The 71,474-nt window shown below is 43.2% G+C and overlaps 2 protein-coding genes and 1 non-coding gene across 4 annotated transcripts in view; all 3 read left to right on the top strand.

Annotated features, from left to right (window-relative positions):
* The window catches only part of LOC127206124 (transmembrane protein 70, mitochondrial-like), a 10,576-nt gene extending 133 nt beyond the window's left edge, over positions 1-10,443 (top strand). The window contains 4 exon segments of the mRNA XM_051165414.1: positions 1-55; positions 2,571-2,694; positions 9,819-10,084; positions 10,086-10,443. The exon segment at positions 1-55 is cut by the window's left edge and continues 83 nt beyond it. Of these exon segments, the coding sequence (XP_051021371.1) occupies positions 1-55; positions 2,571-2,694; positions 9,819-10,084; positions 10,086-10,277 (637 nt within the window). The 3' untranslated portion in view covers positions 10,278-10,443.
* A 5,469-nt stretch (positions 10,444-15,912) lies between these two features.
* Positions 15,913-45,107, top strand: Ly96 (lymphocyte antigen 96). Of its 2 annotated transcripts, XM_051158627.1 has the most exons (5): positions 15,915-16,118; positions 20,443-20,532; positions 27,684-27,812; positions 42,533-42,585; positions 44,993-45,107. In XM_051158627.1, exons 1-5 carry the CDS (start codon positions 16,007-16,009, stop codon positions 45,089-45,091), a joined length of 483 nt encoding a protein of 160 aa, XP_051014584.1. In that variant the 5' UTR covers positions 15,915-16,006; the 3' UTR covers positions 45,092-45,107. The 2 variants fall into 2 exon arrangements, with proteins under 2 accessions (XP_051014593.1, XP_051014584.1); XM_051158636.1 differs by lacking the exon at positions 20,443-20,532 and having other exon boundaries at positions 15,913-16,118.
* A 23,433-nt stretch (positions 45,108-68,540) lies between these two features.
* Positions 68,541-68,683, top strand: LOC127207644 (small nucleolar RNA SNORA48). Its single transcript, XR_007832945.1, has one exon. It is a non-coding gene; the product is annotated as a small nucleolar RNA SNORA48 (small nucleolar RNA).
* Positions 68,684-71,474: the final 2,791 nt, after the last annotated feature.

Below are 71,474 nucleotides of genomic sequence, written 5' to 3'. Positions count from 1 at the left end.
CTCCCGCCTACCGCTTCGCGACGGGCTCCTGCCGCGAGCCGAGCCTTGCGGGCCAGTGAGGCGAGCGCAGGTCGGCGCCGTCCGTGGGCTGGGGTGGCGGGAGCGGGCGCAGCGTGCGGCCCGGGCCTGTTAGTCCCGGGCTCCAGCGCGGAGGGGACACTCCTTGTATGGGTCCGGGAGAATCAGGCCTCGCCCTCGGCTTGGCTCCAGATGGCAGTCCTGGTTAGAACAACCTGAGAAAGGAGCAGGTGATTCTCCTTTCTCGGCTGCTACAAGCACCTCAGGTGGTTCCAGATGGTGTGGTTGCGATAACACACCCAGTTCAGCCCCCTCCCCGCCTTTGATTGGTGTTTTTCGAGACAAGGAATCGCCGTTTTGTACCCTCAGCTGTCCTGAGTTCGTATGTAGACCAGGTTGTCCTCGAAATCAGAGATCCACTTACTTCTTCATTTCCCTGGTTCTGGGATTAACGGCGTGTGCCACTACCCAGAGACTAGTTTCTTTCTTACCTTAAAGGTGAAGGTCAGAAGGGTTAATGTGCTAAGAAATTGATGCAACGTGGGGGAAAAAACTCATTTTGAGTTCTGTATTGTGTCTGCTTTTAGAGAAAGGTGGGATGTGGATGTTATTCATTCTTCATCTGTTTGTTTGTTGTTTTTTGGTTTAGACAGGGCTTTGGCAGTCCTTGAGGCTGGACCTCACTCTGTAGACCAGGCTGGCCTCGAACTTAGAGATTCGTCTGTCTCTGCCCCTGCCCCCCCCCCCCCCCAAATGCTGGCATTAAACTGGTGAGCCACCACTGCATTATAATATATAAGAATAAATAAAGTTTGAAGAAATGCCAGAAGTGGAAATTGGATTATTTATTGTTGTTTGTTGGTTTGCTGGGTTTCTCTTTGTAGTCCTTGCTGTTCTGGAACATGTAGACCAGGCAAGTGCTAGCCTCAAATCAGAGCTCCTCCTGCCTCGGCCTCCTGAATGTTGAGATTAAAGGCCTGCCTACTCGGGGCAGATTTTGGAGCCTTAACTGAATTCCAATGCAAAGAAACTAGGCATACTTTTTACATTTTTAAGTAAGAGCAATGTGAAATTTATTGGTGAATACTCCTTTTCACATACTTGGGAAATTCCTGTTATTGTGAGATTTCATTTAGCTTCAAGCAATGTTTTCTTTCTTGTTGCTAAGAGATAAAAGGGCCAGAGTATGGTGGCACACACGTAAAATCCCAGTGTTCCCTCATGAGGTTCAGGCAGGGATAGCATGGGTTACGTTAATGACTAGACTTCATTGTCAAAACAAAATGAGGTGCAAAGTATTTATAAGGCTTTAGGGAAACAGTTGTTATTGTTTTTAAAAATATACTGGCAGGCAGATCTCTGTGAGTTAGAGGCCAGCCTGGTTACAAAGTGAGACCTGACACCTCACATACATAAGCAGGCAGAACACCAATGCACATAAAATAAAAATACATAATAAAAAAGTATGAGTTATTAATGTAAGTAGTTCATAAGTACAGACTTTATAACCATAGGATTGGCAGGATAACTTAGCCTGTGAAGGCTTTTACCTTCAGTACCATAATTTGATCTCTGGACATGGGTGTGCTCATGTGTTCACACTCACCCACCAAACAAAATAATGCAATTTACAGTGATTTGCTTAGATCTTGTTAGTTTTTGTTTTTTGAAACAGTTTTTCTAACAGCCTTAGCTTTCCTGGAACTCCCTCTGTAGAGTAGGCTGGCCTTGAATTCACTGAGACCTGCCCTTCTGCCTCTTCAGTGCTGGGATGCTTCACCACACCCTGTGTGTTTGTTTTTGTTTGTTTATTGAGACAGGTCTCTCTGTATTAGTGTTGGCTGTCCTGGACTCGCTTTGTAGACCAGGCTGGCCTTGAACTCACAGCAATCTGCCCTGCCTCTGCCTCCTCAGTACTGGGATTAAAGGCGTGAGCCACCATGCCCAGTTTGTTTTTGTATTTGTTTTGAGACAGGGTTTCTCTATGTTATCTTGGCTGTCTTGGACCCGGCTCCACTCTGTGTTTTGCCAACAGTTATTTTTGCATATGTAGTATGTGTTTGTGTACACACCTTTGGAGATCAATGTTGGGTGTCTTTTTTTTTTTTGAAACCAGGCTGGCTTCAACTCAGAAACCAGCCTGCCTCTGCCTCCAGAGTGCTGTGATCAAAGTGTGCACTACTGCTGCCCAGCAAGATTTTTATTTATATGATTTTATATTCATGTTTTTGTTTTATTTTGCCTCCGTGTGTATCTGTGCACCACGTGCATCTCTGCTCATGAAGGCCAGGAGAGGGCTCTGGTTCCAGAAGGTTGTAAGAAGCCACATGGGACTCCGGAAGAGCAGTAAGCCCTCTTCAGCACTGATTGTCTCCATCCTGAATCCTGACTTTGAAGAGATAAGATCTGTCTGAATCTGGAGTTCTCTGATGGGCTAGACTGGAGTGAGCCCTGGGGATCTAGGTTGTTTGAGAGAATTTCTTATGTGGTATTTAAAGAAAGAAGAAACTTTGATAAAAATAAAAATTTGTTCAAAAAGCCAGTTACTCAAGGGTTTCTTGTTTCAACAGTTACCCGTTTATTCACAAGGATGTGTCCGCTGCTTACATACAAAACTCGAGAAATCAGAAGATGGGAGGCTGATTTATACTGGGAACCTGGCCCGAACGGTCTTTGGTGGGTAATCTGAAATGAGGTTATTTTCCTTATTTTTAGATTATAATTTAATTACATTTCTCCCTTCCTGACTTCAAACCTTCCCATATGCCAATCCTCACTCTCTTTTAAGTTCATGGCCTCTTATGGTCACTAATTGTTATTGTCTGACTATATAGTATGCACATACATATTCCTGAATACAGTCTGTTGAGTTCATATGTTTGTATGCTTTCAGGGCTGACCATTTTGTGATGGAAAACCAATTGGTATGTCTTTCCCTGGAGGACCACCTTTCCCATGCCCAGCTTCACTCGGTTGCCTGTAGTCTTTGCCTGGGGTTGAGGCCTCCTGGGCTTGTCCCTGCCCAGTAAACCTTTTTTTTTTTTTTTTTTTTTTTTTTTTTTGAGACAGGGTTTCTCTGTGTAGTCTTGGCCATCCTGGACTCACTTTGTAGACCAGGCTGGCCTCAAACTCACAGCGATTTGCCTGCTTCTACCTCCAGGTACTGAGATTAAAGCCATGTACCACCACTGCCTGATCACCATCAATCAATTATTATAACACACAAAGAAAATTCGTTTTTCCTTGAAGCCTAGTGATACAATGTAGAGATTGAGACTGTCCTTTTTGGGAGTTTTAAAACTATATGAAGGCTGAACTGTGTTTTTTGTTATCTTACAGGTAGGCATTAAAGCTTCTCTTCTTTGGCCATTTGTCTTAGAATATTCAACAGAAAAATAGAAATATTCAAATACTCTAAGGAAAGCAGAATAATATGTTCTGGTTTGCTTTGAAGTATCCATCACAAGCTCATGTATTAATCTAGCCTAACTCCCCAACTGGTGGCACTGTTTGGAGAGTTCTGGCACTTTAGAAGGGCCTTCCTCTAGAAGTAGGTCAGTTGGGGGAGGTCTTAGAAGGAGGAACATCTTGTTCCTGGCTCTTCCATATTCCTCTTTCTGCTTCCGCTTTCCCTTGAAAGTTTTGCTTATGTATACCTGTTGGCATGAAATCTTGCCTATATGCTAGATTAAGCATCTGTGGGTTGAAAACTCAGAAATCAGGAGTCAGTTGCCTTCTCCTTCTTTTAAGTTGCATTTCCTCAGTATTTGGTCACAGTACAAAAGCTGTGACTAAAGCCTGTTAACCTCTTTTTGTTGTTTTTTTTGAGACAGGATCTCTCTTTGTAGTCCTGACTATCCTATATCCATGACCCTGGTAATACCTCTTTAGAATAGTTGTTTGAAGCTGGGTGTGGTGGTGCACTGCGTTAGTGCAGGTGTACATCTGTGAGTTTGAGGGCAGTCAGAACTACCTAGGGAAACCTTGCCTCAAAAAAGAAAAAAGAAAAAACGGTGGCAGGCCTGTGTAACCATATCTGGCCTCATTATTACTTATGTTTTTTCTAAATTTTTTTCTTTTTAAGTTTTTATTTTATTTTTTAAAGATTTATTTATTTATTGTATACAATGCTCTGCCTGCATATATACCTGCAGGCCAGAGTAGAGCACTAGATCTCATTATAGATGGTGTGAGCCACCATGTGGTTGCTGGGAATTGAACTCAGGACCTCTGGAAGAACAGTCAGTGCTCTGAACTGCTGAGCCTTTTTGGTTTTTTTCGAGACAGGGTTTAGCCTTGGCTGTCCTGGACTCGCTTTGTAGACCAGGCTGGCCTTGAGCTCACAGCGATCTGCCTGCTCTGCCTCCCAAGTGCTAGGATTCAAGGCGTGCGCCACCATGCCTGGCATGTTTCTAAATTTAACCTTTAAAATGAGGCTGGGGGTGGAAGTATAGCTCAGTGGTAGAATATTTGCCTAATGCTCAAAGTCCTATGTTCAGTCTGAGCGTTGGGGGAAAATGTTTTTTTTCTTTTCTGTTTTTTGTTTTTGTTTATGGAGACAGGGTTTCTCTGTGTAACAGCCCTGGCTGTCCTGGAACTCTCATTGTAGACCAGGCTGGTCTTGACTTCAGAGAGATCCACCTGCCTATGTCTCTGAAGTGCTGCGACTAAAGGTGTGGGCCACCACACCTGATGCTGTTCCCAGAGGTTGCATGAAATTAATCTCAGTAAAAGTGTAATGAGAAATACCTAGATTGCCGGATAGCCAGGTGTGGCACAGATTTCAGTGCTTGCATTTAATCATGTTGGGATGGAATGACTGTATAAAGTATAATGGAATGCTGTTGGTTCTCAAGCGTATTGGCATTAAAGTGTGCTTAAACCTCCACCTGTCTGTAACTAAGAAGGACCAGTTAGTCTACTCACTTTAGAATTCCATTCAGTGCTTGTTATCATTAGGGTTAGAACTTTCTTCAAAAGTTCTTACTGAGTTGAAGGTCAATAATTGTGTGGGTAGCTATAAAGCCTGTGGTAACAGTGTAACTGGGCTATCAAAGTTCTGCAATTGTAGAGCTGCACAGATGGCTTAATGGTTAATAAGTGCTCTTCCACAGGACCAGGTTTCAATTCTTGGTGCCCATGTGGAGGCCTGCAATTGTCTGTAACTCCAATTCCAGGACATCTGACTCCTGGTGTCCATAGACAACAGGCACACCTGGGGCACACAGACATATGCAGACAAAACACCCAACACATCAAATAGTGATTTGCAAACCTTTAGCCGAGCACTGGTGGCACACTCCTTGGATCCCAGTATTGAGGAGGCAGAGAAACCCTGTCTCAAGAAACAAAAACAAAACAAAACAAAGTACAGTTGTAATTTATAGAGGATGTTGTTTCCTGCTCTGTCAGTGTTGAGGATAGCATAGAGTTGCTATGTCAGAGGTCAGTACTCTGCGTTCTGTGTGGGAATTCAGGGAGAAACACTGAGATAGTGCTGTGATGCTGGAAGTTCCCTAGCTCCTGTATGGGATATTGGTGAAGGCTTTTCCTCAGTTACTGTTAATTCAGCCACAAGTATTTACAAATACCATATTTGCTACATACTATGCCAGGGGCACTGTGTTAGGGATACTATGTAGAAGTAATGCAGAAGCTTGAAGTTGATAGGAAGGAAAAGATGAATATGCCATGTAATCAATCATATTTGCAGTGTTACAGGTTAGATAGGAGTTCAGGTTGAGGAGAGAAAGGTAGAACAGAATGGTAGGTAGCAGTAAGATGGCTTTCAGTTAGGTCATGTCTGATGAGTAAAGTCTGAGTGTGAAGAGATGAAAGGGCCCACACATCCTAGGTGCAGAAGCACTTAGCACAGCAGAGCAGAAGGCTGTCATGTTCATATTGACTCTCAGCTCAGAAGGATCTAGACTTACTGGAGAGAGTGCCTAGGCTAGCTTAGTTTAGGTGGGAAGATCCACTGTGAATGAGTTCTGCCATTCCATATGTGGGCTCCTGGGCTGAATAAAGGGCAGAGCATGCTGAGTACCTTTATCATTGTTTCCTGACTGACTACAATGTGGCTGCCACACCATCCTATCTAGTAGTTTCTTTAGAAATGTATTTTCTCCCTCTAGTTTGCATTGAGATGTAATATGAATAAATTAATAAAATAATAAAAAGTAAATAAACAAATGCTACAAAAGTAACTTGATGGAGCAGTCTTTATTTTTAATGATTTCTTAATTGTAACTGGTCCCTAAACTTAAAAAAAATAAGAAAGTGTTTAGAAACAACAAACAAACAAATGTATTTTCTTACAGTTCTGAGGCTAGAAGTGTAAAAGTGAGATGTATGCTGGGCCATAGGTTCTCAAAGGCTCTAGGAAGCATTCTTAATCCCATCCAGCTTCTGGTGGCTCCTGGCAGTCCGGAGCATTCTTGGCTTGTAGCTTGCCTAACTGTGCTGGCTGCTTACTCTTCCTGTGGCAGCCTTCCCTGCATCCCTTAACTTTTTCTGTCCTTACAAGGGCACTTTCGTTAAATAGAGAGCCCACCTTATCCTGCATGATCTCATCTTGTTCTTTAGATCTGCAAAGACCTTATTTCCAAATAAGGACACATTATGAAGTTCTAGTTAGACATCAGCCTTAAGGGACACGAATTTACTACAGTGTAACAAAAGTAATAGGGAAAAATATTTTGGAAGGGCTGCGGAATGTTAAATAGGAGGCAGCATAGTCCTCATTTATCCCTGCACACTAGTAATATAATTAAGCTTTCAGCCAATAGTGACATATAAGAATGACTGCTTGCTTCTAGCTTTTGTGAACAGTAGTCAGACTTTTTCTGTCAACTTGGGTGAGAGGCAGCCACATTAATTTAATTATGTATCTTATGAATGAGATTTTTGTACCAATTTATTTAAAGGGCCATGTACATAATTGCCCTTAAAATGTCAAGCTTTTTGGTTTTGTCATTTCACAAACATTATATGTTGGGAAATTAATCCCTCAGATATAAGTTTAAAATATTCTCTCAGGGACAGACTGTAGCTCAGACTGGCCTCAAACTTGATTCTTAATTAGGCTGGCCTTGAACTGATCTTTGGCTTCAACCTTAAATGCTGAGATTACTGGTATGTGCCAAATGCTTAGCTATGTTTTTTCTTTTCCTCTTCTTCTGAGACAGGGATTCTCTGTGTAGACTAACTTTGTTGACCAGGCTGGCCTTGAACTCAGTGATTTGCCTGCTTCTGGCTCTCCAGTGCTGGGATTAAAGGCATACGCCACCATACCCGGCCACTTTCTTCTTTTTTTTAAATGTAATCAGATTGTCAGTCTTTTGACCCTGGTTGTTCCTGGGACTTTAAGAAAGATTTACTTTGGGCTGGAGAGATGGCTCAGAGGTTAAGAGCACTGGCTGTTCTTCCAAAGGTCCTGAGTTCAATTCCTGGCACCCACATGAGATCTATACCATCTATACATGAGACCTGGTGTGCTCTTCTGACACTGAAGCAGAATACTGAATAAATAATAAGTAAATATATATATATAAAAAAAGAAAGATTTGCTTTTTAAATTTTAACTTTTTTTTTGTTTTTCGAGATAAGGTTTCTCTGTGTAACAGCCCTGGTTATCCTGGACTCATTTTGTAGACCAGGCTGGCCTGGAGCTCACAGAGATCCTCCTGCCTCTGCCTTCTGAGTGCTGGGATCAAAGGCATGTGCTACCACTACCTAGCTCCCCCCCCCCTCTTAAATCTCTAAGCTCTTTGATTTTGCATAGCTTATGGTATAAAGGATAAGTTAATTTTATCATTTTCTCTTTAAGTTATTAAAATTTTGTGTTTGAGAGAGTGTGTGTTTGCACGTGCGTGTGTCTGTCCGTGTGTGGCACCAGAGGTTGATGTCAGGTATTTTCCTCCATTGCTCTTGTTGGTTCTCATTCTGTTGCTGTTAGATGATAGTCTGACCATCAGCAGCTGAGGCCGTGGTAGTAGGTTTTGTTTCAGCTTGTGGGCTGCAGTCCATCAATGAGGGAAGTCAGGGTAGGAGCTCAAGCAAAAACTTGAAGCACAAACTGTGGAGGAATGCTGCTTGCTGCCTCATGCACACTGGGCTAAGCTGGGTTTCTTTTGCAGTTCACGACCACCTGCCTTGAGAATGGTGCCACCAAAGTGGGCTGGGCTCTCCTATATCAATTAATAATCAGGACAGTCGCCTGAGATGTGTCAGCTCCTACTGAGATTCCTTCTCAGGGACCAGACTGTGCCAAGTTGATGCTTAAAGCTAACTACAGCAGATGTCTACCTTAGTTTTTGAGACAGGATCTCTCATTGAATTTGGAGGGTTTTATTTTTGTTATTGTTGTTACTGTTGGTTTTGGTGTTCTAGACACGATTTCCTCTGTGTAGCTCTGGCTGTCCTGTACTGAATTGACTTCAAGAGATCTGCCTGTCTCTACCTCCTGAGTGCTGGGATTAAGGGTATGTGCCATCATGCCCAGCTTGGAGTTCATTTTGGTTTGAGTGGCTGGCTAGCAAGCTGACGGAATCTTGCTGTCTTTGCCTGCCCAGCTCTGGGGTTACAGGTGTGTGCTCCCATGCTTACCTTTTATGTGAGTGCTAGAGACCACACTCAGGGTCTCATGCCTATTCAGCAAGCAGCTCTCCAGCCTTCCGTGGTTTTGGAGATAGGGCCTCACTCTGTAGCCCAGGCTGGACATAAATCTAATGCCCTTGGAGCCCTTGTTTCTGTAGTACTGGGTTTGCAAGTCAAGCCATTCATCTTCTTTTTATCTTGTTTTTTATTTTAAGATTTAAGATTGTTTTTATTTTAAGATTTCAGCTGTGCTGTGGCTCAGCCTTGGACAGCAAGCATGCTCAGCAAGCACAGCCTACAGAGCACTTCTATCTAGTCCCTTTCCTTTTCTTTTTTGACTTCTTCTTCTCTTTTCTTTCCTCCTCCTCCTCCTCTTCTTCTTCCTTCTTCTTTCTTCTTCCTTCTTTTCTTCTTTTTTCTGGGACGGTTTGTCTGTGTAGACTTGGCACTTTGTAGATCAGGTTGGCCTCGGACTCCACAGAGATCACCTGCCCCTGCCTCCCGAGTGTTGGGATTACAGGCGTGTACCACCATGCCTGGCTCTTCTTGGCTTTTTCAGTAGTCTTACCATGTAGTCCATGATAACCTCAAAATTGTGGTCCTTCTCCTTCAACAGTTTTTGCTTGATAAGCGGCGCCACGCTAACAGCTACACACCTTTCTTAGGGCTTGTCCGTATATTTTATGAGTAGCATAAGTTAATGCTTAAGATGGCAGAAAGAACCTGACACATGAGAAGCACTCTCTTGGGTTTGCTTTTTTCTTGTGGATGGAATGATTATTGTATTGTCATCACTGTGACCAAGTACTTAAGAAACTATTTCAGGGAAGAAAAATACATTCTTGCTCACAGTTTTAGGTTTGATCATGGTTGCTGGGCTCCATACCCTTGAACGGAACATCAGGGTAGTAGGATTATGAGTCAGAGGAGCTGCCTCACTATAACATAGGAAAAAGAGTCAAGATGGGCCCAGGAAGAGGGCTGACCTGAATGCAGCAGCCAAGTTCCACCTCCTGAAGTTTCTAAAATTTCTCAGAATTCTGCTACCATCCAGGGACCGAGTGTCAGCACGTGAATCTAGAGGCCATTTTGCATTCGAACTGTAACAGTGGTATAGGAAGAAACGATTGGAGGATTTGATAGGATAGGTTTCCTTATAAAACTTAACGTTATTAATCCTCTTCTAATTTTTTTCTCTTTAGGTGTGAAATGTTTCTCTTATTCTACAAGTGTGCTCAGCCTTACATTTCTACCATACCTTCTTTCACAAAGTAATGTGGTATTTGGAAGTGTGCCTTTACAAATCTTATTTTATGGGATCATGGGAAGCTTCGCAGTGATCACTCCCGTTCTGCTTCACCTTCTTACAAAAGGCTATGTCGTTCGGTTGTACCATGAAGCCACCACTGACACTTACAGAGCCATTACTTACAATGTTATGCTTTCGGAAACCAGCACAGTGTTTCACCCAAAATGACGTGAAGATTCCAGAGAGTGCACATGTATTTACCACCTTCTATGCTAAAACAAAATCACTGTTAGTTAATCCAGTGCTCTTCCCAAACCCAGAAGACTACAACCATCTAATGGGTTATGACAAGCCATTCACTTTTGATATGGAAGAAGTCTGTGAAAAGAAACTTCAAGAGGATGAAAAATGAACCTGTCCTTCGTTTGCTTAAGTGTCATGTATATTTCAGTGTATTATAAGATTGCTTTTATTTTGTTATTGTTAGTAAACGATTGTGAAAAACAGTGTAAGGGCGGAGGACACAGTGCGTTGGTGTAGAGTTTGCCTTGGTGAGGCCCTAGGCTTGACCGTCACAGAACCAGGCATGCTTGTAGAAGCCCAGCAAGTGGGAGGTGGGACATAGGAAGATCAGAAATTTGGGATCGTTCTCAGCAATGTAGTAGGTTTGAGGTCAGCCTGGACTATGTAAGACACAAAAAGTTGAAACTATCAAGCAGAATTTCAGAATAATTTTCAGATAATGATGTTCCCATGTAATAAAATATGTTTAGGAACATTGTTTTTGTTTAAAATGTAGATAGTTTTTAATAAAAAAATTTGGACAGTTGTGTGTATTCTGGTGTATGTATGGCATCTATCTATCTATCTATCTATCTATCTATCTTTCATCTTACTATGTAAGCTTGGATGCCTGGAGTTTGGTATGTGGACTAGTCTGATCTGTCTGCTTCTGCTTCCTCAGTGCTCAGATTAAAGTTTGTGCCACCATGACGGTCATGCATGGGTTATATGAGAGTGGGTGCCTCTGAACAGAGGATTGGATGCTGAGTTTTTATGTTGTGTTTTCCTAAGTATATGAATATTCCATTCTACTTCAAATGACTTTGTAAAGTTCATAATGATAAGGAAGTAGTATTCTGCCTTTTAGGTTTCTTTGAGACAGCTTGTCTAATCCTGTGTTCCCCCAAGGCCGGCCTCTCTCCACTCCCTCCCTCCCTCCCCCCTCCCTCCCTCCCTCCCTCTCTCTCTCTCTCTCTCACTCTCCACAGTGCTTCTAAAAAAGGCTGAGGCTGTTCTGGAACTCACTCTGTAGACCAGGCTGGGCTCAAATTTGAGAGAGCAGCTTGCTTCTGTTTCCTGAGTGCTGGGATTAAAGTTGTGTGTGCCACCATACCTGACTCCCAAGGATACTTTTTTTTTTTTTTTTTCCTTTTTTGAGACAGGGTTTCTCTGTGTAGCCTTGACTGTATTGGACTCCTTTGCAGACCAGGCTGGCCTTGAACTCACAGAGATTCACCTGCCTCTGCCTCCTGAGTGCTGAGATTACAGGCGTGTAACACCATGCTCGGCTCCCCCCCCCCCCCCCATTTCATTATTTAGTCACTTTACAGCCTGATTCCTGCCCCATCCCTCCCTCCTCTCCTCTGAGTTCCACCCTCACAGCCCCTTCCCCCTCCTCTTCTCAAAGAGCAGGTCACATCAAGTGCGGATTGTTGATTACACTGCAGAAAATAATTTCTAGTTGGAAGTAGGCTCAGGGCTTATTAAAGGCATTATTAACAGATTAAATCCAGTGGTTAGAATAGGTGCTTAGGGAAAATGAGGGTGGGTATGTGCTTTTCAAAGGAGAGTTACACATTTTAGTAACTCACACATGTATAATGATTTTGGATCCTAAGGTTTACACGGCAGTATCACAGTAAGTTTTTATAAGAATAACTATCACAGGGATGCTATAAAACAGGATACTGTTACCCTAATATCTTGTGATTCCCAGAAAATATCCTCAAGGAGAGGATTAAGTTTGGTATATTATTTTAACATTAAAAAAAAAACAATAAACTTCTGTAGAAGAAATATTGTCTGTGTTGGCAACCATCTCAGGAAGCGTTAATTGTGATGGATTCTTAGTTGGCGTCAACTGGACTGTGGAGAGAGCAGCTCTTGTTTCTCCCCATCTTCCTCAAACGTCTTCTCCATCTTCTAGCTCTGGTGCATGGATCTCCTCCGCATTTCACTCTCTTTAACTGATGCCATTGAAGACAAGTGGCCAAGTGTAGCTTTGTAAGGCTAAGGCCCCGGCTTTGATCCAAAACACTCCAGTAACATTAGGTCTAACTAAAAATATAACATTGTTTTGTTTTTCAAGACAGGGTTTCTCTGTGTTAACCTTAGCTGTCCTGAACTCACTTTGTAGACCAGGCTGGCCTCAAACTCACCTTCCTCTGCCTCCTGACTGGTGAGATTAAAGGTGTGTGCCACCACGCCTGGCTGTTTTTTATTTATTTTTTTCTTAATTTAATATTCTCCCCCACCCCCAGTTTTGTTTGTTTGTTTTTTGAGACAGGATTTCTCTGTCCTGGAACTCAGAGATCCCACTGCCTCTGTTTCCCTAGTACTGGGATTAAAGGTGTGCGCCACCACCAGTATTTGTTTTGTTTTGTTTTTGGTTAAATTTTATTTTTATTTTATGTGTATGAGTGTTTTGCCTGCAGAATCCAGAAGGTGGCTTTGGATCACCTTGACCTACTGTTACAGAGCACTGTGAGCTCAACCTTCTCACTGCCAGGATTACAAGCAAGCACCAGCATGCCCACTTAATGTCTAATAAAAAAAAAAAAAAATCAAACTTCTATTCTCTCATACATTACATCCCAGCTGCAGTTTCCCCTCCCTTCACCCCACCCCCCCCCCCACCCCCAGATCAATCGTCCTCTGTTTTCCTTTTTTTTTAAAAAAAAAGCAGGCCTTTCAGGGATATCCACTGAACATGGCCTAACAAGGTGCAATAAGACTGGGCACAAACCTTCCTATCATGACTGAATGTGACAACCCAGTAGGAGGAAAGGGGTCTCAAGCACAGGTAAAAATCAGAGATAACTCTCCCAACCCCCCAAACTCCCATCCCCTTGTTGGGAGTCCTATAAGAACAACACTCTACAACCATAAGGTATATGCAGAGGACCTACCTAGGTCAGACCCATATAGGGTCTGTGTTTGTCGTGTTGGTCTCTGAGCTCCTATGAGCCCTGCTTAGTTGATTCTGTGGGCCGTGTGTTCCTGGAGTTCTCCATTTCCACTTAATATACTGTAGATTTACTTTGGAAAAGTGGAGAAAGGACTCCCAAGAGCTGAAGGGCTTCAGGGGAGGAATACCAGTGTTTACAGTTTATACAAATGTTTAACAAAATACAAAATTTAACAAAATACAAAAGCACAAGATGCAGAGCTAGAAAACAGATTCATTTGAGAGCCAGAGTGTGTCACTACTCTGCTTACACATCTCTTTTACATGGCCCGCATAAGGTGATCATTTGGTCACTGTGAAACGGTTTTATCAGTTTGTAGCAGAGCATTCCAAAAGACATCTTGTGTGGGGGCAGAGAAGCCGTTGAGTGGATAAGATGACCTCTGCCGGGTATAGTTTGGAATGAGACCAGCACTTTGAAGGAATCGACACTTATTTTAACAGAGTTTAGCCATCTAATCACATCACTGTGTTGGCTGCAATTTGCCAAGTAGTCCCAGTGTCCCTCGGTAGCTGGCCATGGCAGGCAGTGTTTTGTTTTTGTGAAATCAGTTTTAAAAGCTAGTCTTGATTCTCATCAGGTCTCTCAGATCACACACTACACACCTAGTAATTCCATCTTATCCATTTGTATATACGAAGGTTGTCTACAAAAGTGTTAAGGAGCCTGGCAAAGTCCCAGGTGACCCCACAGGAAAGGCAGAAGCAGCAGAGCTGTTGTTACAGATGTAAGATGCTCAGGAGAGCAGATCGTGAACCCAGCTGGAGAGCTGCTGCAGGCTGCAGAGCTCCAGCATTGTGAAGGGCAGCCAAGGTACAGAGGCCACATAGCTGGAACTCTGTACATGGATGGATGGGCAGATGGTTGGAAATGGGAGTAAGCTGGATGCTCTCTTACTGTAAGGTTCCCTGAGGCACTCACCAGGTGGTCAGACGACAGGCTTGGGGGGCGGTGCGCGGTGAGGGTGGAAGGAATGCTGTTTTAGGGTCTTCTTTTCTGGGTTCTGGGACCGTGCAAACAAAGCAACAGAGGACACCTATGAGAGGATGGAGAAAAAACAAAACAAAACAAAACAAAAAAACCCTTTATTTTCCAGGCAGATAGAGAAACAGATACTGACGTCAGGGGCACAGCCCAATGTAAGGACATTGAAACTCTTGACAACCAGCCTCTGCCAGAGTTAGTTTATATAGGCAAAACCCACAATTTGCTCAAGCAAGGGGTTGCCAAGGGAACAGGGTGATCAGCAGGGTGATTGGCTGTGACTCAAACTATTTGTTTTCCTGTTAGACAAAGCAAGTTTTGCTGACCCCTGTTCTGGCCAGTTTGGTCATGGACAGCTGCAAGTGTGGATGGAGAATTCTCGCTGATCATCAAGGCCATAAGAGGTGCTCAGTTGTAAGCATGATTTGTGGTTGAAGTCACCTGGTGCAGGGGCTCTTACCCAGAGTTGGAGGTTTTTTTCTTAGAACATAGACATTGCCTCTTAGCTTGATCTCATCCAGGGAGTTCTTTCTGGGGCTGAGTTGGAGGTCTTTTGTAAGACAATGGAGTCTGGTAGCCCTTTAACAGAATGGAGTCTGACTGCTGCTCATGTGGCCCAGTGTTAACATGGGCCCTGTTAATGTGGGCCCTTCATTGCCTCCACTGAAGTGGCACCTGAATCAAATCCTTCATTCAGTTTCCCTAATGGGTACAGCAGAGTGATGAGTTTGACTGAAGATGAACATAGTTTATCATCAACCTGATCTTGTATAGAGATTCTTTTACAATGATGGGGCAGGTGGGCCTGAAATAACAATATCTATAGTTATCCTACCCCAAAGGAGCAGGCCTAAACACTTTATGTTGTCCAGGTGAGGGCAGGTATGTCAGTCTAATATGTTCTTAGGATTAGTATTTCTGATTTATCTCTTTAACTGAATGAACTCTTAAGAAAAGTCTTCTAGTTGCCATAGTATGCTAATGCATATTTGGGTGTGTACATAATTAAAATAGATGCATTATTGGAAGAGGCATGATCAGTAGAAAAATATTATATGACATAATCTACCAATCAAAATATAGAGCCATCAAAACTATGCCCCTTAGTACAAGCCCCTCCTCCTTTTAGGCCCAGGCAGTAACCTGGGACCCTGCAGTATCCTCGTTTGACCCATTGCTCTCGCACCATATTCTGATTTTTTCTCTTGCTTTGCTTTATACTTTTACAAATCCGTGTGGGCTGTTCAGTGTTACCACCAGAGTGGGATTGTAGGCCACAATTCCAAACCATTTTGGCTGCTAATCCTAAACTAAGATTCTATAAAGGATTTGAAGTAGCAATATACATTTTTCTAAAATAGAGTCTTGAAACGAAATACACGCCAGAGCAAAACAATCACATTTTATTATTGGGACTCTTGCTTTTACTATGTAGCCCTGGCTGTTTTTGAACTCACTAGAGCACGCTGCCTTGAAGTAACAGAGATCCACCTGCCAAGCGTTGGGTTTAAAGACGTGTGCCACTATGACCAGTGGACTTTTTTTCTCAGTTCTCTCTCTCTCTCTCTCTCTCTCTCTCTCTCTCTCTCTCTCTCTCTCTCTCTCTCTCTCTCTCTCTCTCTCTCTCTCTCCCCCTCTCTCTCCTTCCCTCCCTCCCTCCTCACAGCGATCCGCTTGCCTCTTTCTTTTAAAACAGAGTTTCCTGTCAGTATATTCTAGGTAATTTTTTTCCCTCTCTTGCAGGAAGTGCTCAGAAAGGAAAACAAATGCACACACATGCAAATAAAAGGAGGAAACAGTTGAGTGGGAACTTCGAAATCACATGACTGGTGACTAAGTTAAATCTTTCCTCATTATTGTGAAGTCCGATGATCTTCCTTGTTTAAAGTGTTGTAGATATTTAATCATGTTGCCATTTATTCTCTTTTCTACGCTGCTTTCTCCCATATTGACTGAACCTGAGGAGCAGCAGTGGATCTGCAACTCCTCCGATGCAACTCTTTCCTACAGTTACTGTGGTAAGTGACAACGGCAACAAATAACTGCTGCGCCAGCCATCTATTTTGAGAGAAAGTTTTCACAGAGCCCAAAGCTGGAGCGCAGGCAGGAATGCGCCTCTGCTGTTCCAGCTGTGTGGCTGCGGCGGCCTCGGGTGGGGGAGGGGTGTGGAGGGGTGGGGGGGGGGTGGGTGGAGCAATGCCGACCACTTCCGGGTGCGGATTTTTTTCCTCCCGCTCTCAAGGCCCCCATCTCTGATTAAAAAAAACAAAAAACAAAACAAAACCTCTGTGCGCTTCTGTTGCTGTCTGCGGTCAGCTCTTTCCACACAGAGCCCAGTTTCAGGTTCTTCTCAGATCTAATAGAACTGTTTGCTCCCAGCCCGGACACAGAAGGCAGAAACATAGCTGCTACCGGTTTCTAGGACCACACCCAGTGGTCCTAGAGGTCTCTTGGAAGCATTTTCTCTTCCTTACCAACTGTGTGATCTTGAGCAAAGTATTTAGTCTCAGCCTCACTTTTTTTTTTTTTTACTTGAAAAATGAAAGTGGTTTTAGAGTTCAAAATAATGATTTTGGATTTATGCAGTAATTATTATTATTATTATTACTCTATTTAAAAATATGTTTTGAGACAGGGTCTCCTGATGTACCTTTGAGTTATTTGCATGTTTTTGAGATAGAGCCTTGTTCTGTAACAGGCTGCCCTGAACTTAAACAGCCTATGCTGGCCTCAACCTCCTGCTCTCTGTTGCCTCAACCCCTCTGGAACTGCAGATATTTTAAAAATATTTTTAAACTTGAGCTAAACTCTAATGCTATTGGATCATAGCTAATGCTGTTGGCACCCCACAACTTCTCATTAACAGATAGTTGCCTGGGATCTGAAGATGTAGCACAGGGCTTGATAGTTGTTTTGATTTGTTTTCTCTTTCTGTTGATTACTTGCTTGGTTGCCCATTTTCTGCCCCCTCTAGCAATATCTGGATGGTTAGAAAGTGATGCCTTCCAAAATGCCAGCCCTTTGAAAGCAGGATTGTAGCCTGGTCATCTGGAAGGGAGCAAGGACTTTATAAATGTACTTTGTAAACTCCCAAAGTACTGAGGAGGAGTTCCCTGGTAAAGAAGCCTTTTCCTTTTTTCTTTTCTTTTTGTTTTTTTTTTCTTCTTCTTTTTTTTTTTTTTTTTTTCCAGATAGGGTTTCTCTGTGTATCCTTGGCTGTCCTGGACTCACTTTCTAGACCAGGCTGGCCTCAAACTCACAGCCTCCCAGGTACTAGGATTAAAGGCAGCATACTCCACCACCACATGGCAGTCACAGCATTTTCCAATTGGTTCTTTTGGAGGACTGGCTTGTGAAGCACTCTGAGCCAGTGGGAAGGTCCCTATTTTGTCAATTTATTTTAGTGTGTGTGTGTGTGTGTGTGTGTGTGTGTGTGTGTGTGTGTGTGTATTCCTGTGTGTATGTATATATGTGAATATGCTAGTGCCCAAAGAAGCCAGACAAGGGCATCAGATTTTCTGGAACTGCAGATACAGGCTACTTTGAGCTCTGTGATGTGGGTGCTGGGAATTGAATCTGGATCCCCTGCCAGTGCTCTTGACCAGAGCCCTCTGTACAGTCAGTTCCTAGTCTACTTCTTTTGGTACTACATGGTGATATACCTAATAGCCATGCATAATAAATATTATTTAGCTTTACTCTTTTTTTTTAATATTTTTATTTTAATTTTTAAATTTATGTGCATTGGTGTGAGGGTGTCAGATCTTGGAATTACAGACAGTTGTGAGCTGCCATGTGGGTGCTGGGAATCGAACCCGGGACCTTTGGAAGAGCAGACAGCGCTCTTAACCACTGAGCCAACTCTCCAGCCCAAGCTTTACTCTTTTAGTAACACTTCTACCTCTTTTGTCCTTGCTTGGTTATTTTTTTGAGATATACTCTCTCTATGTACCTCTGACTGTCCTGGAACTTTGACGAGGTAGTCTTAAACTCATAGAGACCTGCCTGCTTCTGCCTCCTGAGCGATTGCATTAAAGGCATAGGCTCCCACATCTGGCACACACTTGCCTTCCCTTGTCTTTTGATGAGGCTTTCTGAGGTAGAGCCTGATTCTTTGTTCTGTAAATCCTGTGGGCCTTCCCTACCTTCCCTGGAAGACCCTGACACAAGGCAACAGGGGCTGTCTACCTTCTAACCCTGCAGACTGCTATAACAGAGCATTATCAATCCTCTCAGAGTCCACTTAGACAAAAATACCTCCCTACAGAAAGCATCAATTCCCCTGGAATCAGTCAGTGTGCAAGTGTTTGTGACAGTGACATCTAAGTCAGTCCTGACTGTAAGGACATTTTCAAGAAAAATAAGAGATAAATTCTTATCCGGGCAGGCTTAGTTATTTGGCTTGCCTTAACAAATCACTAGCTTAGGGAGCTTTAACAGGAAACATTTCAGCACTCAGGAGGCAGAGGCACGCAGATCTCTTGAGTTCCAGGCCAGCCTGGTCTACAAAGCAAGTCCAGGACTGCCAAGGCTACACAGAGAAACCCTGTCTCAAAAAACCAAAAGCAAACCAACCCAAACTAACAAATCAACAACCAACCAACCAACAAACAAAAACAAAACAAACAAATAAACAAACCCCCCAAAACCAAGAAACATTTACTTTATACTGATTTTGGAATATTTGGATTCTTCTTGGCTTGCTGAGGAGGCACTATGGTTGTTGAATGTGTTTTCTCTGCCAAATCATGTCCAAATCTATTTGTTGCTGTGATAGCATTAATAAGTGGGACATTTTGTTTGTTTGGTTTTGGTTTTGATTTTTCGAGATAGAGTTTCTCTGTGTAGCCTTGTTTGTCCTGGACTCTTTTTGTAGACCAGGCTGGCCTAGAACTCACAAAGATCTACCTGCCTCTGCCTCCTGAATGCTGGGATTAAAAGTGTGAGCCACTTCCCCGGGCTTTTGTTGTTTGTTTTTGAAGCTGGGTTTCAGTGTAACCCAAGCTGCCCTAGAACTCACTCTGTAGTGCAGGCTAGCGCGGACTAGCCTTAAAATTAATGGATATTCTTCCATCTCAGACTCTGGAGTGCTAAGGGTGGCATACGCCACCACATCTGGCCCATCAAAAAGTCCTACTTGGGCTGGGCATGGTGTTTCATGCTTCTACTTCTAGCATTCATGAGGTCTAGGTAGGTGGAGTATTACAATTTTGAGGCCAGCCTGGTCTACATAGTAAGTGCTAGGCCAGCCTGGGCTAGAGAGTAAGATCTCACAAAATAAAAATGAACAAACAAATAGTTTTTTTATAGTCTGGCTGACTCATTTGAATTTAGTAATTTACATTTCATATATGTATTTATTTAGTGCTGCTGGGGCCTAAACTGTGTATGGCCAGGCGTGTATTTTAACAGCGATCTGCATCCCTCACCCAACTTGAATTTATTTTGAACAGGCACCCACCAATTTGAACAACGTCTTGTGCTACGGGTAGGTAGATTGCATCATCCACGCTCATCAGAACTCAGCATTAGGGATAGAGCAGAGGGGAGAACCAGGCCGTAGGATCTATCAGCTCAGATCACTGCTTCCCTCCTTTCCCGTGGAACTAAACTGTGCCAGACTATCAGATCACCAAGATGCGCAGCCTAGAAGTTAATCTTTTGGGGAGCTGGCTTGGAAAGGCCAGGGTACCAAGCATGGTATCCTAGGTAAAATGGGAGTTTGGTTTTGAGTTTTTGTTGTTGTTGTTGTTGTTTTGTTTGTTTGTTTTATTTCATTTTGTTTTTCAAGACAGGGTTTCTCTGTGTAGCTTTGGCTGTCCTGGATTCCCTTTGTAGACCAGGCTGGCCTCGAACTCACAGTAATCTGCCTGCCTCTGCCTCCCGAGTGCTGGGATTATAGGTGTGTGCCACTGTACCCAGCTTTGGTTTTTGTTTGTTTGTTTATTTGTTTTGCTTTTTTGTTTTTTGTTAAAGTGGGAGTTTGGAAGCTGCTTTCTAATTGTATGGTTGTCCTGGGGTATGGCACTCTGAAGAGAGGATGTCCTGAGTCTTCCTAGCAATGCTGGTGAGCAGAGATGGACTGTTGCAGGCACTGGAGTCTTTTCATTACTTTTTGGCTTTCACAAATGGAGTTTGAACTTGGGGGGATTAACCTAGGTCCTCATGTGACTCATGCGGCAACTATCACTCCTCGGGAGAGAGAGATTTTTAACAATCTTCAATTGCTCTCATTATATTAATGTAGTACAGAAACATTTGGGGGGGGGCTGATGTTCAGAATGCTATATTTATTGAAAGTTATTTATAATGATGTGCTAACATTTTCCTTATTCCTTTTAGATAACATGAAATTCCCTATTTCTGTTAGTTCGGAACCCTGTATATCATTGAGAGGAACCATTGGATTTTTGCATATTAAGTTCATTCCAAGTAAGTACAAACTTTCATTTTTGTAGTCAGCTAAAGGGCTCTAGGAATTCAACCAGAATAATTCTGTTCAAAATATATTTGTGTTTGTTATCTCCTGCTGTATTATAAGTTACCATACTCAGTCTAGTGGCTGCACACAGTACATAACTATTGTCTTTGTGGGATGGTAGTCTGGGCATGGCTTACTCATATCATTCAGGGTCCCTCACAAAGCTATAATCAAGGTTTTGGGGGGTTTTGTTTTTGTTTTTCCAGGCAGGGTTTCTCTGTTTAGCCTTGGTTTGTCTGGACTCTCTTTGTAGACCAGGCTGGTCTCAAACTTACAGAGATCTGCCTACCTCTGCCTCCCAAGTTCTGGAATTAAAGGTGTGGCCACCACACCCACCTATAATGAAGGTTTGAGCAGGTTTGGGGCCTACTGTGGAAAGATCTACATCTAAGCTCATGTGATTGTTGGCAGTATTCAGTTTCTGGATTCTAGCTATTGGCTAAATGGGCCTCATTACTATAGCTGCTTCCTTAATCAAAACTGGCAAAGGAAGCCCAGTGTGGTGGCACACGACTGCCATCCCAGCACTCAGGGAGGCAGAGGCAGGTGGATCTCTGTGAGTTCCAGGCCAGTCTTGTCTACAAAGTGAATTCAGGACAGCCAAGGCTACCTAGAGAAATCCTGTCTTGAAAAATCAACTAACTGGCTGGAGGAATGGCTCAGAGGTTAAGAGCTCTGTCTGCTCTTCCAGAGGTCCTGAGTTCACTTCCTGGCAACCACATGGTGGCTCACAACCATCTATAATGTGATCTAATGATACCTTCTGGCATGCAGGTGTACATGCAGGCAGAACACTATACATAATAAATAAATAAATCTTAAAAAAAAAAGGAAGAAAGAAAAGAAAAACCAACAATCAACAAAACAAAAAACTGGCAAAAGATAACAAGACAAAACAATATTATATGACTCGATCAAGGAAGAGATACTTTGTCATTTTTGCTGCATTCGAGAGCAACTCAGAGTCATATGGAGGGTTTTCCAAGGATATAGGGTAGAAATGGCACAACTTCAACTTTCTAATAATAGGTGCCCTTTGTCTTTTTGCTGTTGTTGTTTTTCGAGACAGGCTGTCCTGAATTCACTTTGTAGACAAGGCTGGCCTCAAACTCACAGAGATGTGCCTGCCTCTGCCTCTGTTAACCATTGAGTTTCCAGTGGAAAATCTGGGTGTAAGCAAGCCAGATTTTAAAAATTATTTTTATTTTTTTATTCCCTTCATCACCCTCTGTCCCTCCCTATTCCTCTGCATACATTTGTTGAGGGGAGAGGGGGGAGAGAGAGAGAGAGAGAGAGACAGAGAGAGAGAGAGAGAGAGAGACAGAGAGAGAGAGAGAGAGAGAGAGAGACAGAGGAGGCCAGAAGAAGGTAAGATGGTCTTGGCTTTCTTGGAACTGGAGTTACAGAATGTTCTGAACTACCTAATACAGGTTCTGGAAACCCAACCCCAGTTCTCTTAAGTGCAGCAAGCACTGTTAAACACTGAATGATCTTTCTTTTTTAAAATACTTGTAGGCTTTGCTTTTTTTGTTTGTTTGTTTGTTTTGATTTTTCCAGACAGGGTTTCTCTTGTAGTCCTGGCTGCCCTGGACTCGCTTTGTAGACCAGGCTAGCCTCGAACTCACAGAAATCTGCCTGCCTCTGCTTCCCAAGTGATGGGATTACAGGTGTGGGCCACCATGCCCAGCTCTTAGGTTTTGATCTTTTAAGTACTTTAGTTGGGGTTTTTAAAAATACCTCTATTTCCTTTCAACCCACTTACCCTAGATGGGAGAGAAAGAAGTAACCTAGGGACAGGTTAAGTAGACCTTTTTTAGACTCCTTGGGGCAATTTCAGTCTTTGTCATCAGGATTCCAGCAGCAAACCCAGCAACAGAAATGAGCAGTAGTGGGAGCAACAGCAAACACAGCATTCTCTTCGAAGTCTTCTCTGGAGTGTCTCTCTTTAGAAGCATCTTGAAGCAGAGCAATAAACAGCCAAGTGATATGAATTGATGCAAAAGCCAAAAAGCCAAGCCTCTGGTTTTTGGCCTCATATTTATCTCCTCTCATAGTCTGTACTAGGATGTTTATCAGCTGCCAAAGACCATGCCTCACATGAGGCAGTTCCTCTTCTATTGGACAAACATCATGTGCCCTCTTACAAGTGTGTTTCCAGTGGGCAAACATCACACAAGTTGTTTCACATCCCACACTTGGGAACAAAACAAAACCGAGCTTACTTTTTGGCTGTCCTAGAACTCACTCTTAGATCAGGCTGGCCTCAACCTCACAGAGATCTGTCTGACTCTGTCTCTCCAGTGCTGGAATTAAAGGAGTATGCTACTAGCATCCAACTTTTTTTCTCTGAAACAGAGTCTCTCTGTGTAGCCTTGGCTGCCCTGGACTCCCTTTGTAGACAAGGCTGGCCTTGAACTCACAGTGATCCATCTGCTTCTGCCTCCCGAGTGCTGGGATTAAAGGAGTGTGCCACTACCACCCGGGTGTTTTTTTGTTTTTTGTTTTCTTAATACTTTATTTTCAGACTTACTTCTTTTATTTTATTGTGGGGTGTGTGTGTGTGTGTGTGTGTGTGTGTGTGTGTGTGTACCACAGGCCTGCCTGGTACCTGAAAAGATCATAAAAAGGCATTGGATCCCCAGAAGCTGGAGTTACTGATAGTTATGAACAATCATGTGGCTACTAAGAATCAAACCTGAGTAGCAAAGTTCTATTAATTTCTAAGTCATCTCTCCAGCCCCAGAACCTTTTATTCTTAAAGATGATCTCTTTTGGGGATGTATCCTAGCATGTGTGATGCCTTCAATTCAGTCTCTAGCATGTAGGAGGGAGGATTTCTAGAAAAAAATATAGTGGTGATGGGATGAGAGAAGGCAATGTATTTGCTTTGGTTCTATCTGGCTCTCCCCTCTGTGTTTCATTCTTAGTGTGTGAAGGCTGTGGTAGTTCTGGGAAAATACAAACTCTCATCCTCTTCCACAAGCCAGCCAACCCTGCTTGCTTCCTCTAAGTCCTGGGCGGCTGCCGCCTTCTTCTTCTTCTTCTTCTTCTTCTTCTTCTTCTTCTTCTTCTTCTTCTTCTTCTTCTTCTTCTTCTTCTTTTTCTTCTTCTTCTTCTTTTTCTTCTTCTCCGCCTCCTCCTCCTCCCCCTCCTCCTCTTCCTCCTCTTCCTCCTCCTTCTTCTGCTCCTCCTCTTCCTCTTCCTCCTCTTCCTCCTCCTCTTCCTCTTCCTCCTCCTCCCCCCCGCTCCTCCTTCTTTTTTCTTGGCGAGGAAAGGGTCTCATTATGTAGTGCTGGCTATCCTGGAACTCACTATATAGACCAGGCTGGCCTCATACACACACAGACTGGCCTGCCTCTGCCTTACAAGTACTGAGTTTAAAGTCATGAACCACCACAACTGGATCCTAGGAAATGAATTCTAATCTTTAGCACTATGGTCTCCATTTTAGCATAGACTTGGAGCATGTTTTATACTTTACAAAGTATGTAGCAAAGTGATACTATGTAAATAACAAGATTTAAGAAAATATTTTTATTATTTTACTTATGTGTATGTGTGTATATCTCTCTCTGTGTTTGCCATATATGTGGGTGCCTATGAAGGCCAGAGCATAGCGTTAGGATCCATGGAAATAGAGTTACAGATGAGTTGGTGTGAGCTGCCCAATGTGGATGCTGGGAACTGAACTTGGGTCTTTGGAAGAGCACTCTTACCACTGAGTCATCTCTATAGCCCCTGATAACAAGGTTTCATTGTTGTTCTCTTCTCTTATGCTTTATGAGACAGGGGGTCAGTCACTGTGTAGTCCAGACTATGTAAATTTTACTACACACTTGGAGGCAGAGGCAGAAGCAGAGGCAGACAGATCTCTGAGTTTGAGGCCAGCCTGGTCTACAAAGTGAGTCCAGGGTACCTTGTATTAAACAACAACAACAACAACAACAACAACAACAACAACAACAACAAAATTACTATAAAGTGAGCCGGGCATGGTGGCGCATGCTTGAAATCCCAGCACTTGGGGATGCAGAGGCAGATGGATCTATGTGAGTTCAAGGCCATTCTGGTCTACAGAGTGAGTTTCAGAACAGCCAAGGCTACACAGAGAAACCCTGTCTCAAAAAAACAAACAACCAAATAAAACTCCCAACACCAAAAACCAAAAAACCACCACCAGCAGCAACAAAAAATTACTACATAACCCAAATTGGCCCTGGCCTTGTGGTGATCTTTCTGTCTCTGACTCCCAAGTGCTGGGATTATGTGTCTGTCCCACTATGCCCAGTATCATGTAGATAAGCTTAAAGTAACATTCACTTTTCCTCAGATTGTAGACCTTCAGTTTATAAGAAAAAAAGGGCAGTTGAAAATGAAGCTGGGTGTGGTAGTATTCTCCCTTGATTCCAGCCCTGGGGCAAAGAGGCAGGTGGAGCTCTGTTGAGTTCAAGACCAACTTAGTCTAAAGAGTGAGTTCCAGGACAGTCAAAGATACATAGTGAGACCCTGTCTCAAAATCAACAGTCAGGGGCTGGATGGCTTAGGGGTTAAAAGCACTGGCTGCTCTTTCAGAGGTCCTGAGTTCAATTCCGTGCAGCCACATGGTGGCTCACAACCATCTATAATGTTGTCTGATGCCCTTTTCTGGGGTGCAGGTGTACATGCAAACAGAGTACTCATATACATTAAATAAATAAATATTTTAAAAAATCAACGGGTATATTCCAAGGAGTGGAATAGCTGGGTCTTGAGGTAGCCCTATTCTCGTTTTCTGAGAAAGCGCCAGATTGATTTCCAAAGTGGTTGTACAAGTTTGCACTCCCACCAGCAATGAATGAGTGTTCCCCTTTCTCTACATCCTTGACAGCATGTGCTGTCACTTGAGTTTTTAAAAAATATTTATTTATTTATTATTTATGCAATGTTTTGCCTGAATGTATGTCTGTACACCAGAAGAGGGCACCAGAACTCATTATAGATGGTTGTGAGCCACCACGTGGTGGCTGGGAATTGAACTCAGGACCTCTGGAAGAACAGACAGTATTCTTAATCTCTGAACCATCTCTCCAGCCCCATCACTTGAGTTTTTGATCTTAGTCATTTTGATGGGTGTAAGATGGAATCTCAGAGTTGTTTTGATTTGCATTTCTCTGATGATTAAGGACATTGAACATTTAAGTGTTTCTCAGCCGTTCGATATTCCTCTGTTGAGGATTCTCTGTTTAATTCTGAGCCCCATTTCTTAATTGGGTTATTTGGTTTGGAGGTGTTTAATTTATTTGACCACTTCCCCTTGGTGGGGAGGCCTGGTGGCACTCAGAGAAGGAATAGGCAGGCTACCAAGATGAGACTTGAGAGGCTGTGACCATATGGTAGGGGAAGAGGGCCCCTCTGTCACAGACCTAGGGGAGGGGAATAGGGTGAAAGAGGGAGGGAGGGAGGAATGGGAGGAGACAAGTAAGGGGATAACAATTGAGATGTAATCTGAATAAATTAATAAAAAATTAACAATCAGTCACTTCAAGAATTATAAGAACACCCTGTCTGAAGGACATTTGAAGTGTTTTATCATTTCAGAATAAGCTTGTCCAAGTGTAAGGCCTGTAGTTGAGGGTGAAATAGATCTAAGGTTCTGGAGTAATGGGTTGTCTGCCAACTATGCTTCTTACAACATTTTTAAAAAAGAGTTATTTATTTATTAAGTGTCTTTGCTGCATATATGTCTGCACGTCAGAAGAGGCACCAGATCTTATTATAGATGGTTGTGAGCCACCACGTGGTTGCTGGGAATTGAACTCAGGACCTTTGGAGGAGCAGGCAGTGCTCTTAGCCTCTGAGCCATCTCTCTAGCCCCTACAACAGTTTCTTTACCAGGATATTTGAGTGTATACCTTCATAGCTGCCACATATATGTTTGTTATACACTCAATATCACTTAATAAACCATACTAATTCAGTAACAAGATAACTATTTAGTAATTTTTTATAGTGCTCCACAATTATGATCCCTAGAATTTACTATAATCTCTATGAAGTATGGAGCTCACTTATAAAACCAGGGTGCTTTTTTTTTTTTTTTTTTTTTTTTGAGAGAGGGTTTCTGTGTGCAGCTCTGCCTATCCTCGCTCGCTTTGTAGACCAGGCTCAAACTCACAGTGATCCACCTGCCTCTGCCTCCTGAGTACTGGGACTAAAGGCATGCACCACCATGCCTGGCCAAAACCAGGCTTACTTTTATGGTTCTATTTCTACCTAAATTTAATAAGAGCTATATTTATAAGCTTGAGTCAAAAATTGAGTGGGAAGGAGAATTATATCTTTTGGTACTTCTCAGGCTTACTAGTGAGTCTTTGTACAGAGGAAATAAATGACAAGCACATCTGTGTAATAAGTCTCTCCAGTATTATTTCTGGCAGTGCCTGGAGCTGTCTTAGGCAAGCTCTAAACCACTTCCCTTTGTTTCCTCATGGCTGCCATGTTCCTCAGCCTACTCTAACACTCATATTGCTGTCCTTGAGCAGCTAAGCCTCGGAGGTGGTACACTGCCATGACCCTTGCTGATAACACGACCACGGCCATGTGCAAGGCCAAAGGCCTTGCGCTCAGTGAGATCCGCCTGCCTCTGCCTCAAAGGTAGTGCTGGCATGAAATAAAGGGATGTACCGCCACTCATGCTCTTCCATTCTCTTCTTTAGAAAATGTTCAGCCAAACTCCAGAAGCTGATGAGCTGATTATCCTGCCTGTCTTCCTCTCTTTTGAATTTCCTGGGCGAGCTTACCAAAACTAAAGATCTTATGACTTGGCCAGTGTTCATGATCAAGTTCTGAGTATTTCTATCTTTTGTTTTTTAGGAGGTTTTGGTTTTGGGGGGCATATTTTACATAGCTATCACTGTGGAACAATCAATTTTGCTACAAAGTTGCCTTCTTAGAGCGTTCATTTTATCTTTGGAATAAGGATATTAATGCTTTATAGGCAGCCATGGTGATCAAAGAAAGCAGTGCAGGAAAAGAGCATGAGGCACACCAAGAGCACAGAATGGACTCTGAATAGAAAAGCACCTTACTGGAGGGATTTAATGGGATTTTTTTTCTTTCAAAGGGAGAGACTTAAAAAAGTTATATTTGAACCTCTCCATCAATGTCAACTCCTTAGAGGTGCCGAAGCGCAAGGAAGTTATTTGCAGCGGATATGACGATAGTTACTCTTTCTGCAAAGCTCTGAAGGGAGGTAAGTATTTGACCTGTGCTACTGATAGAACAGACCATAATTCTTTATGAGGCTGTGAGGACAAGGAACCCTACAATAGGGAACTTCTTTACTAATAGTAAAGCTTGGGTTCCCTCCAAAGTTTTACCGTTTGAGGCATAGATACTTTACAGCTGTGTTCCCATGCTGTTACTAAGACAGTGCAGCATGGATGCTGATGCTAAGATGGTGCAGCATGGGTGCTGATACTAAGATGGTGCAGCATGGGTGCTGATACTAAGATGGTGCAGCATGGGTGCTGTTACTAAGAGGGTGCAGCATGGGTGCTGTTACTAAAATGGTGCAGCATGGGTGCTGTTACTAAGACGGTGCAGCATGGGTGCTGTTACTAAGATGGTGCAGCATGGGTGCTGTTACTAAGACGGTGCTGCATGGGTGCTGCTACTAAGATGGTGCAGCATGGGTGCTGTTACTAAGATGGTGCAGCATGGGTGCTGTTACTAAGATGGTGCAGCATGGGTGCTGTTACTAAGATGGTGCTGCATGGGTGCTGTTACTAAGACGGTGCTGCATGGGTGCTGCTACTAAGATGGTGCAGCATGGGTGCTGTTACTAAGATGGTGCAGCATGGGTGCTGATACTAAGATGGTGCAGCATGGGTGCTGATACTAAGATGGTGCAGCATGGGTGCTGATACTAAGATGGTGCAGCATGGGTGCTGTTACTAAGATGGTGCAGCATGGGTGCTGATACTAAGATGGTGCAGCATGGGTGCTGTTACTAAGATGGTGCAGCATGGGTGCTGATACTAAGATGGTGCAGCATGGGTGCTGTTACTAAGATGGTGCAGCATGGGTGCTGTACTAAGATGGTGCAGCATGGGTGCTGATACTAAGATGGTGCAGCATGGGTGCTGATACTAAGATGGTGCAGCATGGGTGCTGTTACTAAGATGGTGCATCATGGGTGCTGTTACTAAGATGGTGCAGCATGGGTGCTGATACTAAGATGCTAAGATGGTGCAGCATGGGTGCTGTTACTAAGACGGTGCTGCATGGGTGCTGATACTAAGATGGTGCAGCATGGGTGCTGTTACTAAGACGGTGCAGCATGGGTGCTGTTACTAAGATGGTGCAGCATGGGTGCTGTTACTAAGACGGTGCAGCATGGGTGCTGTTACTAAGATGGTGCAGCATGGGTGCTGTTACTAAGATGGTGCAGCATGGGTGCTGTTACTAAGATGGTGCAGCATGGGTGCTGATACTAAGATGGTGCAGCATGGGTGCTGTTACTAAGATGGTGCAGCATGGGTGCTGTTACTAAGATGGTGCAGCATGGGTGCTGTTACTAAGATGGTGCAGCATGGGTGCTGATACTAAGATGGTGCCGCATGGGTGCTGGTACTAAGATGGTGCAGCATGGGTGCTGTTACTAAGACGGTGCAGCATGGGTGCTGTTACTAAGACGGTGCAGCATGGGTGCTGTTACTAAGATGGTGCAGCATGGGTGCTGTTACTAAGATGGTGCAGCATGGATGCAGATGTTAAGACGGTGCAGCATGGGTGCGATTGGAGGAACATTACAGTTTCACCTTTTAAGGTAAAGATTTCATGTCTACTCTCAGATGTCTTTTTCTGGTTTTTGTTTTTTGTTTTCTGGTTTTGTTTTTTTGTTTGTTTGTTTGGTTTGTTTTTCAAGACAGTGTCTTTCTGTGTAGCTTTGGCTGTCCTGGATTCACTTTGTAGACCAGGTTGGCCTTGAACTGACAGCGATCCTCCTGCCTTTGCCTCCTGAGTGCTGGGATTAAAGGCATGTGCCTCCATTCCTGACTTGGATGTCTTTTTCTAAGCATCACATATATGGCTTTCAGTAGGAAGTTGTTGATTTTGCTCTGCACTTTTATTGGTTTCTTTAACGATTTCTCCTCTTTATTTGAATCTTGGAATTGTTGTTATTATTACCACCTTTATTGACTTTTGAGGAAGAATGCCATTTTATTTCTAGATGGTATTAAACCCCTTTTATGTAGTCAAGGGTGGCTTTGAACTCCCTTATTTTCAGGCCTCCATCTCCCTTTTTGTTGTTGTTGTTATCTTTCAGACAGGGTCTTTCTATGTGGCTCAGACTGCCCTAGACCTCACATGCCTGCCTCTGCTTCTAAAGTGCTAGAAGTACGTGCATGCTACCATATCCAGATAGACTGGTTTTGCTTGGAGGGCCTACCTTGGAGATTGAAATAAGGATGTTATACAAGCTAAGCAAGTATTCTACCACTGACAGATTTATTTAGTCTTGTCAGCCTTGGGACTATTAACAGAATCGTAACATTCATAATTTAGGAACTTAAAGGTCTCTTAAGCCTGTACTGGATGTACTGGAACTGTTTTTGTAGACCAGGCTGGCCTTGAACTCAGAAATCTGCCTGCCTCTGCCTTCCAAGTGCTGGGATTAAAGACCTGTGCCACCACCACCTGGCAAATTCACATTTCTTTTTTTTTTTCTTTTTTGTATTTTGGTTTTTTGAGCTAGGATTTCTCTGTGTAGCCTTGGCTGTCCCAGACTCACTTTGTAGACCAGGATGGTCTTGAACTTATGTTGATCCACCTCCTCTGCCTCCCAAGTGCTGGGATTAGAGGCTAAGTTCATATTTCTAAAACAAAATTTGGAACATTTTCTTCTTGTGTTTTTATTTGTATGTATTTATATTTCTAGGCAATATTTCACATTTATTTTTACACTGTATTTATGACTTAAAACTGAATATTAAAATAAGGGTGAAATTTTTCATAAAACATTTCTTAATTTGTGGAGGACGCTTTTTAAAAAAGATTTATTTATTTATTATTATGTATACAGTGCTCTGCCTGCATGTATGCAGCCCGCCAGAAGAGATCATTAGAGCACATTACAGGTGGTTGTGAGCCACCATGTGGTTACTGGGAATTGAACTCAAGACCTCTGGAAGAGAAGTCAGTGCCCTTAACCTCTGAGCCATCTCTCCAGCCCCATGGAGGACTGTTTTATAAAGTATCTTTTTGGTGTCCTTCACCATAGTCATCTAGTGATTTTTAACACTCTTGTCCTTATTGAATGGAGACAAGCTTGTCCTAGCTTGCTTTCTGTGTCAAAGCACCAACCAAAATCACCCTGGGAAGGAAAATCTCAGTTTCCAGCTTATAACCCAACACTGAGGGCAGCTAACACAGGAGCTCAAGGCAGGAAGATGGGATGGAGATGAAACAGAGACTACAGGGGGATGCTATTTGCTGCCTTGCTTCCAGGCCAACAGTGAGCTACTTTTCCTGTTTTTTCAAACCTTTCTTTTTTGCAAATTAATATTATACTGTTCCCTCCATCCCTTTCTTTGTTCCACCCCTCCCTATGCAGCTCCCCACCCCACTCTCTCTCAAATTTATGACTTCTTTTTTTGTTATGGTATACGCACAAACACACCATACACTCCTAAGTATACAGATACAACCTGCACAATATGTATAATGTTACTTGAATGTGTATGACTTCAGGGCTGACCACTTGGTGCTGGCCCACCAATTGGGGCTCTTTTCTGGGATGTCTATGTCTCCCACTCTCAGGTGAATATGCTCTGTCTTTACTTAATATTTAATTTTCTTCTAACTGCTTTTCTCATTGTTGTAATCAAATACTTGACAAAAGACAATGTTAAGAGAAGAAAGGTGAGGGCTGGGGAGATGGCTCAGCGGATAAGAGCACCTGCTGCTCTTCTAGAGGACCGAGGTTCTAGTCCCAACACCCACCTGGCAGCTCACAGCTCTCTGAAACACCCACCCTCTTCTGACCTCCTTGGACACCATTCATGCACGCCCTGTGTGTATATGCATGCATGCCCTGTGTGTGTATACATGCAGGCGGAATACTCAGACACATAAAGAGAAAGAAGAAAGGTTATTTTGGCTCAGGATCTGAGGGTACATTCCATCATGCTGGGGAGGTATGGCAGCAGGAGATGGCCAACAAGTGTTCATTCACATACAGGCAGATCAGACGGGAAGTGGGGGAGGCCGAACCCCCAAGAGAGTCTCCAGCTAGGCCCCAGTGCTCCCCACCTCCTGAAACACCACCATCAACTGGGCACCAAGTATTCAAACACACGAGCCTGCGTGACGACATTTGATAGTCAAATCCTAACAACAATGCCATGAATATATTTCTTTCTCTTTTTTTCTTTTTTATTAATTTATTCTTGTTACATCTCAATGGTTATCCCATCCCTTGTATCCTCCCATTCTTCCCTCCCTCCCATTTTCCCCTTATTCCCCTCCCCTATGACTGTTCCTGAGGGTGATTACCTCCCTCTTTATATGCTCATAGGGTATCAAGTCTCTTCTTGGCAACCTGATGTCCTTCCTTTGAGTGCCACCAGGTCTCCCCCTCCAGGGGACATGGTCAAATGTGAGGCACCAGAGTACATGAGAAAGTCATATCCCACTCTCCATTCAACTGTGGAGAATGTTCTGATCATTGGCTAGATCTGGGTAGGGGTTTAAAGTTTACCGCCTGTATTGTCCTTGGCTGGTGGATTGAGCTAGAAATGATCATAATGAGTGAGTTAATCCAGAAGCAGAAAGACTCAAATGGTGTATACTCACTTATATCTGCATATTAGTCCAAGGGGCATGTCCCACGAATGCCTTCACTTACCAGGAAACTGGGACAGAGGGGAGGACATCTTTTTGGGACTCTAGATGAGAGAAGCATGGGAGAATAGCAAAGTAGAAGGATCCAGAGGGTCCTAGAAACCTACAAGTAGAACATTATGATAGGCAGATTTGGACCCAGGGGTCCCGCTCAAATCATGAATATATTTCTGTGTATAGTCTCTCTCTTTATTTTTATTTTTTATTTTTTTTTATTTTTTGTTTTTCAAGACAGGCTTTCTCTGTGTAGCCTTGGCTATCCTGCACTCTCTTTGTAGACCAGGCTGGCCTCGAACTCACAGTGATGTCTGTGTCTGCTTCCTGAGTATGGGATTAAAGGCGTGTGCCACCATGCCTGGCTTATGCATAGTTTCTCTTACATTTTAGACTTGAATATTCCAGAGACTTCTGAGTTAAATAGTTTGAACATATTTACAGTTTTTGTTTGTCTAGCCCAAGCCGCTTTTCAAACCAATTTATATCTCATGTGACAGTAAATAAGTATTATAACAGTCAGTTTAATCTGTTTGTGTTAGTATCCAACATTATAACTTTAAAAATAAAGCTGAAGGTTTTCTTTTGTTTTGAGACTGTGTCTCTCTATGTATCCTTGGCTGTCCTGAATTTCTCTGTGTAGAGGGAGCTGGCCATGGACTCTTAGCAATCTGCCTGCCTCTGCCTCCTGAGTGCTAGGATTAAAGGAGTGTGCCTCCATGCCCGGCATGAAGATGTTCTTTAAAATTAGGTTAAAAACTTGTACTTAATTTCTATTAACATTAAAAATTTGCTCTTGAATTTTGTTTTTTTTTTTCCATACAGTTCTTTACCAACTAATTGAGACCTGTCTTATTTAGAAGAAGATGGAAGGTAGTTTACATGCGTGCATCAAATTTAGTGGCATGACAGAAATTAGGAATAGATGGGACAAGACAAGAATATAGAATTTATGAAATGAGAGAAGCGTGAAACTTCCTGCCCGAAAGGCCGATACTTTGCTCTATGACAGTGGTCCTTAACCTTCCTAATGCTGTGACCCATGTTGTGGTGTCCCTCAACCATAAACTTGTTTCATGCTACTTCATAACTGTAATTTTGTTAGTTATAAATCCTAATGTAAACATCTGATATGCAGGAGCTGATATGCAGGAGCTGATATGCTGCTCTTTTGAAAGGGTTATTCAACCTCCAAAGGAGTCACAACCCACAGGCTGAGAACTACTGCTCTATGAGGACAACTGAAAAAACAAAACAAAACAAACTTAGTGTCTAAGATGACCAGGGGTCTAGCTATGTGAGGTTTCTAGCTTGCTAGCCAGTCTTTTCACCCCATTTCTAAGCCTCATGTAGGGTGCAGAGTGGGCTTTGTGTGCGTGGCTTGGGGCCACAGAGACCTGGGTGTGTGCCTTAGCTTTTCCAACTCAGCAGTAGTACAGAGGTGATCCATAGCTCAGCCTCATTTTCCTCAGTGGTAAAATGGGGGCAGTGAAACCCACATGGCGACAAAAGCCCACTCTCATGCTCAGAGTAGAAATCCTCTCTTGTTCCTGATTTTACCGTCCTGCTGTTTTGCAATTAAAGGAATGATGTCTGTGGTCCAGTGATGAGTCAGCAGCAGTCTGAAGAAGTAGCAACAGCCTGTCTACCTGACTTTCGGGGCACAGTCCTCCCACTGTGCCATTGCTTTCCCTTAAATCAACGTCCTTTCCACTACTGTTTTTGTTTGTTTGTTTTTAATATATTTTATTAATTTATTCATATTATATCTCAATTGCTATCCTATCACTTGTATCCTCCCATTCCTCCCTCCCTCCCACTTTCCCCTTACTCCCCTCCCCTATGACTGTGACTGAGGAGGCCCTCTTCCCCCTGTATATGCTCATAGGGTATCAAGCTTGTTTTTTTTTTTTTTTAATTTTTATTTATTTATTTATTTATTTTGAGACAGGGTTTCTCTGTGTTAGCCTTGGCTGTCCTGGACTCTCTTTGTAGGCCAGGCTGGCCTCGAATTCAGTGATCCACCTGCCTCTGCCTCCTGAGTGCTGGGATTCTGGGATTAAAGGCGTGTGTCACCACGCCCTGTGCAAGTTTGTTTTTTAAAAAAGATTTATTTATTTATTTATTTATTTATTTATTTATTTATTTATTGTATTTGAGTGCTTTATCTGCAGAAGAGGGCATCAGACATTTGGGGTCTCCTGATACATAAGAATGGGTTGTTTTGTTTTTTGTTTTTTGTTTTTCTTTCGAGACAGGGTCTCTCTGTGTTAGCCGTGGCTGTCCTGGACTCCCTTTGTAGACCAGGCTGGCCTTGAACTCACAGCGATCTGCCTGCCTCTGCCTCCCGAGTGCTGGGATTAAAGGCATGTGCCACCATGCCCAGCCTTTTGTTTTTATTTTTGTTTCTGTTTTTAGGATTAATTTTTATGTGCATTGGTAGGTTTTGTTGTTCTTGCTGTTTTGTTTATTTTGTTGGTTGGTTTGGTTTTTCAAGACAGGGGTTCTCTGTGTAATAGCCCTGGCTGTCTGGGAGCTTTCTTTGTAGGCTAGAATCTAACATTCTTTGTAGAGGGCATCTAACATTATAGATGGCTGTGAGCTACCGTATGGTTGTTGGGAATTGACCTCGGGACTTCTGGAAGAGCAGGTGGCACTCTTAACCACTGAGCCATCTCTCCAGCCCCCTGTTTCTTTGCTTTTTAAGTTGTTCATTTCTTTTCTTTTTCTTTCTTTCTTTTTTTATTGTTTGTTTTTATTTTTGTTTTTTGAGACAGGGTTTCCCTGTGTAGCCTTGGCTGCCCTAGGACTCTTTGTAGACCAGGCTAGCCACTAACTCACAGGGATCTGCCTGCCTCTGCTGGGTGTTGGGACTAAGGGCATGCACCACCACACCTGGCCCCATTTCTTCTTCTTTTTTTTTCCCTAAGAAATAATTTATGTGTGTGACTTCTCTAAAAAGTCACTCTGTCCTAGACAGAGGAAGGCCACAAATATGAATAGAATTATATACTCTTAGTTTTATCTATGTAGTTCTCTAATACTTGTGCCAGGAAGACACATATAAATCTTCAGAGTGTTTCATTAGTGTGTTCAATCTGAGAACATCAGAGGGTGAGGAGGAAGAACAGTCCGGAGAGGGAAGAGCAGATGCAAGTCCACCTGGCCACACCAGGGGAGCACTTTCTGTTCGTCCTTTCTCCTTGTTATAGATCAGAATATGCTTATAAAGGATTGCTGCAGATGAGCTGACAAGAGGGGGTGAGGTGAGAGTGTAAGCTGTACGCAGAATGTTGGCCTGTATCCTATGGTAAGAATGAAGTGGTGATCCATGAAGACTTCCTTTTTTTTTTTTTTTTTTTTTAGACAGGGTTTCTCTGTGTAGCCTTGGCTCTCCTGGACTCGATTTGTAGACTAGGCTGGCCTTGAACTCACAGTGATCTGCTTGCCTCTGTCTCCCGAGTGCTGGGATTAAAGGTGTGCACCACTACGCCTGGCCGAGACTTCCATTTTTATAAATAAGCAGTATTCTTATGGGAGGAGGTGGCCATGACGAGCAACTCTCACTGAAGGAAGAATAACCAGGAGGTTATGTGAGAGACCATTAGGGATGAAACCATGGCATCCCTGGGCTCAGAGACGAGGAAGTGGAAGAACATCCTGGGCGACTGAAATGAAATGGCAGGTTACACTGAGACACTTGCTGTGGCAGACAAAGATTAGGTAAAGCCAAGAAGCACTTGAGGGCTGGTTGTCAGACATCTCAAAGAGTATTATCCAAGGTGATGTGTATCAAAGAAGGGACAGATTTTTAAAGGAGAAAGATAACAAGCTCTGGTTCGAGTATGTTGAGCACAGGATAACTTTGGAACACTCAAACAAACATGTCCACCTAGCATCTGAGCATGTGGGCCTGGAGCTTAGGACATTATGGTTTAAGACGCTCTGATGTGGGGAGTAGGGAGATGGCTCAGTGGTTAAGAGCACTGGCTCCTTTGCCATTCTCCCATGCTTCTCTCATCTAGAGTCCCAATAGGATGTCCTCCCCTCTGTCCCAGTTTCCTGGTAAGTGAAGATTTTCATGGGACATGCCCCTTGGGCTAGTATGCAGATATAAGTGAGTATATACCATTTGACTCTTTCTGCTTCTGGGTTAACTCACTCATTATGCTAATTTCTAGTTCAATCCATTTGTCCACAAATTTCGGGAATTCCTTGTTTTTAATAGCTGAGTAGTATTCCATAGTGTATATGTACCACAGTTTCTTTATCCACTCTTCTACTGAGGGACACTTAGGCTGTTTCCATGTTCTGGCTATTATGAATAAGGCTGCTATGAACATGGTTGAGCAAATTTTCTTGTTGTGTGCTGGAGCATCTTCTGGGTATATTCCAAGGAGTGGAATAGCTGGGTCTTGAGGAAGCCCTATTTCCATTTTTCTGAGATAGCACCAGATAGATTTCCAAAGTGGCTGTACTAGTTTGCATTCCCACCAGCAATGAAGGAGTGTTCCTCTCTCCCCACATCCTCGCCAGCATGTGGTGTCACTTGAATTTTTGATCTTAGCCATTCTGATGGGTGTAAGATGGAATCTCAGAGTTGTTTTGATTTGCATTTCCCTGATGACTAAGGAGGTTGAGCATTTCTTTAAGTGTTTCTCAGCCATTTGATATTCCTCTATTGAGAATTGATACCCCATGAGCATATAAAGGGGGAGGAAGTCCCCTCAGTCACAGACATAGGGGAGGGGAAAATGGGAGGGAGGGAGGAATGGGAGGATATAAGGGATGGGATAACCATTGAGATGTAATAAGAATAAATTAATAAAATAAAATTTAAAAATAAAAAAAAAAAGAGCACTGGCTGCTTATCTAGAAGACCCAGGTTTGATTCCCAGCACCCACATGGCAGCTCACAACTGCATGTAACTCCAGTTCCAGAGGGTATGGTACCTTCACACAGACATACATGCAGGCAAAACACCAATGAACATAAAATAAATCCTGAAATAAAACGAAACACCAATGCAGCTGGATAAGGTGGTACATACCTGTAATCCCAGCACTCAGAGAGGCAGAGGCAGGTGGATCTCTGTGAATTTGAGGCCAACCTGGTCTACAAAGAAAGTTCCCAGACAGCCAGGCCTATTACACAGAGAAGCTCTGTCTTGAAAAACCAAAACTAACCGACAAAATGAACAAAACCACAAGAACAGCAAAACCCACCAATGCACATAAAAATAAACCCTGAAAAACAAAAACAGAAACAAAAAGCAACCCGTGCTTATGGATCAGGAGACCCCAAAAGTCAAAGATTCAAAATTTCAAGTTCTACGTGTCTATTCCTGAAAGTCACTTTCCTTTTTCTTGTTACATCTTTAGGATATGATATTTAGAAAATATGGCAAGTAAAAATAAAATAAAATTTACAATTTTACCACTTACCACCTTCTCCTCTTGTTCTTTTCAAAAATCACATTTATGCATAAATAAATGTTTATTTCAAGGCTTACTAAACTCAATAAATCTTCTAGCCTTGTTACTGTAATCTTGGGTACAAGGCTGCTAAAGCTAAGTTCCACTAAGTGGTGGCTTAGAGAAATAGAGATTTAGAGGACAGAGTCTTCTGTCAGGGGCCAGCAGGGTCAGGTTCCCTCAGAAGGTTTCAGGAGGGTCATTCCAGCCCACTCTCGGTTTCTGGTGGCCTTAGGTGCTTCCTATTTCACAGATAGTCATTTCCTTCTTATCTCTTCACATTGTCTTCCTTTTGTATGCTTCAGCATCCAGACCCCTGGCCCCAATTCCTTCTAAAGATAAAGGGCATATAACCACAGTGACCTCATTTTAGCTCGATTTGCAGGCACTTTGCTCTGAATAAGGTTAAGCTCATGGTCTGTTGGAATTAAAGTTGCCACACATCTTTCGGGGAGATGTTATTCAGTTTACGCACCATCTGATGCTTGGGTCCTCCTGTCTTCAGTGTTGCTGAGAGAGAGCTGGTCTGGGACCATGGGTAGTCTGTGTGGACACCGTCTGGAAGAGTAGAGAGGGAACAGAGACGGCCTTCTATCTTTTCTCTGGCCTATCTTGTATCTTTTCTGGCTGCTTTAGTGTCCTCAGAGGCTTCTAGCTAATGCCCTAGCAAAGCAGAGAGCAACAACTGACCAAGACAGGCTCTTCCCAAGACAGACCCTTGACAAAGAAGCCTGCTGGCAGGATAGCCTAAGACTGTCGCCTGACCTGCTTAGCGCTCGCGTAGCCTCAGGAGAAAAGCCTAGCTGTCCCTTCTGGTTTCCTGCTCAAGCCCCCAGGTCTCAGCCATTTCCTTTCCTCTTTCCTCTACAAACATGCTACGGTTGGCTTACCAACGAGAGACCCTGTGCTTGGACGTGCTTTATGGTTGGAGCTTAGCGGTTTGTGATGGTACTCTTGAACATCCTAATACTTGCCCCAGTGTGTGTTTCATAAATGGAACTTGATGAGACAATGCGGTGGCACTGTCCCCGCTGGGTGGGTTCTTTGTTTCCCACTGTCAACTCTGCTGGCACTTGGATGATACTTCCCTTCTCATTTCCATGTATTTCCCCTGCCACCTTCTGCCTCTGGTGGTTTCTGGGTGCAGGAAGGGTCAGAACTGGGGGTGGATGCTCTGTAGTATTTGGGGTGGAGCATGGCCATGCCCATTGTATTGGAGCTGGCAGGCCCACGGCATTGTTCAGTGAGGACTATGTAGGAGAGAACCCCTCCCTAAAAACGATAATATATGGAGGCTGTAGTACATGGCAACCCTGTGACCGGAATACTGCGGGAGGAGAGATGCCCGGTGATGTCAGACTTACCACCACTTGGCACCAGTTTTATCTTCACTGTGTCTTTCTCACCCTCCTCCTCCTCTTCCTCCTCTTCCTCCTCTTCCTCCTCTTCCTCCTCCTCCTCCTCCTCCTCCTCCTCCTCCTCCTCCTCCTCCTCCTCCTCCTCCTCTTCTTCTTCTTCTTCTTCTTCTTCTTCTTCTTCTTCTTCTTCTTCTTCTTCTTCTTCTTCTTCTTCTTCGTCTTTCTAGACAAGGTTTCTCTGTGTAGCCTTGGTTGTTTTGGACTTACTTTGTATACCAGGCACTGGCCTTGAGCTCACAGAGATCTGCCATGGACTGTCTCAGTTGAGTATAGGTCCTTGGGAGTGGGATTTCTTGAAGCCTCAGTGGGCAAAGATTCGGCAAAGTGACAAACAGACAAACCCCAGGGGACAGTTTGAGTCTGAGTGCATTTTGCAGGCAAGCAGTCTAGATTTTCATACATATATTTTAAAACAGGGAGTGTTTTGTGGCTACATTTCCCATGGAGTAGATTCAAGGAAGTCAGTGAGCAATCAGTCATACACAGTACAAAGTACAAAATGCAAAGTAATAGTGTTGTCATTTTTTGAGTTACCGACTTGAAATGAAACAATAGAGGGTACAGAATACACAGTAAAGACATCATCATCATTCTTAAGTCATTGGCTTGGTATCAGTACGCATATGCCTCTTTGTCAAGGGTCAGTGTTCTCTCATTAATGGAACTTATGCCCAACACCTGTGTGCCAAGACAGTTTTTTCTTTAGTTCTCCTTTCTAATATCTGAGCACCACTATTTGGAGCTTTCTGAAACACTTTATTTCTTTGTAAGCCATAATATAAAGTATTAACTAATGAATAATTCTTAGCTGTGTTTCTTTTAATAAGTGGAGCAGAACTTGGTGGTAAACTCCGGGCTTGATTGGTCCCTGGCTGCAGTCCCATGTTAGGGTGTCTCATAGAAACGTCGCCATATTTGAAAAGTCCTGGTATGGGAGTAAGGTTAGGAGAAAGAATAGAGACAGAATGTGCCAACACAGTGAGAAAAAGGAAGGCTGCAATCAGTTACTCCTGGCAGGAACATCAGATCCATTCCAGGAGGCTCTCCCTGGGCAGGGGTTGTCGCCTCCAGTTGTGCAGTAACATTTGTCACACAGACTCCACTGGAGGGGTCGTGACAGAGATCTACCTGCCTCTGTCTCCCCAGAGTGCTGGGATTACAGGCATGCCCCTTCCTTCCTTCCTTCCTTCCTTCCTTCCTTCCTTCCTTCCTTCCTTTTTTGAGACAGGGTTTTATTATATAGCCCTTCCTGGCCTGGAGCTTGGTAGGTAGACTAACCTGGCATCAAACTTCTAGAGATCTTCCTGCCTCTGCTCCTGAGTGCTGGCAGCAAAGGTATGTGCCAAACCACATCCAGCTGCCATTACACTGCCATTGTTTCCGTGCTTTGTTTTGTTTTTGTTTTTGTTTCTTGTTTTTTGAGACAGGGTTTCTCTGTGTAGCCACAGCTGTCCTGGAACTTACCCTGTAGACCAGGCTGGCCTTGAACTCACAGAGATCTGCCTGCATCTGCCTTCCTGAGTGCTGCAATTAAAGGTGTGTGCCACCACCAACTGGCATGTTTCTTTACCCATATATGTTCTGAATAGATTAACTGTTGTTTTCAGGAAGGGACAATTATGTGCTAAGCATTGCCTCCTTATTCCCTGGTATGAAAGTGGGCTTTGAGTTAACATTCTTTGAACTGTTAGTAAAATTTTTAATTAAGGGACTGGGGAAATGGCTAAAAATACCGAGGAATCAGGTTCTGTACACACCTAGCCAATGCAGGGGTCAGAAGTCAAGTAGACTCCATAGGCACTAGGCATGCAGAAGTACACACTTACATACATGTGGGCAAAACATGCAAACACATAGAAATTAAATTAATCTAAAAAATGTTTAAATTATGTAGATCTTTAGTGAAAAATTTAAGAATATAACCCAAAATTTATTATATTTTGTTATATTTTGAATATAGTAGATACTATATTATTACTATAAAAATAAGATTTAAAACTCAAGAGGCATCTCAGACAGCTATGGTCTTCATGCCTTATGTCAATGTGAGTCTGAGGCCAGCTTGGGCCATATAGTAAGGTCCAGCCTCAAAACAAAACTAAACAAAGCTAGTCAGGGAGACGGTTCATTAGGGAAAGCTGCTTGCTGCCCTGCAAAGCCTGATGCCTTGAGTTCCACTTCTGGAACCAACATGTTAGAGGGAGAGAGGTGACGACTACTACAAGTTGTCTTATGACTTACTTTCATGCCGTGTTGTGCACATGCAGTGTACACACACACACACACACACACACACACACACACACACACACACACACACACTTTGGTTTTTAAAGCTCACTATTTGTTTGACATTTAAACATTTATACCTTTCTGACCTTACTACCTCTACCTCAAGTTCACTATTTTGTTGTGTCTGGCCTTAACTGCTTATCTGTATTCATGCCCCATGGCTCGTGCATGGGCTGGACTCATGGCTGCTTAGTTAGTTAGTTAGTTTTTCGAGACAGGGTTTCTCTGTGTAGCCTTGGCTGTCCTGGGCTCACTTTGTAGACCAGGCTGGACTCGACCTCACAGTTATCCACCTGCCTCTGCCTCCTAAATTCTGGGATTAAGGGCGTGCAGCACCATGCCTGGCTCATGGCTGGCTTAGGCTTCTTGGTGGTGTGATTGGAAGGAGTGTACATAGTCTGGCTGTTTGACTCTTCTCAAGGGGTGGTGGGGCTATAGCTCAGATGGTATTGTGCCAGGCATGCATGAGGCCCCAGGGTCAATCCTCAGTGTTGCTAAAAAGGAAAAGGAAATAAAGCAACACTCCTCCTGCCCTTAGGGAGGTTCTTAGCTGTTATACCCAGCCATAGGTGCAGCTACATCTCTAAAAGTTAAGCATACACACATATAGTCTAGTCTGATGCATATTTTCTTCAGTTCACTAAGATTGATGCCGTAGGAGATGAGATATGGGCTGGCGCAGGGAGAGGTACCCCCGTATCTGAGTGTCAGGGTGGGGTACTGAGGCTGTCATAGGACGTTAGTGGGTAGCGTATAGGGATCATCTCTCTACATTTTCCCATAGAAATGCCTCCGATATTAGTAAGGACACTGCATAAAACTACATTTCAAATATTTATAAAACCATCTAAAATGACTAATAATGCTTGTTGTGTTTTGTTTTCAGAGACTGTGGACACAGTAGTGCCATTTTCCTTCAGGGGAATACTGTTTTCTAAGGTACTGTTCAAGACATGTTTTGTGCTTTCTTTGCTTTTTGCAGGAACATGTTGTCTTAGTCAGGGTTTCTGTGAAGGGCCACCATGACCATGGAAATACTTATAAAGGAACACGTTGAATTGGGGCTGGCTTACAGCTTTGGAGGTTTAGCCTATTATCCTCATGGTGGGAAGCACAGTGGCCTGCAGAAACACTTGGTGCTGGAGAAGGAGCCAAGAGTTATGCCTCTGGATTGACAGAACAGAAAAAAGGAGTGACGCTGGGTTTGGCTCGTGCATTTGAAACTCCAAAGCCTGCCCCCACAATGACACCCTCCAGTAAGGCCACACCTCCCAGTAGTGCCACTTGCTGGTGACCAAGCATTCAAATCTGTGAGTCTATGGAGGCCATTCTTCTTCCAACCATCACATGTGTCAGAAATTTTGTTTCGTTTTATTATGTGTGCAAGGGAGTGTTTCTCTGTGTAGCCTTGGCTATTCTGGAATTTACTCTGTAAACCAGGCTGGCCTTCAACTCAGGTTGGCCTTGACTCTGCCTCCTAAGTGCTGGATTAAAGGCTTGTGCCACCACCTGGCTGTGTGAATGTGAAACAAACAATTCACCACTTTTAAGAATAGCTATTCAGCCGGGCGTGGTGACGCACACCTTTAATCCCACTTGGGAGGCAGAGGCAGGCAGATCTCTGTGAGTTCGAGGCCAGCCTGGTCTACAAAGTGAGTCCAGAACAGCCAAGGCTACACAGAGAAACCCTGTCTTGAAAAATCAACCAACCGAGCAACCAAAATATTTTTAAAACTACATCTTATTTTGTTTAATATTTGTTTTCTTGGGCACTTTGCTTGGGCATTTAAGCTTTTATGAAAATAACTAGTGTTGCCGGGTTTGGTGGCACATGCCTTTCATGCCAGCACTGGGAGACAGAGGCAGGTGGATCTCTGTGAGTTTGAGGCCTGGTCTATAGAGTCCAAGTCAGCCAGGAATATTACACAGAGAAACCCTGTCTTGAAAAACAAAACAAAAAAACCCAACAGCCACAACAACAACAAAAAGTGTTTCAAAGAGTAACATTTATCTATATATGTCTGTCTTTCTTTCTTTCTTTCTTTCTTTCTTTCTTTCTTTCTTTCTTTCTTTCTTTTGAGGAAGGGTCTCGCTATGTTTGAGGCTAACCTTCCACAGCAATTCTCCTGTCTAAACTTCTTGATTGCTTGGGTTATAAGCTGTGGCACCATGTTTGATGATTTTGCTTTTGGTTTTCATTTCTGGTGTGCTAAAAAAAAAAATTTTTTTTAATTGCTGGGTGTGGTGCATGGTTTTGATCCCAGCAAAGAAACCCTGTTTGGGATTAAAACCCTGTCTCACTGTGCTGGGATTAAAGGCATGCAACCGTGCAGGCCTGGCTAGGAGACTGGAGCTAGGCACATGAACAGCCCCAACACTTTGTTCTGCAAGCAGTGGTGCTTGGGGCCAGTAGATATTTATGTAGATTCTGGGAAATTGAACTGAGCTTGTGCAGAGAGCGTGCTTCCCCTCTGAGGCATCTCCCCTGGACCCTTATAAGTTATTTTAAAGAGATTATAGAAATCTTTGATTTTTTTTATTGGAAAACAAATGGATTCTTTGCTCACTGAATTAAAAGGCATGCAGAGCCCAGAGAGAGGGCTATGCATAAAGGTGTTCACTTCCAAGATGAGCAGAGTTCTACTCCTAGGATTCACATGGCAAGAGGAGACACTTGACTCCAGTGGTCTGCTCAGGTGCCCGTGTACACACACACACACACACACACACACACACACACACACACACACACACACACGCATGCACACACAGAGGCATGTAGATTTTCTTTTTCTTTTCTTTTTTGGATTTCTGAGACAGGGTTTCTCTGTGTATCCCTGGCTGTCCTGGCCTCACTTTGTAGACCAGGCTGGCCTTGAACTCACAGCAATCTGCCTGCTTCTGCCTCCCAAGGGCTGGGATTAAAGGCATGCATCACCAACGCCAGGTGAGGCATGTAGATTTTCATCTTTCTGCAAAACTAAGAAAATGAAACTGGCCTTGGGAATTAGCTCTGTGCTTGACAGGCAAGCATATAGCTCTGCATTTGATCTGTCCCACAACAAGAAAATAACCAATTCAGTTTCAATGCTATCTATGAGTAAGAGAAAATCCCTTGCCAGGATCACACCTTTAATCCCAACACTGAGGAGGTCAAGGCAGATGGATCTCTGTGAGTCTGAGGCTAGCCTAGTCTACATAGTGAGTTCCAGGACAGCCAGGGCTACATAGTGAGACCCTATCTCAAAAATAAAACAAAAAGAAGGAAAAAGTGTTGTTATAGAGGCTTTTGAAATGGTGACACCTAACCTTCTGTATTGTTTGTATTTATTATTCCTCATTTTAGGGCCAATACAGATGTGTTGCAGAAGCCATTGTCGGGGATAATGAAGAAAGGCTGTTTTGTTTGAATTTTACCATCATTCACTACTCTAAAGCCAATTAAAATAAATTGAGAATACATTTTTTTTCAAAAGCGGGTGTTTTGTTTTTCTTTTAAAAGCTTTTACATTTATTGTTTATTTTAGTGTATGTGGGTAGCCTTGGTTGGCCTGGAACTCAGCTCTCTCTGCATCTGTCTCCTGAGTGATGGAATTAAAGGTTTTACCATGATGCCCAGTGGCAGCTGCTCCTCCTCCTCCTCCTGCTGCTCTTCTTCCTGCTCCTCCTCCCCTTCTCCCTCCTCTTTTTTATTTTATTTTATTTTATTTTTTGAGTCATATCCTTACTGTGTAGCTCAAGATGACCTTGATTTCCTTACCTTCCTGCTTAGCCTCTTGGATGCTGAGATGACAAATCAGAAGCGCTGCTTGCACTGTAAAGATCGTTGTGTCTATCTTTAGCAGGTATTGGGAAATACAAAGATACAAATGCAACATCAAGGAGGAAGGTTTTTATACTTATGGATCCCTAGAAACAGGTGGCATGAGGTACCACTCAGTAGCACACACCCTGGAGATGGAAGAAGAAGAGAGCAGTGTGGGCAAGATTGTTTGTCTTCTGAGGAAAGTAATGAGAAGGCTGGGTGAGCAGGCTTTCCACTGACAGTCCTTGCAGTGGAGTGACTGGGGGTGAGAGTGTTAGCGCTTAGGATATGAGATCCCCATAAAGGAGGTGATGGCTCTGCATCGGCTGGTGTATGTAAGAAAGCTGAGCTGAGCCACTAGCCATCCACTGTCTCTAGGATTAGCTAATCTTGGAAGGGGTGTTTTACTTTCAGGGTCAGCAATGTGCCCCTATATAGTCACAAACAGCTGCCTCTGGGTCACTTTGTCTACTTGGGTGGAAACCTGGAAGAACACGAGCTGGCTGACTTGGTGTTTAGACCCAGAGGCTTTGGAAACTAGAGATTTCGAGCATAAGATCCATACACATAAAAAATAAAATGAAACAAAACCCAACCAGAGGCTTTCAGGGCTAGAGACCTAGAGCCCAAATTAGTCAGATGCCTTTTGCATTTGGCCTGGGATGCTAGGGGCCCAGGAGGCAGCAACCAGGTTCTGTGCTTAAGGCTGGTACAGACTTAGCTTTTGATGGCCTCTCACTTTCCACGGTCTTGGTCTCTGTTGCATCTCCCCAGTGCTTGTGCAATCTAATTTCTTAGTACCTCCTACTTTCTGCTCCTGGATGCTCTACAGAGCTCTTGACTGCCTTTGTGCTGAAGCCGAGTGGGCCTGGTGCTAAAAGTCTCAGAAGCTTTTGCACTTTTTGCACAAACCAGCTTAGCCCACTTTACTTATAGTAAGGACCATAAGTAGGCAGTAAATGACCACTCAGAGCTCTAAGGAGCTTGCTCATCAGGTAAATGTGTGTCTTTGTCTTGGGTCTATTACTGCAATGAAAAGCCATGACCAAAAAGCAAGTTGGGGAGGAAAGGTTTTGTTTGGGTTTTTTTGTGGTTTTGTTTTTTCTTTTTTCTTCCAAGACAGGGTTTCTTGGTGTAGCTTTGGCTGTCTTGGAACTCTGCTGACCTTGAACTCAGAGATCCATCAATCTCTGCCTCCAAATGCAGAGGCCACGGAGAGGTGCTGCTTACTGACTTGCTTCTCCTGGCTTGCTTAGCCTGCTTTCTTTTCTTTTCCTTTCTTTTTGTTTTTAGATATTTTCAGTTCTTCAATTTTTATTATCAGGAGTAACTGAAATAAAAAGCATAGTTGAGTTGCAACATTATTGTCATTATGGAAATGGCTTTAAGAGAGAACTGGTCAGATGAGTATTATTGCTTCCCACTTTTCAATTGGTCAGTAGTTGCCACAGATAAACAGACAAGCCCAGAGAATCTGTCCAGAATGTTCAAGGTGTGGTGAAATCAAGAAGTGCACATAATTACATCCTAGGTGTTCTCCCGAGGACAGGCTTGTTGGGTAATATACTATATCAGTATGCTTTCTTATAGAACCAGGACCACCAGCCCAGGGATGACACCACCAACAGTGGGCTGGGCCCTCCCCAGTCAATCACAATTTAAGAAAATGCCCTGAAGCTGGATCTCATGGAGACACTTCCTTAGCTGAGGCTCTCTCCTCTCTGATGACTCCAGCTTGTGTTGACACAAAACCAGCCAGGACAGTGTGCTTGCATTGTGTTGTGGCTAGCTTTATTCTATGGCTAGAATCTGCCGGGAGAGAAAGTCTCCAAGAAGGACTGTGTGATATGTTGGGAAGACCCACGCAAAACCTTCCCATAATAGATCTTGGTCTTTCTCAGGCTGCTGCTACTGTCGGTAGGTCAGTTAGAACACACGTAGAAGCCATCTACCGGGTAGAAGCAATCCCAGGGCAAACTGTGACCCTGCTACTCTCCTATGGCTTCTTCATCTCCTGATCATTTCTTCCCCCACCAACCACTCTTTCACTCAGAATCCAGCTTTTTTTCCTCCCAAGACAGGGTCTCTCTGTGTAGCCCTGGCAGTCCTGGACTCGCTTTGTAGACCAGGCTGGCCTCGAGCTCATGCAATTCGCCTGCCTCTGCCTCCCAAGTGCTGGCATCAAAGGCGAGCACCACCACGCCTGGCTGAATCCAGTTTTTTTTAAATTCCCATGTCAGCACCCTATGGCACACAAATGCTTATCATGATTTGGTCACCTGTGATTTGACCGAACTCCAAGAGCTGGCAGGGTGGTCAGCCTATTTTGCACCTCTGTTGACAAGCCATCAGGAAAACACCAGGCCTGCATTTGGTCTGAATCTACGTTTATTGGACAAATGACCATTTTTTTTTTCTTGTAAAAGATTCAAGTAATGTGTATTTGACTCATATTTAGTGGTTACTTGTATGTCCATCTGTTTTAAGCATTGCAGTTGCAACATTTAACAACAGAAAACCATATCAAAATAACCTCTGTGTTTTATGGAGAAAGACAGAGTGACAGAGTATTTTACAAGCAAACATTCCATGTAAGTGTCACATTTACATGGGAGACATGGCAGCGAGGAAGGAGGAGGCGACTTGGAAAAGTCTCACTCAGAATGTGGAGTTTGAAAGAGTAGGTAAACAAAACATGTGGCTAAAGGCATTGCAGGCTGAGAGAACAGTTGTGGTCAAGGCCCCAAGGCTGCAGTGTGGGTGGTGATCTTGCAGAAAAAGAGAGAGGTGCTCAAGTGATGCACAGGAAGGAGACGATGCCAGAGGTGTGTGGGGAGTGGGTTGCTGCTTTAAAAGAGATGGAACACCCTCAGTGGGTTTTGTAGGTGAATTACATCACTCACACTTTAAAAGGCCATCTGCCAACATGGAAAGGAGTTGCATGGGTTTTGGCAGCAGATTGAGTAGGGAAGGAAGGAAGAAGCTGAAAGACTTGAAGTAATACAGGTACAAGATGGAGGAGGCATAAAAATGATCTATGTCAGATCTATCTGAAGATAGGATCAACTGCAAACTCACTTTGCTGTTTATTGGATGTAAGAAATGAGAAAATGGGGGCTGGAGAGATGGCCCAGTGGTTAAGAGCACTGACTGCTCTTCCAGAGGTCCTGAGTTCAATTCCTGGCAACTACATGGTGGTTCACAGCCATCTATAATGTGATATGATGCCCTCTTCTGGGATGCAGGTGTACATGTGTACGTGTATACATAATCAATCAATCAATCAATCAATCAATCTTTGCTGGACAGTGATGGTGCACACCTTTAATCCCAGCACTTGGGAGGCAGAGGCAGGTCAGTTGCTGTGAGTTTGAGGCCAGCCTGATCTACAAAGAAAGTTCAGGACAGTCAAGGCTACACTGAGAAGCTGTCTCAAAAAACCAAAAACAAAGAAAAGAAAAAAAAAAAGAAAAAGAAAAAGAAAGAAATGAGGAAACGAAGCTGCTATGATATCATCGCTTTTGTTTGAGCAAATGAAAAGATGGAGTTGTTATTGCTTGAGGTGGGGAAGCCAGGGAGGGACAGATTTTAGGAAGAAAGAATACAAGCTTGGATTTGGAAAATTGAAAACATAGATTGGTCATCTAAGTGGAGGCTTTGAAAAGGCAAAGACAACTTGAGTTTGGAGTTCAGGAATGAGTTCCGGACTGGAGGCAAACGTTTGGAAGTTGTCAACAAAGAGAGGTAATGAAGCCTCAGGTTTGAGGTCTAGAGTACTCTGCTGTCACAGGAGCTGCCAGAAGACTGAGCTGGAAGCTGGACCTGGTGTCTCAGTTATGCAATTCCAGGTGATCTGTTGGCTGAGTGAGGTAGGAGGATCACAAGTTCAAAGCCTGCCTGGGCACCTTGTCCGGACCATTTCAAAATAGTAGGTAAGGGGGCTTGAGAAATGGTTAACAGGGCCAGAGTTTGGTTTCTGGCACCCACTTCAAGTAGGTTACAAATGCCTGCAACTCTGGCTCTAGTTCCACAGGATCCAAACCCACACACATATACACATTATTCAAAATAAATTTTAAAAAATTCAAATAACAGTTAAGAAAAGAGAGCTGGGGATATAATGTGCTTGTAAGGTAGGAGGATCTAGATTCAATACTAAGTACCAGTCAGAGGGAACAAAGAGGCAGACAGGGAGAAGGAGGAGGAGAGAGAGGGGAGGGGGGGCAGTAAGCAGATCTACTGGAAGCCGGAAGGGTATGCTGCTTAGTGTTAACCAAGATGGAAACTGAATGAATGCTGACTTTCATATTTCACATCTGGAGGTCATTTTGAGATTGATCATATCACCAGTAGGGAACACCTACTTTTTTTAGGCACCAATTTTGGTTCTATGCCTCTCAAATGTGGGGGTCACAAAGGAAGCTCTGTGAATGCCCTATGGTAACACACTACAGCTTGAGGAGCAGAGTCATATACCCACCCCGACTCTCCACTAAGGACTAGGGCATGTAGCAGAGCTTCTAACACAGACTTCCCTCAAAACATTCTTCACAAATCTCATTTAGGAGTCTTCTTTGCAGCCTGGAGAGGTTAAGAGCACCTGCTGCTCTTCCAAAGATCCTGAGTTCAATTCCCAGCAACCACATGGTGGCTCACAACCATTTATAATGAGATCTGGTGTCCTAATCTGGCCTGCAGGTATTCATGATGACAGAGCATATTCTACATAATCAATAAATAGATCTTTTAAAAAGGCCCCTAAAGGGCTGGTGTGATGGTACGTGCCTTTAACTCCAGCATTTGGGAGGCAGAGGTGGCCAGAGTTTTATGAGTTGGAGGCCAATTTAGTCTACACAGAGGGTTTCAAGTCAGCCAGAGCTACATATTAAGATCTTGTCTCAAAAAACCGAGAGAGAGAGAGAGAGAGAGAGAGAGAGAGAGAGAGAGAGAGTAGAGAGGAGGAGAGGAAAGAAAGTCGGGGTGAGGGGGTGGGGTGGGGGCAGAGGGGGTGGGCGCATCCCTGACCTGTACTTAATGTGGTGAGGAGTTCTGAGGCCTGTGGAATGGCTGCCAGATTTCTCATCCCCCAACTTTGGTACTGCATCACTGCATCTCTGCTCTGTGGTGGGCCTTGATTCACCAGGAGAGCCAGTGTGAGGCATTCCCCAGGGACTGTGATTGCCTAGCCTGGGCATGTGACAGGCACTGGCTCATCAGAAAGGAAGGACAAAACTTCCCTGTCTGTGTCACCAGAGGTAAAGCAGGAGCTCCATGTCCCCTTTCTGCTCACAAAGCTGAGGACCACAATGGAACTGGCCCTTGGATGACTCTGATGCTGTACATAAGGGAATGGTGACCCCAAAGGAGCATGAATGCTGTGAACACCCTTGAATCCGCCCAGCCTGCAGGCAGGCTCTGGACTTACCACTTATTGCTTCACTGTCTGAGAAGCTCTACTGTCTGTTCTAAGAGCAATGGGGTTGTTTCACGGCCACTCTGCAGCTCCATCTCCAAAGTCAGGCTAATTTCAGCATCTAGCCCTTTCTGCTTTGTTCCCTCCTAGCTTTCTCTTGTGCCTGTGACTCTGCTCTCTCTGTGTTGCTGTTATCTTGTGCTTTTCAGCACAACTGTTCCAAATGTCCTCATTTTTCCTCACAGTGTTCTGACTGGGTTACTTGATCTCAGATTTCAATTCACTCCATATGTCCAACTGAAGAAAGGAGGAAGTTTCTGGAACTCAACTTTGTCATGCATCTAAACTATTTCATGGTCTGATGTTTCGCTTATACCTTGCCTCTTCCTCTCTTCAAATGAGTGGTTTAACCTTTCAGTAAATTCCTTAGATGAATTTGTAAGAATTTCTGGGAATTTCCATGTAGGCCAAGACAAAAAGGACTTTCGTCTAGGAGGCTACAAAGAAATCCGTGGCTGTGACATTGTGCTGGCTTTCTGAACTATTTAAAGTCATGTATGTTATCTTTTCCGTTCTTACCTCTTATGCATAAATAATTGTTTTTAGAAACTTTCTTATCTGCAGACATAATTCAGTTAAATCAAAAGTAAATTTTTAAAAGTTCATTTATGGCACCATCTTAAGAATGTTATGAACAAACCCTATGGCTTGTGTCAATTGTCTTTTCCACCACCATTGAGTTCTTGCAGGAATAGGAAAAGACAAGATCGTGATCGTAAAAGTGGCTTACTTGTATGTTCCTGGCAGCCCAGGCTGAGAAATTGACATGGATTATAATTCTGCATAAAGATCATATGGTTACTTTCCCTTTTCTTCTTCTTCTTGTTTGATATGTATGTCTCTCTCTCTCTCCCCCTCTCTCTCTATATATATATACATGTGCATGAGTGTGCACTTGAATGTGTGTATACCTATGTGTGGAGGCCATGTTGGATTTCCTCCTCTATCACTCTCTGTGCTGGATAGTTTTCTGTCAACTTGACACAAGCTGAAATCCTCTGAGAGGTGAGATCCTCAATGATGAAAATGCCTCCATCAGGCTCTCAGGGGGATATATGCATGCATCTCCCAGGGAAGGGGAAATAGAAGAGACTGTGGGGATGCACTGTGGGTGGGAGTGGGAACAGGAAAGATCAGGTAGAGGCTTTGGGATGGAGGAAGAGAGTATGAGGAGAGATGACTGGAATTAGAGGGCATTTGGTGGGTGATATGAAAACAAAGTGCAAAGTGCAATAGGTGACCCTAGTGAGGACTCCTAGTGATGGAGGATGTGGAGCCTGAAATGGCCGTCTTCTGTAATCAGGCAAATTCCAATGGTGGGACCAGGGCACCATCCATGCATAGAACCTTCAACTTACAATCTGTCCTGCCTGAAAGATGTGTTGGGACAATGGTGGCCCAGAACTTGAGGGAGTAACTAACCAATGACTGGTCCAACTTGAGGCCCCTACCATGAGAAGGAGCCCATGCCAGACAGGAACCAGAGGCTGGATAGCCTAGAGACCTAGTATAGAAAAAAAAATCAATAAAAAATTCCTAATGATATTCTACTATACTCATAGGTAGGCACCTAGTCTAGTTGTCATCAGAAGGGCTTCTTCCAGCCACTGATGGAGCAGATACAGAGACCCATAGCCAAATGTAAGCCGAGAAAGAGCCAAAATTGGAGACCTTGATTGGCTCCTTCCCTTCAGAGCTTGGGGAATCCAGCAGAAGAGGCAGGAAAGGGACTGTAGAAACCAGAGTGGTTGAGAACACCAGATGAACTCAGCCCACAGAACCAACTAATCAGGCCTCACTGGGGCTCACAGAGACTGAAGTGGCAATCCTAGAGATTGCATGGGTCTGTGTTATGTTATCTGCGTATATGTTATGGTTGTTAGCTTGGTGCTTTTGTGGGACTCCTAACAGTGGGAGTGGGGGTGCCTCTGAGTCACCTTGTCTTGGGACTATTTTCCTCATACTGGGTTGCCTTACTCAGCCCTGATATGAGGGTTTGTACCTGGTCTTATTCTATCTTGTTATGCCATATTTGGTTGATATTGCTGGGAGGCCTGCTCTCTGAAAGGAGCATACAAGAGCCCTACAGAACGCCAAATAGGCTAGACCGGAAAAGAACTTCCTCGCACCCATAATAATCAAAACACTAAATCTGCAGAACAAAGAAAATGTATTAAAAGCACCAAGGGAAAAAGGCCAAGTAACATGTAAAGTCAGACCCATCAGAATTACTCCTGACTTTTCAACAGAGATAATGAAAGCCAGAAGGGCTTGGACTAAGGTCATCCAGACATTAAGAGACCACATATGTCAACCCAAACTACTATATCCAGACTATTATAAATCACCATAGATGGAGAAAACAAGCACTCTGCACTCTTCTGAGTACTGGAGCCCCTGTGGAACAAAGGATCAACACAGTGGAAACTATACAGCATTTTGGCCTCCAAGTCACTGTTCTATTATGTGGCTGATTCCTCTGAGGGGAACAAGTAGTCAGAGGGACCCTACTAAATCCTGGATCCTAGGAGGCAGAGCTTAGATGAATCTAGCTCCAGAAGGACAGTGTCTGACAATCCAGTAAATGAAGCAGCTTCCTTCCACAGGTACTCACTCTCATAACTGCCATATTGGAAATCCCAACCCCCCTCAGCAGATGCCTAAAGAAGAGAGTAAGAAGACAAACAACAGAAACCAGGACAACATGGCTCCACCAGAAAGCCCAGACAACCACAGATACTCCCATGCAGCTGAATCTCAGGAAAATGACCTTAAAGCTATGCTTATGCAGTTACTTGAGAATTATAAAGAGGAAATGAATAGATCCTTCCAAGAATTACAGGAAAATACAAACAAACTAATAGAGGCCATCGAGGAGAAACAGGAAATCACAAACAGGTGAAGGAAATGAATAAAGCTGTTCAAGACCTGAAAACGCAATTAGAAACAATTTTTAAAAACACACACTGAGAAAACCCACCAAATGTAACAATTAGAGAAAAATTCAGGAACCAAACAGATACGTATAACTAACAGAATTCAACAGATGGAAGAGAGAATTTCAGGGGCTGAAGATACAATAGAAGAAATTGATACATCTCTCATAGAAAATATTAAACCAGAAAAAATTCATGATGCAAACCATCCAAGAAACCAAAGATACCATGAGAAGGCCCAACCTCATGATTATAGGGGTAGATGAAAAGGAAAGCAAGATATTTCATGACAAAACCAATTTTAAACAATATCTAAATACCAACCCAGCTCTACAGAAGATAGTGTAAGGAAAACTCCAACACAACTACACCCAGGAAAACACAATATATAGATAATATCACAACAGCAAAACCAAAACAGGCACAGCCACACTCAATCACCACCAACTCCACAATAAAAGAATCCAACAATCGTTAGTCACTAATATCTTTCAGCATCAATGGCCTTAACTTTCCAGTAAAAAGACACAGACTAACGAAATGGATGCAGAAACAAGACCCAACCTTCTTCTGTATTCAAGAAACACACCTCAGCAACAAAGATAGACATTACCTGAGATTAAAGGTCTGGAAAAAGATTTTCCAAGCAAATGGACCCAGGAAGCAAGCAGGAGTAGTCACTCTAATATCTGATAAAGTAGACTTTCAATTAAATTTGATCAAGAAAGATGGAGAAGGATGCTTTGTCCTCATCAAAGGAAAAATCTACCATGAGGACATTATAATCCTGAATATCTATGCCCCAAATACTAGGCCACCTGTATTTGTAAAAGAAACACTTTTAAAGCTTAAACTCCACATCGATCCCAACACAATAATAATGAGAGACCTTAATACCCAACTCTTACCAATGGGCAGATCTTCAAGGCAAAAACTAAATAGAGAAATAATCAAGTTAACGGAGGTCATGGCTCAAATAGACCTGACAGACATCCACAGAACTTTTCACCTAAACACAAAAGCATATACCTTCTTCTCCGCACCACATGAAACCTTCTTCAAAATCAGCGATGTCCTTGGTCACAAAGCAAGCCTCAACAGATTTAAAAAAACAACAACAACAAAAACCAAAAAACTGAAATAATTCCCTGTATTTTATCATACCACTGTGGTCTAAAGCTGAACATTATCAACAATAGAATTAACAAAAAACCTATAAACACATGGAAACTGAACAATGTTTTAGTCAATGACAGTTAGGTCAGGGATGAGATAAAGAAAGACAGTAAAGCCGGGTGTAGTGGCTCACGCCTTTAATCCCAGCACTCAGGAGGCAGAGGCAGGCAGATCGCTGTGAGTTCAAGGCCAGCCTGGTCTACAAAGTGCCAGGATGGCCAAGGCTACACAGAGAAACCCTGTCTTGAAAAATCAAAAAACAAAACAAAACAAAACAAAAAAACCAAAAAAACCAACCCCCTCAAAAAAAAAAAAAAAAAAAAAAAAAAAAAAAAGACAGTAAAGACTTCCTAGAATTAAATGAAAATGAAAGCACAACATATCTAAACCTTTGGGATACAATGAAAACAGTGCTAAAAGGAAAGTTCATAGCACTAAGTGTCTTCATAAAGAAATCGGAGACATCACATACAAGCAACTTAATGGAATACCCGAAAACCCTAGGAAAAAAAGAATCAGACACATCCAACATGAGTAGACTGCTGGAAATAATCAAACTGACGGCTAAAATCAATAAATTAGAGTGTTTCTACAGTGTAGTAGTGGTCATCACACTTGCCTGACACGTAAGAGGTCTCTGGTTCGGAACCGGGTGGAAACAGTTGCTGGGCTGAAGAGATGGCTCAGAGGTTAAGAGCACTGTCTGATCTTCCAGAGGCCCTGAATTCAATTCCCAGCAATCATATGGTGTCTTACAACCATCTATAATGTGATCTGATGCCCTCTTCTAGTGTGCAGGTGGACATGCAGGCAGAACACTGTATACATAATAAATAAAAAAAAATAAATTAGAAACATAGAAAACAATTCAAAGAATCAACTAAACCAAGAGCTGGTTCTTTGAGAAAATCAATAAGATAGACAAACCTTTAGCCAAGCTAAAAGGCAAAGGGAGAGTATCCAAATTAACAAAATCAGAAATGAAAAGGGAGACATAATGACAGATACTGAGGAAATCCAAAGAATCACTAGGTTTTACTTCAAAAGGTTTTATGCCACAAAACTTGAAAATCTAAATGATATGCACAATTTCTTGATAAATTCCACTTACCAAAGTTGAATCAAGATCAAGCAAACAAATTAAATAGTCCTATAACCCCTAAGGAAATAGAAGCAGTCATCAAAAGTCTCCAAACCAAAAAAAGCCCAGGGTCAGATGGATTCAGCCCAGAATTCTACCAAACATTCAAAGAAGAACTAATACCAATACTCCTCAAACTATTCCACAAAATAGAAACAGAAGGAACTCTACCAAACTCATTCTATGAAGCCACAGTCACCTTAATACCTAAGTCACACAGAGACCCACCAAAGAAAGAAAATTTCAGACCAATATCCCTTATGAACATAGATGCAAAAATACTTGATAAAATACTGTCAAACAGAATCCAAGAACACATAAAAAATCTCATCCACCATGATCAAGTAAGCTTCATCCCAGGCATGCAGGGGTGGTTCAATCTATGGAAATCCACTAATATAATCAACCATATAAACAAAACGAAGGGAAAAACCATATAATAATCTCTTTAGATGCTGAAAAGTATTTGACAAAACCAAACACCCTTTCCTGTTAAAAGTCTTAGGGAGATTGGGGATACAAGGCATATACAGGAACATAGTAAAGGCAATATATAGCAATCCTATAGCCAAAATCAAACTAAATAGAGAGAAACTTAAATCAATTCCACTGAAATCAGGGACATGACAAGGCTGTTCATCCTCTCTGTTTCTCTTCAATATAATACTTGAAGTCCTAGCTAAAGCAATAGGACAGCTAAAGGAGATCATGGGGATACAAATAGGAAAGGAAGAAGTTAAAGTTTTACTATTCACAGATGATATGATAATATACATCAGTGACCCCAAAAATTCTATCAAAGAACTCCTACAGCTGCTGAACACTTTCAGCAAAGTGGTGGGATACAAAATTTACTTGAAAAAGTCAGTAGCCCTCCTGTATACTAGTGACAAATGGGCTGAGAAAGAAATTAGGGACCTACACCCTTCACAGTAGCCACAAATAATATAAAGCATCTTGCTATAACTCTAACCAAACAAGTTAAAGAGTTATATGAAAAAAAACTTCAAGTCTCTGCAGAAGGAAATTCAAGAAGATTTCAGAAAATGGAAAGATCTCCCATGTTCATGGATTGGGAGAATCAACATAGTTAAAATGGCCATCTTACCAAAAACAATCTACAGATTCAATGCAATCTCTATCAAAATACCTACACAGTATTTTTCAGAACTGGAAAGATAAATTCTACTTCATATGGAAAAACAAAATACCCAGAGTGGCTAAAACAATCCTGTACAATAAAAGATCTTCCAGAGGAATCTCCATCCCTGATCTCAAGTTGTACTATAGAGCAATAGTAATAAAAATGTCATGGTACTGGCATAGAAATAGGCAAGTTAACCAATGGAATTGAATTGAAGACCCAGAAATAAATCTACACACTTATGGGTTATTTGAGTTTTTCACAAAAAAGCCAAAACAATACAATGGAAAAAAGACTGCATCTTCAATAAATGGTGCTGGTCTAGCTGGAGGTCTACTTGTGAAAAAATGCACATAGATCTATAATTATCAGACTGTACAAAACTAAAGTCCAAGTGGATTAAAGATCTCAACATCAAACCAGATTCACTAAATCTGTTAGAAGAAAAAGTGGGAAAGAGCCTAGAACTCATTGGCACAGGAGACAATTTCCTGAACAAAAGAGCAACAATTAATAAATGGGACCTCGTGAAACAGAAAAGCTTCAGTAAGGCAAAGGACACTGTCAATAGAACAAAGTGACAGCCTACAGATTGGGAAAAGGTCTTTACCAAGCCTACATCTGACAAAGGGCTACTATCTAAAATATAAAAAGAACTCAAGAAATTAAACACCACCAAACCAAATAATCCTATTAAAAATGGGGTACAGAGCTAAACAGAGAATTTTCAACAGAGGAATATAGAATGGCTGACAGACACTTAAAGAAATGCTTAATGTCCATAGTCATCAGGGATATGCAAATCCAAATGACTCTGAGATTCCATATCACACTTATCAGAATGGCTAAGATCAAAAACTCAAGAGACAGAACATGCTGGCAAGGATGTGGAGAAAGAGGAACACTCCTCCATTGTTGGTGAGAGTACAAACTTGTACAACTACTTTGGAAATCAATCTGAGGCTTTCTCAGAAAATTGGGAATAGTGCCACATCAGGACCAAGCCATACCACTCTTGGGCATATACCCAAAAGATGCTCCACCATACAACAAGGACATTTGCTCAACTATGTTCATAGCAGCCTCATTCATAATAGCCAGAATCTAGAAACAACCTAGATGTCCTTCAACTGAAGAATGGATATAGAAACTGTGGTACATTTACACAATGGAATACTATTCAGCTGTTAAAAACAAGGAAATCTTGAAATTTGCAGGCAAATGGACGGAACTAGAAATGATCATCCTAAATGAGGTAACCCAGACCCAGAAAGATTCACATGGTATATATTCACTTACAAGTGGGTGTTAACCAACATAGATGTTCTCTGAGAGACTCCATCCAGTAGGGGATCAAAGGGGACAGATAATGGGTCTAGAAGCTGGACTCTGGGCAGAATGCTGAGAGTTGTAGGGAAGAGTGGGGGCATGGAAGGCCAAGGAGGGAGCAAGAGCTCCACAGGGAGACCATCAAGGCTTGTGGATCGGGGCACAACGAGGTTCTGCACAAACTGAAGGACAATGCATGCAGAGAACCAAGACCCGCTTTTCTGATGTAGCCAATGAACTGCTGATTCTCTGCATCAGGGGAAGTGGGGGGGGGACTGCTGATGAAACTCTGACATACACTCAGTGCCCACTATTTGGTCACTGCTCCTTGGCAAGACTGACTAGTGGGCAAACAGTGGAAGGGGATGTGTACTATCCTGATGAGACGTAATAGGCTGTTCCCAGAGTTCTAGGGAGGGCAATAAGCAGAAGAGGGAGGGAGGGTGGCAATGGGAAGATAAGAGGGAGGGGATAACAATTGGGAGGTAAGGCAAATAAATTATAATAAATAAAATATACATTTAAAAAGTCCAGCCTGAGGAGGGGGTTGTGGCAGAGAATGATGTATCAACCAAGGACCATGCATGGTGAGGACCTAGACACTCTGCTCAATGGCAGTACATAGGCAGCACAGTCTCCTCATGGGTCCCACAATATGGGGAGTAGGGACTACTTCTGACATGACCTCTGGTCTCCCAATGTGGATCACTTCCCCCTGGCTGGGTGGTCTGGCCAGGTCACAGAGGAAGAGGATTCGGGTAGTACAGATGAGACTTGATGAGCTGAGATCAGATATTAAGGGAGCCCCCCCCCCCTTTCTGAGGGCTTTGGGAGGGAAGGAGAGAGAGGAGGGAGGGAGAATGGGATCAAGAGATGATGAGGGAGGGGACTACAATCGGGATGTAAAGAATTAAAACTGCAGAACAAGCAGGTAATTTATATTCCTAATCCCATGGAATCCCTGTGATTTAAGATTAGATGCCATTCTTTGTATGGCATGAATGAAGATTTACAGATGTCTTTATTCTGCTCATACAAAGAGCAGAGAACCAGCCTTAATTGTTCTGTGTACCCTGCACACCTCATACGCTTATAATTTAGGACTGTATAATGTGTGTGAGAAATTATATGTTTTCAGAACAGAAGAACCAGACTTTGAAGCTGGATCAGACCTAACACGATTTATTCCTTTCAGCATACTGGATGCTGACATCCTGCATCCTTCATGTTCCAGCCCCAGTGCCCCAAGTTGCTATTCTCCATCAGAACAGGACCGCTCCCAAGACAGCTTTGAAGAAAGCTTCCATTCCTAATTGGTCCAGCATTTCAGGACTGTCCCACACAGGACTCTTATTAAGCCTGGAATTTCTCAACATTTAGAAACTGAACCACAAATGCTATTCCTGGCTTGTTTCACCATTTCCCCAATTTTATTTGGGCCCCTACTAGGTATTATTAGTCCCCAATCAGCTGGAGGAAACCCTAAGAGAACGACACCCCATTTCCCTTAAGTGAGGTTGGGTAGGTTTTTGGTTGCTTTCTTGGGCTATAGATGTTTATTTTCATTAAGAATTGGCTATAAGTTACTATTGGTTTTATCCAGAGAGAAAAAGAGGCTGTACTCAGGGATGTCTCTATTTTCCTTTATCTTTCTTAGGTTTGGAGGTAGGGACTGAGAAGAAAGAAGGGGGAATATAGAAATATATAGCAATGATAGGACAAAAAGTAGATTATTGAGTTGACTTTCAACTTAAGGCCTTAACTGTGCTCACAAGGTTATTTTTAATTCATTGGTATAGAAATTTGTATATTGATGCAAATAAGTTTAATTTTGATAATTGGTATAGAATTCAAATGTGAGATTATTCTTTGCACACATTATATATATTTCTACCCTAATATGAGGTATTGTACCCATACCACTCAAGTAAAACACAATATCTTGAAAGTGCTATTGCAAGCTGTTTAGGATAAGTAAGTTATACAAGTTAATTGTCAATTGATCAAATCATGGTCATGTCAATTACTAGTCTATTTATATCACAAGAATATACATTCTAGGTGTAACAGATAGATATGATTCTATAGACAGTTAAAATAATTAGATAAGGTCTTCAAAAACCTCAGAGTCCTACAGAATATGGCATTTAAAGATGTTTTTATTGTTTTAAGGATTCTTTGACAATAAGACAGGTTAACTCCTGGCAACACCCAGCCTACCTCAAAAAAGATGATGAACATCAAAGAACCTCCTAATGGAGATGGCTTCAAATGTGGCAAACAATGGGGAAAAGGTCCTCATTTCGGCTACAGACGGAACTCTGCCTAAAAACAGGCAAGCTTGGATGCAGGCAGAGTCGATGTAGGCCAAACTCTGCCAAGACAGGGTAAGCAAATCCTCAATAGTTCCTGCCTCACAATTATGTATGTCGGATATACTGGGCCAGAAGGCTGAAGAGAATTATGTGTGAATGCTCAGGCAGTAAACTTTCTCTGTCATATTTTTCAATTTGGAAGCTGCTAACCTGCCTGCACTTCCTGTTTACTCAGGTAATTAATTTTATTCCTTCTCAAGTCTCTGGTGGGGCTGAAAACCAAATAGGTTAGTTTCACAATTGGGCTTAGTTGCTTAGGGCTTAAGATGTTTCTAGGTCTAGATAGATGTTTTAAGTTGATAGAGATGAAATATGATAGATATTGATTTCCAAGATAGAAAAATGTTTTCTTCAAGGTTGCCAAATACAAATAACCAGAACACTAATATAATTCCTGATTGTTTTGCGGTTCTTCTTCCTCTATGTAGTTTATTTTATATATTTATAACAATATAAATGTATATGCAAAAATAAATATTAATTAAAAAATAGTTCATTTTGTCCCATAGTTTGAGGGTACCGACTTCCAGTGTTGGGAATGGTATGGCAGCACGAACTTGAAGGTAGCTGGGCACTTTATATTCAAAGTTAGGAAGCAAGGGAGAGGAACGGTGCTGCTCAGATCTGTTTATTCAGTCCAGAACTCCAGTTCATATATGATGTGGCCCACATTTAGGGTATGCTATAACCTGCTTCAAACCATAGCTCTTCTTTTAAGACCTGCTTTCAGCTTTTACACAACAGAAACCATTTTGTTTTTTAAGTTTCCATTTTGATCATAAGGTAAAACTAAGTTCATGTTCTCAGCCTCTGCCTCCCTGGGAGCTTGAATAGCCTCTTACTTACAATTCAATACTTGGTGAATGGTCTGCTGGAATTAATGATTTATGTTCTACTTAAACAAAACCACAATACCCTGCTATGTTCCTTTCTCCCAGGACAGTGCGGAAGTGAGAGGTCCTTAAGCCAATATCCTAGCCAATCAGCTTAAAACGTTTTGTCTATTTATGTAGATACATTGTGCTTGGTACAAAATCAGTTCTTCCTGTGTTTAGCTAATCAAAATAATGTGATGCTGCCGTCCCCCTCACTTCCCACCTGGTTACCTGGTTGTTATCTGGTTATGGATTTTCTTATAAAAAGCCTGACTTAGAAGCAGACTGGGGTCATTTTTCGGCTCCAGAATCCACTGTCACGGACTTATGGTCAGACTTGGGATGTGGAGTTCACAGAAACCATCAATATCTTACTGACATTGGTGGGTGAGTGGTTTGTGTAGCAGATCTCGTATTGTAACAGGTGGATCTCAACACATCAGTTACACTAGAAAAATCCTCATAGATATACTATGAATTTTTTATGGTGATTCTAAATTTTACTGACAATCAAGATTAACTCTCTCTGTGTCTGTCTCTCTCTGCTTTCAGCTCTCTCTCTCTCTCTCTCTCTCTCTCTCTCTCTCTCTCTCTCTCTCTCTCTCTCACACACACACACATACACACACATGATTAAACCTCATGTTTCTAGTGATCTATATACTTCAGCAAGGCCCCACTTCTTTTTTTGTTTTTGTTTTTGTTTCTTCGAGACAAGGTTTCCCTGTGTAGCCTTGGCTGTCCTAGACTCGCTTTGTAGACCAGGCTGGCCTTGAACTCACAGAATTCCACCTGCCTCTGCCTCCCAAGTGCTGAGATTAAAGGCGTATGCCAAAGGTCCCACTTCTTAAAGGCTCCAACATTTTCTAATATGATGCCATCATTTAAGGTCAAGTGATCAAGCACATGGTGTCAAATGTGTGAGCCTATGGGGGACATTTTACATTCAAGTCATAGGAATGACCAAAGAAATGTGGTCCTGGCACAAAGACAGGCAAACCAAGGAAACAGCACAGATAGCTGAGCCAGTTACATTCCTTTCTTTCTTTTCTTTTCTTTTCTTTTTTTGAGACAGGTTTCTCTGTGTAGCCTTGGCTGTTCTGGACTTGCTTTGTAGACCAGGCTGGCCTCAAACTCACAGAGATCTGCCTGCCTCTGCCTCCCGAGTGCTGGGATTAAAGGTGTGAGCCACCACACCCGACTCAGTTACATTTCTTTAATGAGACAATGTTCCTATACACCTCAGAAGCCCCTCTATATTTTTACTTATGGATTTTCACTCCTAAGTCTGTTCATTATTCTGAGTCCCAACTCAAAAAGTGCAGCTTTTTCTTTCCCCTCTTTTGACATCTTCCTTGAATACAAGCCAACTTTCAGCGTTCCAGAGGTTAAGGAGAGGGATTTCGAACTCTTGGCCCATCTTGGCTACTCAGTTTCAGGCTATGTACTTTACACGTGCAGCTTCTTAAACTGTTTTTCAGCAAAATTTAATAGGGAAGATAAAGTAGCTTAATTCCAAGTCAGAGGAACATAGTTACATAAAGTTAAAAATTACCCCCTTTTTTTCAAGACAGGGTTTCTCTGTGTAGCCTTGGCTGTCCTGGAGCTTGCTCTGTAGATCAGGCTGGCCTCGAACTCACAGAGGTCCACCTGCCTCTGCCTCCTGAGTGCTGGGATTAAAGACGTGAGCCACCTTGCTTGCCTTAAAAACTACACTTTAGCATTCTAAAGTTTAAAAGACAAACTATGTGAATAAATATGAGAAAACCAAACACCAGTTAGTAAACAAGATGGCTGTGTGTGTCTGGGAGAGCGCAAAGCAAATGCTCAGCTTAGCTAAGGACAGTGAGAAGCTAAGGTAAGCGGCTTGTATTGTTTTATAAATTTCTTTTCTTTCTTAAAAATAATTTATTTAATTATATTCTATGTGCATTGCTATGAAGGCGCCAAAAACCCCTGGAACTGGAACTACAGACTGCCATGTAGGTGCTGGCAATTGAACCCAGGTCCTTTGGAAGAGCAGACAGTGCTCTTAACCACTGAGCCATCTCTCCAGCCCCGTTTTATAATTTTCTTGTCCCTCACTTTTGCCTTTTTATTTATTTGGCGACCAGATCTCACTATGCAGCTTCATCTGGTCTTGAACTTTTAAAGATTTATGTATTTTTATTTTATATGTCTAGTGTTTTGCCTGCATGTATATATGAACACCACATGTGTGTCTGGTGCCTGCAGAGGTGACTGGATCCCCTGGAGAGGAGTTATAGACAGTTGTGAGGCATCACATGAATGCTGGGAACCGAACCTGGGTCCTCTGCAAAAGCGTCACGTGCTCATAACTGCTGAGCTGTTTCTCCCTGACCATGGTCCCAGATTTTGATCTTTCTGCTCTGTCTCACAACTGCTGGCATTACAGGTGTTACTCATCTGTGTCTGAATTCTTCTTCTTTTTATTTATTTTTTTTTCATTTTTAATTATATTCTGTCTGCACGCACACATGCACACCAGAAGAGGGCACCAGATCTCATTATAGATGGTTGTGAGCCACCTTGTGTTAGCTGGGAATTGAACTCAGGACCTTTGGAAGAACAGCCAGTGCTCTTAACCTCTGAGCCATCTCTCCAGCCCCTGAATTCTTCTTAAAAACTTCTAAGATTAGCATCTTTTCCTTCTGAGCCTATTGCCTTATTTAAAAATTCATGGTTAACCACATTAACTTACTTCCAATGCAAAGAAAAATGGCTCCTGCCTCGTGTGTCTCAGCAGCCTTGTCAGTTGGTTGTCAAACTGAGGGGTTCCTTTCACATTTCTCCTAATCCCTAATTCTCTGTGAATAAAAATTTCCCTCAGAGTGGAGAGTGAGAGAGTGGGCTTATTTCTAATTTTTGACTAACATTATCCAGCTCTCACTAAGCTGTGAAGCACCGCTTCCCTGTCAGTCACTGTCAGAGACCTGAAGGAAGATGCGTTCCTTGACTGAACTAACTCTATGTTTATTCTCTCAGATTCATTCTTTTCAGAGTTACCCTTTTCCTCATGCCCTGTACCTGCTTGAATCTTGCTATTTTTCTTTTCCTATATCACCCTCAAACTATTGTTGATACCCCAAAGTCAGCACTAGGGTGTTAACCCAGTCCGGCTACACTATAAAGAAATCCCTTTTATGCTTCATTGCTATGAGTCTCCTGCTGGATTGGCTGGGCAAGGGGCTGAGGCTGGTCCACCAGGTCTCCCAGAAGTAAGCCTTTGCCTTAGGACTCTGCTAACAAAACTTATGCCTGGATGAGCGGAGCACTGAGAGATGATCTTCGCTTTATAGCTGGCATGTAATGGCCTCTCTAGTCATTCAATGCGTGTGTTCTGAGTTCTAGTCCATGCCACTCACTGTGCTTGGTGCAGAGAGCACAGAGAGATTACGCACACAATTTAAACTAGAGTAACGAAGAGCATAGTATAGTATGTGGAGATTACACAGCCATTTAAAATATAGTAACATGGGGCCAGGCATAACAGTGCACACCTTCAATCGCAGCACAAAGGCAGCTGAATTTCTGCATATACAAGGTCGGTGTGTGCAGGACTACATAGAGAGACCCTGACTCAAACAAGGGGAAGGGGAGGACTGGGGACTGGAGAGATGACTCAGAAGTTAAGAGCACTAACTGCTCTTTCAGAGGATCCAAATTCGAGTCCCACCACCTGCATAGTTTTCAAGTATTTCTAACTCCAGTTTCAAGAGATCTGCTGCTCTCTTCTGGCCTCCATGGGTACTAGGCACACATGTGATACAGAAACACACATGCAGAGTTTTACAAGGGATTAAATCATTAGCCCCAACTCATCCCAACAGACAGATAAAAAGCAGTTTTACAAATGCCATTAAAAGTGTGAGCCACCACTGCCCAGCAATATCCATACATATCATGCTCAACTTTTATGGTGGATTTTAGAAGACTGCTTTCAACCTCTGTACCTGCTCATTACTCTGCTTAAAATCCTTTGACAGCTTCCCGATGGTGCATCCAATGTCCATTTCCTTAAAAAACAACATGGTCCCTTGCAGGCCTTTTTTTTTTTTTTTTTTTTTTCTCCAGAACTGTTTTCTCTTTGTTTTGAGAAAGCATCTTATGCATCCCAGAATGGCCTTAAACTCACTGCATACCTGAGGATGAATGAACTCGATCTTCTGACCTTTCTGCCTCAACCTCCTAAGTGCTGGGATTACAGGCATGTGCTACCACGTGGTCCTAAAGGATCAAACACAGGGTACTGTGTCTGCTACACAAGTACTCTATGGACAGGGCAGCACCCCTGGTCCCCAGAACTCCCATCTTTGTTGTTAGATTTGCTCCAGAAACAGAAACTGATAGGTACTTTAATAAGATGGATTTCCCCCCTGGGTTTTAATTAAGCAGTCCAAGGTTTGTCTGAATTTACTTTTGGGCACAGTCATCCCTGTGGATCCCACCAGTACATTCTGGGAGGACTCTATATCGCATCCATCTTTCTTTCTTTCTCTCTCTCTCTTATTTCTTCTTCCATCCATTCATCCATCTATCCATTCTTCTTTCCTTTTTTATTTTTGAGACAGCGTCTCTCTGTGTAGCCTTGCCTGTCCTGTACTTGCTTTGTAGACCAGGCTGGCCTTGAACTCACAGAGATCCGCCTGCCTCTGTCTCCCCAAGTGCTGGGATTAAAGGCGTCTGCCACCACACTCAGTGCCTATTTCTTGTAAGAGCATGGCCTGAGAAGGCTTGCACTAATACTTTTGCTCACTTCTTCCTTAACAAAGCGTTGGTTGTGTGAGTACATTTAGCTGTAGAGGAGACTGAAAAAAATGTCCTTATTTGGGCACAGGCATGGACTTGGAGTTCTGAATGGATAGTGGGGACACCTAGTGGTCTCTTACAGAATGACTAATTTAGATTAATTAGTGTGATTACTCAATAGCCAAAGACCTCCTTAGACTGCAATCAGTACAAGAGCATGGGCTCTGTTTTTGATCATCACTGTGTCCCTTTCATCTATCCAGTGCCTGATACCTAGTAGTACTTTAATAAATACTTGATGAAAATATGAACGCATGTGTCTGGTTTCTTACTACTTGCGTTTCTCTGTATTGGATGAAACTACAGCTGTATTAAGGGAAAAATTATTCATTATCGATTAAAAATAATTTTCTAATCTGGTGAGCAAAAACAGTTGCCTTGGACTGAGTGTGTGGCTCAGTGATAAAGTGCGTGCTTTATATAAAGGAAGGCACTGAGTTCAGTCTCGTGTGTGTGTGTGTGTGTGTGTGTTTGTGTACCAATGCACACACATACACACCATCATTTTGCTGTTGTTTAAATTTCTTTGGTGACTTTTTAAATTGCAATACTTTTTTTTCCTTTCTTGAAACAGGGTCATATTTATCTCAGAATGACCTAAAATTTTCTGTGGTAGCCAATGCTGGTCTTGAACTTGTAATCTTCCTGCTGCGACCTTCCGAGGGCTGTGATTATAGGCGTGCACCACCACACGCAGTTCACTAATCCTCTTAAAAATATCCACAGCCTGTAAGATGTTATCGGTAATGGAGAACAGGAGAGGCGCGCTGTTCTAAATATAGCCCAAATGTGGTTAATGTGAAGAAACACATTTTTCCTGTATAAGATTCAATTATCAACCTGAAAGCCAAGAAAGGAAGCAATAGCTTAAGGCAAAGGAAGTGAAAAGCTTCTGTTTCCTTCATGTTCACGAGCGGGCCTGATGGAGCCAGATTGCTAATGAGAGCAGCAAGCTTTCAGGCGAGGAGGGAGAGAGCACTCCGGGCTTCTGTGTGCAGAGAAGCAGGGGTCAGCCATTAAGAAGTCAAGGCTGGAACCTGGTGCCAGAAACTGAAACAAAGACCATGAAAGAACGCTGCTTACTGGCTTGTTTTTCATGGCTTGCTCAGCCTGCTTTCTTATTTAACCCAGGACCACTGCTCCAGGAGTGGGCTGCCAATGGTGGGCTGGATTCTCTCATGCCAGTCATCAACCAGTCTGATAGAGGTATTTCCTGTTAAGGTTCCCTCATCCCACACGAGCTTTGCTTGTGTCAAGTTGACAGAAAACAAATCAGTACAATGGCCATTTCACATTTTTAAAAAAGTCTTCTTGTTTTTGTTTTGTTTTGTTTTGTTTTTGAGACCGGGTTTCTCTGTATAGCCTTGGCTATCCTGGAATTCACTCTGTCGACCAGGCTGGACTTGAACTCAGAGATTCACCTGCCTCTGCCTCCTGGGATTAAAGGCATGTCCCACCACCACCCAGGAGCCGTACAACCCTTGATCTGTCAGAAATGCATTTGTTTGCAGGCTCCCCAGGGCACATATTGTTTTTGTTTTTTCTGAGACAAGATTTCTCTGTGCAGCCTTGGCTGTACTGGAACTCACAGAAATCCACTTACCTCTGCCTCCCAAGTGTTGGGATTAAAGACATGAGCCACCGCCTCCCACATATATAGTTTTTATTGCATATGTGTTAACATTTTATTGATTCTTTGTCAATTTCACATCATGCACCCCAATCTCACTCATTTTCCCTTCATAGTCATCCTATTTCTTTGTGCTCCTCTACCACAAAAGAAAAAAATCACCACAAACAAACAAACAAGAAACCCAGTCAATGGGAAAAGAGATACCTTGTTGATGGTGTGCTATCACATCAGTCAGGGACAGAGCAAATGGCAGTCCTTTGTTCATCCTAGCTTGACGCCTGGCTTGGTGGCCAAAGCTGTCTCATACCTAGGACTCATAAAAAAAAAAAAAAATCAAATTAAATCAAATCTAGGCAGCACAGCATGGGAGGAGGGAGACAGACAAGACTTGCTGACTTCCCTTCACCCCATGGCACAGGCGGGCCACGCACACCTGAGTGCTGCCATACCACACGGTGATGATGGAGATTGTCACCCTGGGCCTGCCAGCCATGTGGCCAGCCTGCAGTGGGAGCCACCACAATGTGTAAGTATGCATGCGGTGGGCAGATGGGAGAGAAAAAGAAGTGGAGCAGTTTGAGCATTAGGGAGAGAGGTGGAACTGGAGACTCAAGGCTGGAGAAGAATAGCCTGCTATGAGTGGCCAGCCCAGCCCAAGCTGCTACTGAGGGTCAGTCTGGGTTTGTAGCTATGCACCAGCAGTGGTCGATGTCAGTGTCCATAGCTCATATTTCCACTACAGAACCTGGTTGGGGCAGCCAGGGGATCACGTAGGTATCTAGGGGTTGTGCAGAACTGGCCCCGCCCATCACTGGCTGCAGTGATCTGGAGAGGTGGCCCCACCTCTCACCATCAGCAGCACTCAGGAGAGCAGGCCCTGTGCCTGGCCCTGGCAGCACAGTGGAGTTAGCCTGGTGGCAGGGGTGTGGATTAGCTGGCCCCAAGGGAGTGAGAGTGGGAGAGCTGACCCCACCACTTATCTGTCTTGGGGTGACATGGGAACAGTTATTATGCCTACCTCCCCTCCACCCCTTACCAGCTCCAACAATTGGGAAAGCTATCCATATGGTCATGAGCTTGGGAGAGCTATCCCTGCCCCTCACCCAGCTGTAGTATTTGGGAGAGCTGGCCCTTCACCTCACATGAACAGCACAGCAGAGCTGACCCTCTTGGTGGGGTGCAGGTAAGCCAGCCCCAAGGGTGTGAGAACAAGTGATCTGGTCTAGCCCCTCGCAGGCTGCAGCACTTGGGAGAGTGGGTCCCCCCCCCCCCCCCCCCGCAGCTTGAATAGACAGCACAGCTGGCTCTGGAGGCATTGGTGTGGGTGAACTGGCCCGAGGGCATGAAAACAGGAGAGCTGATCCTGCCTCCTGCCAATGGTGGCATTGGGTAGCCTAGCTGGAGCAGTGCTGAGAACTCACCCTGGTTGTACAGATAAGGGGGAGCTGGTGCAGTGACCAGCTCAGCTACTACTCAAGCCCAAATCCTGAGTTGGCTCACCCCCAAATCTATATCATCTGTGACTGGTTGGGATGTGTGAAGGAGCCAATCCTGCTGATCCAAAGCTACAGGATCTTCATGGGACTGGGCAACAGTAGGGTAACTAGGAGTAGTCTCGTGAGGATCTAATATTGATGGTGTCACATAAGCCAGAGTTTTTTTTGTTTTTTTGTTTTTTTTGTTTTTTTTGTCCCTCCCCTCAGGGTATTTCTATGTTGCCCTGGCTGCCCTGGACTCTCTTTGTAGACCAGGTTGGCCTCGAACTCACAGAGATCCGCCTGCCTCTGCCTCTCCCATTGCTGGGATTAAAGGCGTGCAGCACCACGCATGGCTAAACCAGAGGTCTTGAACTAGATATTTTCAAGTGAAAATGGATAGACAGAGAGATATACTATGGGACACACAGTGACATACTACAGCTTTCACGATGATGTCTTCTATGCTTTTTTGGGGGGTGTGTGTATGTGTGTGTTTATTTTTGGGGGAGGCTGCGAGGGCAAAGGGCAGATATGAGGGGATAGGGAGATGGGGAGATGAGTGGGACTGGGGTGCATGATGTGAAACTCACAAAGAATTAATAAAAAGTTAAAAAAAAAAATCTCATTGTGAGCCGGGCGTGGTGGTGCATGCTTTTAATCCCAGCACTCGGGAGGCAGAGGCAGGTGGATCACTATGAGTTCGAGGCCAGCCTGGTCTACAAAGTGAGTCCAGCACAGCCAAGGCTACACAGAGAAACCCTGTCTCAAAAAAAAAAAAGAAAAGAAATCTCATTGTGAAAGCTGTAATGTGTCACGGTATATCCTACAGTATACCCGTTTGTCCACACATCTTTACTTGCAAATGTTCATTGCAATGAGTCTGGTTCAAGGCCTCAGGCTTCTGATACCTTATTAATAGTGGGTCTTCATGGGGACTCCTCTCAGATATCTTGTTGTTGCCCTGTGTCATGGAGATCCTGCAGCTTTGGACCCTCAGGACTGGTCCTTTCATGCACTCCAGCAGTTCGTAGATGGGGTAGAGGTTGGGGTGGGCCAACTCAAAGCCCTGGATCTGGGTCTGGTAATAGTTGAGCTGGTCAGTCTGCCAGCTGTCCCATAGCACCAGGGTGGGTTCTCCAGCCTTGCCCTGGATAGCTCACCCAATGCTGCAGCCAGCAAGGAACATAGCCATCTCTGAGGGTGATCTGGGGGAGGAGGGCATCTCTCCCTCATTCAGGTCACCACATGGCCAGCTTTCTTGTGCTTACCTCCTTGGGGTTGGCTTACCTGTGCCCATGCCACCCGGGCCAGCTGTACTGTGCCACCCAGATGAGGTGTGGGGCCAGACCTCTAAATGCTGCAGCCAGTAAGGGGAGAGGTCAGCTTCCTTGCTTCCTCCCTTAGGCTCTCTGGGCCAGCTCCCCCAAGCTGCAGAGGATAAGGGTGGGGCCAGCTCTTCAGCCTGCCATAGGTGGTTAGGGGTGAGCCAGGGAGCGGGGCATCTCTCCCATGACTCCACACAGGAATGGGCAGTGAGGGGGTGGGGGTGGGGGTGGGGCCAGCTCTACACAGCTCTCAGACATCAACATAGCCCCAGGTGGCAGCCCAGACTAGGGACTCCCACTGTTGCAGG

This window comes from Acomys russatus, chromosome 2 (assembly GCF_903995435.1).
Source record: "Acomys russatus chromosome 2, mAcoRus1.1, whole genome shotgun sequence".
NCBI lineage: Eukaryota > Metazoa > Chordata > Mammalia > Rodentia > Muridae > Acomys > Acomys russatus.
Note: the sequence above shows the minus strand (reverse complement) of the source record. Positions and strands in the feature narration are given on the sequence as shown.

Excerpts from the sequence above, each read along its gene's own strand:
- Ly96 (XM_051158627.1), top strand. The coding sequence starts at position 16,007 with ATGTTGCCATTTATTCTCTTTTCTACGCTGCTTTCTCCCATATTGACT. Across the intron at positions 20,533-27,683 it reads GCATATTAAGTTCATTCCAA|GGAGAGACTTAAAAAAGTTA; the intron begins GTAAGTACAAAC and ends TTTCTTTCAAAG. Across the intron at positions 27,813-42,532 it reads CTGCAAAGCTCTGAAGGGAG|AGACTGTGGACACAGTAGTG; the intron begins GTAAGTATTTGA and ends TTTTGTTTTCAG.